We start from the raw sequence: 57,320 nt of genomic DNA, 5'->3' as shown, positions 1-57,320 counted from the left end.
AGAGACATAGGAACTGGTAAGGGGAGAGAGAGACGAGAGGGAAAAGTAGGGGCAAAAACCAGAGATATAGGAACTGATGAAGAGAAAGAGAAGGGTAGGAAGGGAAAAGCAGAGGTAATAACCAGAGATATAGGAACTGGTAAGGGGAGAAAAGGGCAGGAGAGTAAAAGCAGGGGCAATAACCAGAGATATGGAAACCAGTAAATGTGGTGTATTTGGATTTTCAAAAGGCATTGACAAAGTCCCTCATGAGAGGCTTCTAAGAAAACTAAAACGTTATGGGATAGGAGGAGATGTCCTTTTGTGGATTGCAAACTGGTTAAAAGACAGGAAACAGAATAGGATTAAATAGTCTGTTTTCACAGTGGAAAGGGGTAAATAAACAGTGGAGTGCCTCAGGGATCTGTACTTGGACTGATACTTTTTATTCTATTTATAAATGATATGGAAAGACGTACGACAAGAAATTTGCAGATGACACGAAATTATTCAGATTGTTAAATCACAAGCAGATTGTGATAAATTTCAGGAGGACCTTGCAAGACTGGGCATCCAAATGGCAGATGAATTTTAATGCGGACAAGTGCAAGGTGTTGCATATAGGGAAAAATAACCCTTGCTGCAGTTACACAATGTTAGGTTCTATCTTAGGAGTCACCACCCAAGAAAGAGATTTAGGCATCATAGTGGATAATTCATTAAAATCGTCGGCCCCCTGTGCTGTGGCAGTCAAAAAAGCAAACAGGAATCTTAGGAATTATTAGGAAGGGAATGGCAAATAAAACGAATGATGTCATAATGCCTCTGTATCACTCCATGGTGAGTCTGCACCTTGAATACTGTGTACAGTTCTGGTCGCCCCATCTCAAAAAAGATATAGTTGCAATGGAGAAGGTACAGAGAAGGGTGACTAAAATGATAAAGGGGATGGAACGGCTCCCCTATGAGGTAAGGCTAAAGAGGTTAGGGCTGTTCAGCTTGGAGAAGAGACGACTGAGGGAGGATATAATAGAGGTCTTTGAAATCATGAGGGATCTAGAATGGGTAGATGTGAATTGGTTATTTACTCTTTCAGATAATAGGACTAGGGGACACACCATGAAGTTAGCAAGTAGCACATTTAAAACAAATGGAGAAAATTATTTTTAATCAATAAGAAATAGCAGCTTGGGATCCATTTAATGTTATGTGTACTTGCTAGGTACTTGTATCCTGGATTGGCCACTGCTGAAAACAGGATGCTGGGCTTGATGGACCCTTGGTCTCACCCAGAATGGCAACTTCTTATGTTCTTTTGAGAGACGGGCAGGAGGGTAAAAAAAAAAGGGGGGGGCAATAAGCAGAAGAAACAGGGAGAGAAAGACAGGAGGGCAATAACCACAGATAAGAAACTGCTGGGGGGGGGGGAGGGGAAGGGCAGGAGCCGATAAAAGAGGGTCTCTTGGTGACCGAGGAGCTCCCAGCTCCTCATGGGAGGAGGGAAGGGCGCCCTTTAACCAGCCCTTCCCTCCCCCGGGGGAGGGCCGTGAGTGCGCTGCCCTGCAGAGGCGGAACTCGAGCTCCCGGCGTGCCGCGCTGGCCAGGGCAGCCTGAATCGCGTCCGGGGCAGCCCGTGACCTTGTGCCCCGCGCGCCTGCGCAGACCGCGCGCGCGAGCGCTCTGCCTGGCCGTTGCCGCCTAGACCGAGCGCGACGCGTGTACGCGGACTGTCCTGCCAATAAAGTTTCTGGGAATTGAAGCGGCGCATCGAAAGGGGGAGAGAGAGAGCGAGAGGGCGGAGTAAGGCGGAAGCTCGGGCGGAGGGAGGGAGAGATACACACGCACGCCCCTGCCGACAAAAGCTCTTTGGAGCTGGGACAGAGAGCGTCTTACCTGCGATCGTGGACCTAGAGTCGGTCGCAGGCAAACACAGAAAGAGGCCGCCCCCATCCCCCTCCTCCACTGCCCCAGAGAGAGAGAGAGAGAGAGACCCCGGCAGGATGCAGAGTGCCCGGCTGGCCCCAGCCCTCTGCCAGCAGCTCCTGCGCCTCTCCGCCCGCCGGTAAGCACGATGGCAGGCGCGGGAGGGGGCGCTCGGACGGTGCAAGCAGCGCCGCCGGCCTTGCTTTGCACAGCCCGGGGCATTGCCTGCGTGCCTTGTTGCACCGATGCGCTGTTTGCCTTACTTTGCGCCGAGTTTCTCAGCCTTTTGTATATGAGCTGCGATGCACTATGTGATAAGTTTGGGGGGATGGGGGGGTGATCGTGGTACTGTCCGATCCACGGTATTATCTGGTGGCTCTGTGTGTCTCTTGGTGTCGTGCGGTGATGGTGTTAACTTGTGCCCATTCTATAGTATTATCTGGTAATTGTGTTACTGTATCCGTCTGTTCCACAATATTGTGCAGTAGTAGATCTTAAATATCTTATCACAACTCAACAACTTCCAAATACATAAAACTGTATCATATTTTACCAACCCCCAGCCTTGAATTAAAAAGTTAAAATATCCTTGAAGATATTTATCATCGCTCATTACTTTATTTATTTACGTGTTTTTATATACTGGGATTAGTTGGGAACATCATCTCGGTTTACAGTTAACTTAATACAGCAAGGAGCTTTACAGAGAGCAGGTAACAAAGTGTAACATCAGGAAACTGCATATAGTGTTGATTAACCGTGAAAGAGGAAGATATTTACAGGGGGGATTACAAGGCATATTCATAAGGAGGGGTGGGTGTGAAGAAGGGGGTACATAGGGGGGTTTAGGCGTAAGCCTGTTTAAAGAGCCAGGTCTTGAGGTTCTGTTTGAATCTTTTTGGGCAAGGCTCTTGGCGAAGACTAGGGGGCATCTTGTTCCAGAGGGCGGGCCTGGCGAAGGAGAGGACACGTTCTTTGGTGGACTTAAGTTTTGACAGTTTAGGTGAGGGCGTGTGCAGCGTGGCGCGGTGTTTAGCTCTGGTGGGTCTGTCATGGGTACGGAGTTGGAAGTGTTCTTTGAACCAGGGCATGTCCTGGTTGTAGATAGTTTTATGGATGATGGTTAGCGATTTGTAAATGATCCGGGAGTTGATTGGCAACCAGTGTAGGTGTTTGAGGACAGGGGTGATGTGATCGCTTCTGTGGGCATTGGTGAAGATGCGTGCTGCAGCGTTTTGGAGCATCTGAAGGGGCCGGAGGGCATATTTGGAGAGGCCTAGGAGGATGGCATTGCAATAATCAAGTTTGGATAAGATGGTGGCTTGGAGGACTGTGCGGAAATCATTAATGTGGAGCCGGGGTTTCAGTTTTTTTTAGCATGTGAAGCTTGAATAAACCATCTTTCAAGGTGGAACTGGTGAATTTTTTTAGGTTGTGGTTATCTAGGATGACACCAAGGCTGCGCTCATGTTGGGCAAAGGAGGTAGGGTGGGAAGGGTTAAGTGTGGGGTTAGTGTTATGGAGGGGTGAGATAATAAGGAGCTCTGTTTTGGTAGTATTAAGGGCAAGGTAATTGTCAGCGAGCAGGGAGCTGATAGCTGAAAGGGCAGATTCCCATGTTTTCAAGGCATTGGGTATGGTATCATTTATGGGTATGATGACCTGAACATCATCCGCATATATAAAGTGCGGAAGGCCGAGTCCGGATAGGAGCTGACATAGGGGAAGGAGGAAATATTGAACAGTGTGGAGGAAAGTGAGGATCCTTGGGGAACACCCTGTAACAGTTTGACAGGTTTTGATTCGCAGTGCCCGCTTTTTACTCTGTATTGTCTGTTAGAAAGATATGATTGAATCCAACAGAGTGCGGAGCCAGCTATACCAATTTCTCTTAGGCGCTCAGTTAAGATGTTGTGATTGACAGTATCAAATGTGGAAGATATGTCCAGGAGGGCGAGGATATATGATTGGCCTTTATCAAGGGCCTTCAGGATGTGTCAATCTATAATATGATTACATTAAATCAATGTACATGTTGATACTTGTCATATTGTAAACCATTGTGATCTTTTGGAACGACGGTATATAAAATGGATAGATAAATAGTTGTGTTGCTGTGTGCGCACATTTTACAGTATTATGCATTGCATTACTGTGTGTATGCACATGCCACGGTGATATGTGATAATTGTCTTTACTGTATGTGCATGTTTCAAGGTATTATGCGGTAATTGTTACTGTGTTCACCCGTTCTACAATTGTGCGGTAATTGTGCACGCGTTCCACGGTATTATGTGGTACTTGTGTTACTCTGTGTGTTCCATGGTATTATGCACCTCACTAGTATTAGAGAAAGGAACTTAGTTTGGTCCCAAATCTGTGATACTCCCTTCTCCTCAATATTGGATGATGAACAAAATTGCTAGTCTTCCGAAAACTACTGGAAATGTGGCTGTTTGAAACTGCCATCCCATCTCAAAATGCTGCTTAAAAATGTGTGTGCCTGACAGTACCGTGCTCTGGCCCTCAAACGTTCTTACAGTGTGCCACCATCCTCTGCTTATTAAATATATATCAGCGACTCTCCAGAAAAGCAAAACGTTCCATCTACATGTGCTTTTAGCACAGCCTTTTGTGTAAAATTTGGCTGCAGGTTTTATTTTTACTGTTTAGTGTATTTACCACAGTCGTCGTCCTGGTAGAACGAGGTATCTCTGGCACAACCACACTCAAGCCAGGCATCCTCCCTTCCTCACCCCCCTCCCTCAAGGCTCTATTCTTTCATCCTCTCTGTTCAACATTTATCTGGCCCCGCTGAGCAAGTTAATCAGGGACTGCAGAATCCCCTTCCACACCTATTCTGATGATCTTCAGCTGCTCTGCCCTCTGGGTGCTGACCCTGACTCAGCCATCCACAATGTGACTACCTGCCTGATGAGGATTGCAGACTAGTACCATCTCAACAAACTGAAGCTTAATTCCCAAAAGACAGAAGTACTTTAGATTGGAAAATCGGACTTTTCTTCCTGCTCCAAAATTCTTTTTCACTCAATGCACAATTAAGCTCTGGAATTCATTGCCAGAGGATGTGGTTAAGGCAGCTAGTGTAGCTGGGTTTAAAAAAGATTTGGATAAGTTCCTGGAGGAGATATCCATAAACTGTTATTAATTAATAGGGAATAGCCACTGCTTGTTGCCTGCATTAGTAGTATGGGATCTGTTTAACGTTTGGGTACTTGCCTGTTACTTGTGACTTGGATTGGCCACTGTTGGAAACAGGATGCTGGGCTTGATGGACTCCTCGGTTTGTCCCAGCATGGCAACTTCTTAAGATGTTTTTGTTCTGGAAGGATCTCTAATACCATATAGCCACCAGGTCCACCGCCTGGGTTTCATCCTAGACTCCAAGCTCACCCTGGAAGCTCAGATATGGTCCCTTGCTAAACTGCCACCTTCCACCTTCGCCATCTGCTCCTGCGTATGGCACCGTCATTCAAGCCTATGTAGTCTCCTGACTAGACTCCTGCAATTCCCTTTTACGTTAGCCTTCCGAAAACAATTCATTCAGGCACAGACCCTGCTTGGTACTAATAAATTTGAACCAATCGTTCCCCCCCGCCCCCCCCCCCCATTTCTCAAGTCTCTGCACTGGCTGTCGATCTCTCGCCACGTCGTCAAAGTTCTTTATTGATAAAGTAGAACATTTGATAGATCAGTTTCTGCCAATTATAGATTCCGCAGTTGGGAATCGCACGTGATTCATCATGGGGAATTTTTTACGACATTTCAACATGTTAGGTCCAACAAGCCATCTCTAGGCTTAACTCAGCATATTGATTGGGGTGTTAAAATTGGTTAGGGGATTTGTTTCCCCAGTTCTTTCTAATTTGGTGAATTTGTCACTATCAGAAGGTGTCCACGTAATATATGGAAGGCAATTGGTAAACCAATCTCTGGTCTCCCCTGCTGAAAGAGCATGTTATAAACGATTATGATGTAATTTTTGTCTGTTACATGTGTGTTGATTTTTAAGGCTGTTTGATTGTAATTCACTTAGGATATTAGATCAGCAAGTATTTTACATTAAATTCAATTCAATTGTGCCTTCCTTCAATTCAGACTCTTTATGTTATTACTCCGTACTTTATGTGCTGTTATATTTCTGATTGATTGATCAGGAACAAAAGCGCTATTGCCACCCACACCTTATTGAATGTAGAGCACCGAGTCCCTGGAAATCCACCCTAACAGCAGTAGAACTGAAGCCGTGCATTTACATATGCAGTTACCTAAAGTTCAAGTGGCTTCCTTTGATTCAGACTTTGAGGCGATTATTCTCTCTGCTCTCTTCCTATCAAATATTTGGCCAAAGGAACTAGGGCTCCCTGTCCTGTTCATTGGTTGATCTGTTTTGGTGGACATCGCCTTCAAGCCAATGATTTATCTTTTGGTGGGGGAAGTGAAATAAGAGCCACAATTTTAAGCCCTTCTCCCACCCAGCTCTGATCTCATCAGCCATGTGATTCCTGCTAGGAGTGATTGCCACCGGGTCTTGAATCAGGGTTCCGGGCAGCCAGCTCCTCACTCTGAGCCATTGGGAGCCCTGCCCGATGCTTGATGGACACAGTTGAAGAGACCTGGGAGCAGAGCTGTAGGCATGCACGATAGCAGTCACTGTGGCACACATGCACAGAAACACAGTGATTGCAGACTGTGCACACAGTAACAATTACTGTGCAATACTGTGGATCATTTGCACAGTAACACAATTATCATAATTGATTTCTTGCTTTTCCAGCCAGGGAGCTTATAACATGTTACAACAGACCAAGGCTATGTTTTCTTTTATGCAATGAGAAATGTTGCCCAGATTGGCCTAGTGTCTACCAGAGAGGGAGACGGAGGCCCTCCACCTCCTAGTTCAGAAGGCTTAAGAGACAATGGCCTTTGCCACAGGCCAAGTAAGCGTCTCCCTGGTCTGGGGCTACTTCTTTGGTCCCCGTCAACTGGATGGCCTTAACCAGGCCTGGTTTTTGCTCCATGACATCAGTGAATAAAAACATAAATTGCCATACTGGGTCAGACCAAGGGTCCATCAAGCCCAGCATCCTGTTTTCAAAAGAGGCCACAAGAACCTGGCAAGTAACCAAACACGAAGAAGATCCCACGCTACGGATGCCAGTAATAGCAGTGGCTATTCCCCAAGTCAACTTGATTAATAGCCGTTAATGGACTTCTCCAAGAACCTATCCAAACCTTTTTTGAACCCAGCTACACTAACTGCACTAACCACATCCTCTGGCAGCAAATTCCAGAGTTTAATTGTGCGCTGAGTGAAAAAGAATTTTCTCCGATTAGTTTTAAATGTGCCCCATGCTAACTTCATGGAGTGCCCCCTAGTCTTTCTACTATCCGAAAGAGTAAATAACCGATTCACATCTACCCATTCTAGACCTCTCCTGATTTTAAAGACCTCTATCATATCCCCCCTCAGCCGTCTCTTCTCCAAGCTGAACAGCCCTATCCTCTTCATCCTTTCCTCATAGTGGAGCTGTTCCATCCCCTTTATCATTTTGGTCGCCCTTCTCCAGTGCCACTCTATCTTTTTTGAGATGCAGTGACCAGAATTGTACCTGCATTTCTTGTACCTGGCAGTACAAGTCCTTTGTTGCAATGGGGTAGAACCAGGCCAGGCTGAGTCCACCCTTAATCATCTGGAGGAAGTTGGTAGCCCTGCCTTGGCTTAGGGATGCCAGCTCTGGCTGGACCTGTTCTTGGAGAGTTTCCTCACAGAATGTTAAAGGCTTTGAGGACCTGTGCTTATTTAAATTCCTTTAGTATTGAGAGAGCTGCTTTCTGTGTGTGTGTATCAGAGTTTTCAGATGCACAGAGGCATCATGGCTCCCCCCTTACAGCATTGTAAGCTTACCGCCTCTATCGATGTCAATCACAGATGTACGTCTATTTGAAGTGCTATGGGGCTTGGAGCTTGCTTTACCTTGGAATGTACTTTAAATGGTGCGTGTCTGTGTGGGGGCGAGCAAGTTAATTCTCTTCCATTATTTAAAAATAGCTGAAAAGAGGGGAAAAATAGTGTATGTGCACGATCACAGAATGACTGATGCATTCAGAAATGCGTTCACTAGGACTTTTAAAGAAAGTAAAAAAAACAAACCCCCAGCAATACACTTCTAAATGCATTTGGAACAACTGGGCTTGCTGAAAAAAGGTCCACTGACTCTTGCCATAGGCTTCTTGCAGAAGTAAAACTCTTATTCTTGGGCAGTCCTCTGAGAGTATCCCTTCCATTAGGTGGAGACAGCCTGACTGGGAAACCTGGTTGTAAGTGCCCAAGACAGAGGCAGAAATACCCAGTATGGCTAAAAGAATTCACGTCCCCATCAGGTGTGGTGCCTTTAAAGGCGCCCGATAATAATAAGGTAGACTTTGGTACGCAAGGATATGTTTGAAATTTTAAGAGCAGCTACGGGTGTATCTGTTGCAGCATCCAGGGCAATGGCAAAAGAGAGAACTAGCTTCCAATCATCAGATTATGTCTGGGGCATCTCCTTGAGCGATGGCTTAGCAATCCCAGCAGCTGCAAAATCCATGGGGGGAATCCACGTGTACCCCGATAAGCAGTCCCAACAAAGAGAAAGTCTGCATCAGTTGTGGCTTAAGGAGTGAAGGGCGGCAACGGAGCGAGCATGCAAACGCCGTCCCCAAAGAACCTTGGAGATACCCCAGAGGCATGGATTGGGTGGGAAAGTGACCCAAAGCAATTCTGCTCTGGCACAAGACAGAGAATATCTAGGGTCTGTGTTCAACACAGGATGAGCACCTGGGTCGCTAACCCGAGCGGGCTTGATAAGATGACAGAGGCAGCAGGAAGAGTAACCGGAAGACCACGTCTCCACACGCTGAGGTGAAGTTCGGTATGAAGCCTCTTTTACTTTCCTTTCTGCTGCGTTGGGAGAGAGGAGCAGGAAAGGGATCTCAGAAAACCCGAGGAGGCACAGCAGCATAATATGTGGTACCCGACCAGGGACAGCACTGACCAGCACCAAGACCTGAGACATGTCCCTCAGTCTGTACTTCCTGTAACCTGCACCTTTACTTATACCAGTTTTGTAAAAAAATGTCCTTCTTTTCTTACCCTTTTATTTTAATTCTGTATATTACTTTGGCAACGCAATCAAAATTGTCATGCTAACAAAGTTATGTGAATCTGAAGATAACTCTCTGCAGAGTCCAAATGTTTCATGTTTATGGTGGCTAATAAAATACAGGCTCTGTCGAGGAGTGCCTGGAGACCCAGTTTGTAGTTGGTGAGAACAACAGATACCGATTTGAAAGGCTGGGGGACCCACTATCAGAAGCTCACAGGCCAAGGCCGTTGGTCTCTTGGAGAATCCCAGCCGTCAACAGGTCAACTAGATAGGAGAGCCACCTTCAGAGCTCATCCACGGGCTCGCATGGGGCAGATCAGAGAGTAAGGCAACATAAACTGGGCGGGGTGGAGGGGGCATCTAAAGCAGAAGACTAAATCGAGAAGCCAGCAGTATCTTTGGGTCCAAAAATGTCTTCGGATATCTCATGGCAAATGACCGGAAAAACTGACCACCTCAGCAGAATGTCAGTTTCCGCAGGAGAATGAGCTCAGAGAGCTAAACTATTTTCATAGCTTTGCATGCTCGGGGAGCGCCGGAAATCCCCTTTACGACAGCTCAAACCAACAGGGGCTTGTGGCAGTCCAGAACTCGACCTCCCGAAATCCGTACGCCTTGCTGATGGGTGCGTTCTCGGCACCCTGGAACTTCATATTGGCGAAAAGTTTTCTCCCAGTCTTATGTTACCCACAGTGTGTTTAAAAAAAAAAAATAGTAATGGAAAGCAGCACAGTCGTAGCTCTTCTTCCAGACCAGCAGTAGCAAACTTGTGGATTTAACACATGTAAATGTGACATACTATTGTAGCAATTTTCAAAAGCCACTGGGTCTGGGATCTGATGCTCTGAGCTGCCTCCTGAGCTGGAACCCTGCAGTCATGGGCCCTATATTTAACCATAACACAACTAGTTAATGAGCCAGCCCACTCCACAGGACACACCCTGGACCTGGTACTTGCCCTATTCCAATTTTTAAACAAGCGGCCAATCAAAAATATACAAACCACTACAACCCAATGGAAAAGTCCACCCTCTGGTGCATTTTGAATTGTTCCCACCCCTACTAAGAAAACCAAGCCGGAAGAGACCACAAGAGGGGTCTGACCAACATCATACCTGAACCCAGAATCTCTAGTGCACGCCCTCCCAAGCATAGCAGAGAAAGTCCTTACCCCCTCTACGGCCACCCTGGTATATAACTAGGATGCTGACCTCACATAAGCCATGGAGAAGATCGCCCCATGGGAAACTTCCCACATCAAAAACTGCAAACCAGTCTCTTGGTGTACTCCCAAGCTAAAAGAGCAACGAATTGTGAGGAAGCTGGAACAGGAATGGTGCAGATCAAAATCCCATCCAGACAAGATCAAATGTCATTTGCATCAGAAAACCTTCTGCAAGGCCACCACCAAAGCAAAGAGATTCTGTTACTGAAGAACAATCAATCAAGCCAACAATTCACCTAGAGAACTATTTAAGGTCATCAAAACTTCTGAAATCCACTCCCCTCCTTCCCTCCACTCTTACAACTGAGACCCACTGTAACAAACTAGCCAAATTCTTCACAGAAAAGATTGCATGCGTCCAGTCCAAGCTAGACAAGGAAACGATGGGAAATCCTCTACAAACACAGTAGCCTTCTCCGCCGCACTCCCTAACCAACTTCGCCCTACTACTGGAAGAAGATGTAGATGCTCTGCTCACCACCCTTAAAACAAGCAACTGCCTTGAAGACCCCTGCCCCAGCTCTGTTAATCAAACAGGCTCATGTGGGATTGCATCCAGACCATCACCAACGCATCACTAACAGAGGCCCGTCTTCCAAGAACAATAAGACCCAAACTGAAGAAACTTAATCCAGATCCAAACAACTATTGCCCAGTCTCAAATCTCTCCTTCCTGAGCAAGATTGTGCTATTTCATCTCTTATTATCTGCTCTTCACCAGTGCCCTAGACCCCTAGCAATCAGGCTTCCGACCACAACACAGCCCTGAATCCATACTAATTAGTTTGGTAGATGAACAGATTGTGGCTGGATCATGGTCACTCAGCAATATTAATGCTCTTGGATCTCTCAGCAGCCTTCAACACAATTTACTACTACCTCTTCATCTCCAGACTGAGCAGCCTAAGAGTGGCAGGTCCAGCCTCTGGCCTGGTTCACATCCTTTCTGTCTGACCACACCCAGTCTGTAGCACTAGGAGCAGCTTTATTTAAGTCTCATGCTCTCTCCTGTGGAGTGTTGCAAGGTTCCATCCTTTCACCTACAGTCTTCAACATTTATGTGACCCCCTCTGGGCAAGCTCATTGGAGGCTATCAAGATCTGTACTACTCCTGTGCTGATAACGTACAGTTACTGATCCCTCTCAGCACAAACCAAGACATAACCATCAACAACCTCAATGGCTGCTCAAGGAAAATAGGCAATTGGCTCCATCAAAACAAACTAAGCCTGAACCCCAAAAAGACAGATGCTTGGGATCAGAAGAAAAGAAACCCGGTAACCCTCGACTGAACAACCCTAACCTTCAGCCTTCAAGGACAGAGTCTAGCTTCATACTAGACGCCCAGATCCAAGCAGTGACCACAATGGTAAAGCTGAAAAAATAGCCATCTCCGACCCCTCTTGAATGACAATGCTTTTGCAACTATTGTCTAGGCCTCAGTAATCTCTTACCTTGATTACTGTAATTCCGTCTATTCTGGAGTCCCAACACCCTAAATCAGCGCCTGCAGCTCCTACAAAACTCTGTAGCCCGCATGCTCTCAAAGACTAACAAATCTAACCACATAATCCCTGTTCTGAAAGCTTGACACTAGCTCCTGACGTTCTGCTGCACCAAATTCAAACTCTTAATCCTAGCCCCGACCTACCTCAGGAGATCTCTCACTCCCTGTTTACCTGCTTGCCCTCTGCACGTACAAACCTAGGCATGACTGGAGGTGCCATCCCCATAATGATAAATGCACCAGGACGAAAACCTTTGCAGGAACTCCCTTCTGCCTCACATTAGACTGGCCCCACATCCTTCAGGAAACTGGTGAAGCCCCGACCAATGACACAAACACCCTGCTAAAGCTTCTGTATTGCAGTATTGAAGTATGTTGTACTATTTATAGGATATGCTACTGAACTATTATACTTCCACAGGACTGATCATCCATACTTAAATGTGTAGCCCACTCGATAAGCACCATGAGGTATTGTTTCAATAACTCTTGTTTGCAACTTGCTCTGTCCCAACCAATGACACTAACTGCTAAAGACGCTGTATAGAGCCCCTTAACTATATGGCACTACCCACGCATAATGTACTACTTATCAGATGCCCCTTTCTTCAGAAATGCTAATTAACTATCGCAATTCCATGAGACTGCACCCACTGTTAACGTGTACCTTACAGAAATTGCTATTCTGTATTATGTTAATTCTATTTGTAAGATGGAACAGTGTCATAATTAAATGATGATGATGATGAGGTGCTTCCATCGTGCCATGACTGCGACTTCCCCGCTAACCCCTCCAGCGTTTGCGAGTGCGGTCTCTGCAGCAATCCTCAGCTCCGGCTGACCAGAGGAATGGAAGACTTGAGTCAGGGGTCCAACTGGGGGACCTTCTGCGCTGAGCCCACAGGCCAGTCCTCTGAGGGCATTCCTGTGGGAAAGGAAGCCCTTAGGACAGAAACAGTATTGGGAAAAAGACCGTGGTGCAGCCGAGGAAGAGCTCCAGAAGTTTGGCCTGCTTCACTGATCGAAAGCAGTGCGTGAGGGGGCTTTCTCCTGCGGCAGTGGATTCTTTCCCAAGAGTTTGGGTTTTCTTGCAGAGGGGTTTGAAAAGAGTTTTTAAGGAGTAGCAGGATAAAAGTTCCAGCTTCTGTTGTCAGCGCCGTATGAGGCGGGCATTGCCTGGAGCCCTCTGATGCTAATCCTCATGTGGTTAGATTTTTGAGAGCAGTGGGTAAGATTAGGCCTCCCTGGAAAGCTGCTGTCCAAAATGTGATGGAGTCTCCCCTTGAGCCCCTACAAGACCCATCTTCTAAAGATTTTTATTTTTGGTATTTATCCAGGAGAGCAGATGGAAGCAAGGGAAATGAACTTGCTCTCTTGTACATGAAGGAGGCCTTGACCTGTTTCCAACTAATAGAAGGGCGGACAGCCCATGGTCTGGGCTATTCTGAGAAACCTGATTAAGAGAGGACACTTCACGCCAGACTCCCTGCCCATCCCTAGCTGTGCTATGGAAGGCCCCCTCATTCAGTCTGTGGAGGTGTCCATCTTTGCTGTGATGTCATCAGTAGACGGGTGGAACGGAAAGAGCTGACATCACTGCTCCCGCTGCTGGCCACAAGATGGCTGCCCCAGCAGCTGGATTTCCATAGGCTGGTTTGTAAGTAAACCAGCTCCCCCTGCCAGGGGGACACTGACACAAAGGCTGCCCGTTTGAAGAGGCAGGTGTTTAAAACATAACTGTGTTTGAGTTTTAATTGGGGGGGGGGGGAGACCTGGAGATGGAGCCCCTCACCACTCCTTTCTGAAGGGGATGCATAATACAAAGTTGAACTGCCTGTGTGTGTTGGTTTTCTGCTGACACATCCCAGGGCTCAGATTCAAATTGATTCCTATTTTCTCCTGTACCTTTCTCCATCTGCAGGGGATGCCGTGCTCTGGTGGCCCATGGAGGGGGCCGCTTCTATGTTTCTCAGGCTGCAGAGGTAAGAGGCTGCGAGCCCTGGAGGGGGGGGGGGGGGGGGGGGGGGGGGAACGAGGTAAGGGGCACTGAAACGCCTAAAAGACAGGTGGTAGCGGGGTAGGAGACACTGAGGTCTGGAGGGAGGGGGGAGGAGGGAAGAGAGACTAGAGGCCGGTAAGAGGATGCTGGGAGTTGCATGGAGGAATGAGGAAGCCATGGTGGGATCCAGACAGAGGTAGGAAGGGAAAGGGGGAGGTCCACACTAATCATTTCAAGAAAAATTGAACTGAAAGACGGGGGATGAGAGAGACTGGGGTTGGGGGGGAGAGAGAATAAAAGGGGAGCTGAAGAAAACTCTGTCCTAGAAACTTAGAAGGTGGCAGCAGATATGGGCCAGGAGGCCCCTTCAGTCGGCTCTTAACTTCTTCCTCTTTACAGTGTCCTGGATCCCTGTTGATCTTTGCTTTTCCCAGGCCTTCCTCAATTCTCTGGCTCTTTTGGTTCCTGGAAGGAGACCTCCTCCACCACACCTCCAACTTTGAGCCTCAGTATCATGACCCCCCTTGTTCTAGAACTTTCTTGTCAATTAAAACCTTGGGTGTACCTCTTGAATGTCTCTCATTTTATTCCCCCTCTCCAAGGGGGTCTCAGAGGGCACCAGTTTGGTAGCCCTTCTCTAGGTCACCTGTACTCCAACTTACATTAGTCTGGTCCTTGGCCGGGAAGGGGAAGGGGCGTGCACCAGGGCTCCTTGGTAAATCCTGCAACCATGAGACCTAAATCCCACCTTTGTGCAGTGACTCTCTCCTCCCAGAGGCTGTGAGTGCTGCCACTGCAGCATCCCACAGCCCCCACTTGTGAAGATACTGACCAGAAGGGGGTCAATCCCTGAGATTCTTCACCCACCCACCCCTCTTTCCTCGCAGCGAACACCATTTAATGCCACCCTCAGACCCGTTCCTAGCACAGCCAGGCCCACCCCCAGGCCTGCTCAGCTTTATTACTGACCCTCCTACGCAGGTCGGGATCACCTTGGCAGTCCAGCTAAACCACATCCAAGGCCGATTTTCTGGACTCTCAAACAAATTGATCAGAATTGTTTGACACAGTCTCCCTTTCTTTTTCATCTCTGCATCTTTTCTTCCGTCTCATTCTTCCTCCTCTCTCCATCGTTCTCTCTCTCTCTCTCTCTCTCCTCCTGCCGCGCTGCAGTGACTCACTGAAACATTTTGTCCTTGGGCCTGCAATATGCTTTAGTTGAGAACTGACACCTCCTACCGAAGGCTTCACTGGGTGAAAAGTCATCCTACACGTGCCCCGGGAATGTAGGGGAGAGGTCACGCCAAGACGCACACACACATGCATTGCTAATGTCCCGTGTGTTGGGGGAGGGGGAGCTCACATGAGTAACAGGTGACTCTTCCTGGTGGGGGGGGGGGGGTCCTTCCGTGGTGCCGCTAGGCCGAGACTGGCCTGCCTTTTCCACAGCCGCGCCTAGGAGAGCTTTGGCTTAAGTTGATTCTTGCATTTCTGTGGGACCAGCTTCCCCGAATAACTCCATGTTCGGTTTCACAGCAGAGACTGGCTGTCCCTAACAAAGCTGGGTGTTTTAGGGCACGCCTGTTCAAAACCTTTGTACCTTTCCAGCTCAGGATCAACAGGTGCACAGAAACAAACAGAGCTGGCTTCATAAAATACAGGCTGGAGGGAGGGGGGTGATAGGCCTCGCACCCCCTTCCTGGATTTTGTCTCAAATGCAGGACTCGGCAAGCATGCTCGGTTTGTTTCAGGCCGGTTTTAAGTCATCCCCCTTATTCCCACCAAGATTAGTTTTTTTTTTTAATATTAAGAGCTGGTTGGGCCCAGTTTATCGAAGAGGGGATAGAGTCTGTGATTTCAAAACTTCGCACCCCAAGTCTGGTCTCTCGATGGCAGATTCTTCCCCTGCATGCATGCAAGGCCCTTTGGAGAACTGAACGATGGCAGGAAAAATGTTTTAGAACTAAGACCGCTGGTAGAGAGCGACTTGAAATGGACTAGAACCAAGGGTTTCATCTTTAAAATTTGCAGGTTACAAACCTAGTATTGCATCCCCCTCCCAAAAAAAAATCACACACAAGTATACAGAGGAGCAATGGCGTCAAACTGAGAAACGTCTCTCTTGTTAAATACCTTAGAAAATGGTTTTAAGGTTTTGCACAGGTGATACTTTACCCCTGCGAGAACGCCATTGCTCGTCTGATAAACGCTGGCGTGACTGCGGTGAAATTGGGTCCTATGTCCCACACAGGGGTGTGCTTTTGGGAAAAGGTGCACCAGTCATAGCAAATATTTAAGGTTAAACTTTCCATGGGATCCCGGATTTGTCATACTGGGACTTCTGCCTAGGGATGTGCAATCGTTTTTCCCGAATTGGGCAATGTCAACGACATTGCCCAATTCGGAATGGTTCGGAAGAATCGAAAAAACGATTTAATTTTTTCCAAAGTTTCGGAAAAAAATTCATTTTTGAGTTAGTGCGCACTAACTTGAAAATCGGGGCCCCCGAACCACGGGAAAAATGAAATTCCCGTGGGGGGGGGGGGGGGGGGGGCGGGGCTCCGAAACGAAGCCAGACACGAAATGTTTACCCGAAGCACATCTCTGCTTCTGCCCGGGGATGGAAATGGGAAGAAAAATGTAGCTGTGAGGGGAGGGGTTTTGTGGACTGGAAAGGAAAATTAGTTTCTTACCTGATAATTTTCGCTCCTGTAGTACCAAGGATCAGTCCAGGACACCTATTTATTATGGGAAAGTTTCCTGGCAGAGAGGAACGGCTGCAGGCCAAGATTCCACGAGATCCAGGAGCTGCTTCTCCAGGTCCCTGCCCAGGATTCTTTTCATCTATTGCAGGCCTCTTCGCCTGTGTTTTTTTCCTCTGTCTGCTTCTCTTTCTCCCTTTCACTTCCCTTGGGCTCCTTTCTCCCCAGGGCTCCAGTCCGGTTCATGCAGATACCATTAAAGCAGATGCAGCCAGTGAATTTCCTTTTTCTCTGTACTTTGACGTACAGCCTGACTGTCTGCGAAGGGTTTACCAGAGCTTTCTGAAACTTCTATTTCATGTTGTAATCTTCAAATTCTTCTAAAGTTCTCTGCATAAAAATCAAGGGAGATAAAAGTCTCCAAGAGAGTCAGTGACAGAGCTGGGGATTAAAGTTAAGGCACAGGGAGGCAGTGATTCATCTCGGGATCACACACAGGCAGAGCTGGGGATTAGGACTCACTCCCCCCCCCCCCCCCCCCCCCAAAGATCATGCGGTCAGCAGTTATCACTGTAATGACTCGTAGTCCACGGCCCAAGCAGATCCCAGCACGGGAGGGACCTCCAAGTTCCTCCCCCCAGTGCCACTCACCGGGCTCTTTCCTCTCTGCAGGCCGTCATCGATAAGACGGGGGTGGGCATGGACTCTGCATCCCCTACCGCTGCAGCGACAAAGAATCCCGCTATGGTGCGTATCCCACACGGCCTAGCATCGCCGCCTCCTTGCTGCGTATCTGTAGCTTTGTGATGGGTCCTGCTCCCGCTGCTGAGTGCTCACTCGCTCGCCGTTTCTCTGTCTTTCTCCCTATTCCCAGGAGAACAAGTCCTTCGCTGTGAACATGTTCAGAGGAGAGATGATCACCGAGCAGGTCTTCCCCTTCCCCTCGGGTAAGAAGAAGCACCCCGGGCAACCGCTCACGGCTTGCACAGGGGAGGATCGGCGCCACCCAGCCCCTATCCCTGTGCGCTGACACGCACACGCGCACACACACACGTATGGTTCCAGTAGCTTTCAGAGAGACGTTCCCATGTACCCCCACGCGTGTGGAATACACCCAGATAAGCCGCAAACTGACCCGCGCTCTGATTTCTGCTTCCAGTCCTGAATGAAGAGCAGACGCAGTTCTTGAAGGAGCTCGTGGGACCCGTCTCCAAGTTCTTCGAGGTAAGGACGAGGTGGGGCCAGAGATGCCCGTTGCACCTTTAGGTACCTAGAGCAGCCACCCGCCTACTCAGCGGGCACCTGGGCGGTGAAAGCGCTCCATGCCCCCGCTTTTCTGAAACCTTTCCCTCTCCACCGTCCAGGAGGTGAACGACGCAGCCAAGAACGACGCCCTGGAGAAGGTGGAGGACGGCACAATGAAGGGACTCAAGGAGATGGGGGCTTTTGGGTTGCAAGTCCCTTCTGAGCTGGGGGGCCTCGGCCTTACCAACACCCAGGCAAGCGAAACCACTTCCCTAATTGTCCTTCACCTCTCCCGTTGTACCTCTGGCGTTTTGGTTTGGGCGCCGGTTTAGCTTCCGTCTGCTTGTGGATCTGTTTTGGTGGCCTCGGACACGGGCAGTGACCCCCCCCCCTTATTCTCCTCTTATCTCTCCTGCAGTACGCTCGGCTGGTGGAGATCGTGGGCATGTATGACCTTGGCGTGGGCATCACACTCGGTGCTCACCAGTCCATCGGCTTCAAGGGCATTCTGCTCTTTGGCAACAAGGTGCAGAAGGAGAAGTACCTCCCCAAGCTGGCAACGGGTGAGCGAGATGTGCCCCGGGGGTGGCGGGGGGGAGAAGAGGAGCGGAGTAGAGATGCCACTAACCGTCTCCCAACCTATCTGTGCAGGGGAGACGATGGCGGCCTACTGTCTGACAGAGCCCTCCAGCGGCTCCGACGCGGCCTCCATCAGGACCACGGCGGTGAAGAGCCCTTGCGGGAAGTTCTACACCTTAAATGGGAACAAGATCTGGATCAGGTGAGCAGTGGTGGGTGGGGGATAACAGGAGAGAGAGAGACGCATCACGACAAGGAGCATCCATCGGTCCAAGTCTGAAATTAGGAAGCTGCTCTAATCCCAGCCCCTCCAAACCACAGATGCCCGCACCTTAAAGCGAGCTGAGCTAAGAGGGAGTCTCGCTTGCTTTTGGCTGGATTTGCCATGCACGTATTCCTGGCGTGACACAGGGGAGCACCTGTGCTCTCTCACTGCCTTTGCTTTTATTTTTCCCCCCTCTCTCCTTCGCAGCAACGGCGGTTTGGCTGAAATCTTCACCGTCTTCGCCAGGACAGCTGTGCAGGACGAGAGCACAGGAGAGGTGAAGGACAAGATCACGGCATTCATTGTGGAGAAGGGGTTCGGGGGCGTGAAACAGTGAGTAAACTCCCGGGCACTGCTCTGCATGGGAGGAGGGAGATCCAGCATGCAGAGGGATAAAGTGGAACCAGAAACCTCCACACAGTGAGATTAGGAGTTGAAAAGCCAGAACTACAATTCCCAGAATGCAGTGGGAGCAGATAACAGCAGGACCACAGACTGTAGCAAAGAGCAAAACATCAAGGGGTGGGGAAGCTGGAGCTACGTTTTGGAGCAGGAGGTCAACACTGGGAGTTAGAGGGCAGGAGGTTGACATGGTGGTGCAGGGTTTGCTGGGAGCTGTAGTTCAGGGCAGGTCAGTGCAGTGGCCAGATGGGACTGACCTATTTTATAAGTCCTGGTCTAATATCCAGCTTAAGCAAGACAGGATGCACAATTCTCCTGTCTTTCAATTCGGCTGTACACGGGGGAAAAGACATTCGACTGGATTTCATACATGACACACGGGCAGTTGTAATATTTAAAAATAAGGAAGATGCATGTTCTGCCTCCCCACCCCTCCGTCTCCCGGATCCTTAAATTCATTTGATGTGCACACAGACTCCTCCTCCTCGCCTATAATCTCCATCTCGCTCTGCCCTTAGATTCCCCTCTGCTCCTTTCCTCCTTTCTATTCCTCCCCTCCCCCTCCTCTGGGCTTTTCTCGCTTTCTTGGGACACAGTAAGCGCGTGCTCTCCCCCCCCCCCCATGATGCGGTGCTTCCGTTGTCGTCGGGACACAGTCTGGGAGCTGCCAGGGAGGAGGAGGAGGAGGAAGAAGATTGCCCGCTCTGAAGCTGGGCGGCGCAGAGCTCAGGGCGGGAGGCCAGCATGGGGCAGGGCTTGCAGGGAGGTTGTTTTTTGGTTTTTTTCCACCACGGCGTTTTGCTCCCCCTTCTCTCCAGGGGGCCCCCGGAGAAGAAAATGGGCATCAAGGCGTCGAACACGGCAGAGGTTTTCTTTGACAACGTGCGCGTGCCGGCGGAGAACGTGCTCGACAAGGAGGGCGCCGGCTTCAAAGTGGCCATGCACATCCTCAACAACGGGCGTTTTGGCATGGCCGCCGCCCTCTCCGGCACCATGAAGGGCACCATCGCCAAGGCGGTGAGGCTTCTCCCCCTCTCGTCCAGCTCTCCTCCTGGCGCATCCCGCACCCCTTCTCCAGTCTCTTAACGTTGGTTTTATTCCCTTCTTTGCGATCTTTCCCTCGCAGGTGGACCACGCCGCCAACCGCACTCAGTTTGGGAGCAAGATTCACACGTTTGGGATGATCCAGGAGAAGCTCGCTCGCATGGCGGTGCTGCAGTACGTGACGGAGGTGAGGGGAGCCGCAGGGGTTCGCCGAGGAGGAAGAATATCTGGGAAGGTCGGGAGGAAAGCAGTAACTGAATGTTAGCCTCTGACCTCTGCTCCCTGTGCTTTTTTTTTTTTTTTCCTGTTTATCCCATGACACCCCCCACCCCCTCCTGCCCTGCAGTCTATGGCGTATATGGTCAGCGCCAACATGGACAGAGGCGTTAAAGATTTTCAGCTTGAAGCCGCCATCAGCAAGATCTTTGGCTCTGTAAGTACTTGAGGGTTTAGTTCACAACCTGCAGTCCCAACGTCTCCCAGCTGCAGGTGCCGTAGGACCTGGTGTAGCAGTCCCTGCCTCTCCCAGCAGGAGGCACCGTGGGACGTGCAGCCGAGACGGTCGTGTGTCAGCTGTCTCTTAATTCTTCTCCTTGCAGGAGGCCGCCTGGGCAGTGACAGACGAGTGCATCCAGGTCATGGGCGGCATGGGCTTCATGAAGGTGAGGGCTCATGGGGGGGGGGGAACCTACCCTAGCGAGATGAAAGGGTTGAATTCATGGTTGGAGTTGCGCTGCCACCCCCTGATACTCCTCCTTCTTCCTGCCTGCAGGACGCCGGGGTAGAGCGTGTCATGCGGGACCTGCGTATATTCCGCATTTTTGAAGGGACCAATGACATCCTGCGCCTGTTTGTGGCCCTGAACGGGTTCCAGGTGAGTATGGACCTGTGCCGGCCCAGCCGCCTCCTTCCTCTTCTTTGTGTTTTTGTTTTTTTTTTTTGTCCTCTCTGAGCCTCCTGGTCCTCTCCCTCTGCAGAACGCCGGCAACCAGCTCAGGCAGCTGCAGAAAGCGTTCAAGAACCCGCTGGGGAATGCCGGGGTCCTGGTGAGCGAGGTCAGCAAGCGGGTGAAAAGGTACGGCATGGGGTGGAGGAGGAGGAGGGGGGGTGGGACGCAGCCAGAAATCAGGGTAATCTCCCTCCCTCTCCTCCCTGCAGGAAGGCTGGCCTCGGGACTGGCCTCAGCCTGAAGGGGACCGTGCATCCCGAGCTGCAGAAGAGTGGGGAGCTGGTAAGCGTCCATAACCGGCGGAGACATCCGAGCGAGCCAGGATTGGGCGGTCCTCGTAGTAATCTCCCCTCACAAGGGTCACCACCGCTCGCTGCTGCTGTATTAATTTGTTGGGCATGATGATGATGATCAGCTCAGCAGCGCCTGGATGCCCCTGTAACGGGGGTTGGTGGAGGGAGATGGGGTAGAAAAGTGAGGAGGTGCAGGCATGTTGATCCGTTCTTCCCTCCCTGTAGACGGTGCAAGCTGTAGAACGTTTTGGAGATGCTGTAGAGGAGTTGCTGATCAAACATGGCAAGAAAATCATAGGTAAACTTCCCCCGCTGCATGCTGGGACCTTTAGTCTTTGTGTCCGCTCTTGTGCACACTCCTGCTGCATGCTGGGAGCTGTAGTTCCTGTGACCAGTTGTACTCTCCTCCTGCAGATGAACAGTTCCTGCTGAAGAGAGTGGCTGACTGTGCGATTGATCTCTACGCCATGATTGTGGTCCTCTCCAGGTGACCCTCATAGCTGGAATCCTTCTGGGGGGGGGAGTATATGGGTGAAAGAGAAGCCTGTCTTTGCTGGAGGCAGGGTCTCCAGCTGGCTGAAGAAAAGGGGTGGATCTAGAGCTCCCAGTTATACTCCCTGCCCCTTAGTGTTTCTGGGGCTGGTATGGGAGAGAAGAGAGTGTGGAGTGGTTAAAAGGATGTTCAGGGGCTGATGCAGACTCTTCTCCTCACAGAGCCTCCCGTTCCCTAGACCTGGGGCACCCCACAGCCCAGCATGAGAAGATGCTGTGTGACAGCTGGTGCATTGAGGTATGTGGCACACCCACACATACTGCCCTCACCACAGCAGCCCTGCAAGCTTCACTTCCATACGCTGCTCTCACCACAGCACAGGCAGCAGCCGTACAAGCTTCCTGCACACAGGCAAAGGCCCCTACCAGAGCAGGCACAAGTGCAAGCTTTTCTCTCTCACTCTGTCTCACTGCAGCACAGGCAGCAGCCGTACAAGCTTCACCTCCATACACTGCCCTCACCACAGCATAGGCAGCAGCCGTACAAGCTTCACCTTCATGCACTGCCCTCACCACAGCACAGGCAGCAGCCGTACAAGCTTCACCAATCTATGCACATACTGTCTCACTGCAGCACAGGCAGCAGCCGTACAAGCTTCCTGCACACAGGCAAAGGCCCCTACCAGAGCAGGCACGAGTGCAAGCTTTTGTCTCTCACTCTGTCTCTAGCAGCATCTTACGTTTTCCTCATGCTCCCTCCAGAGTCCAATCGGCCTGTACCAAACTCTGTCCCCTTGTCAATGCTGATACGCAGGACTCCTCCTCTTTCTCCAACCCACTCTTTAAAGGAATCCCCTGCTGGGGTTGTACAGAACAGGAGCTGCGATCAGGGCTGACCCTGGCGTGCTTCAGCTAGAGCGGCATCCCTCGCCCCCACGAGATTGAGCAGAGTAAGGGCAGGCGCCCCGTAACCGCCTCGTGCAGCGTTACTACGTGTCCCGCCCATGCTCCCGTCGGGGCTGTGGCGGCAAAAGCAACGGTGCCCTGCTTTCCCCCTATCTCTAAGGACAGCCCTGCTCAACTCTCCCACCTAGCACCCTCACACCTCCTCCTTACAGCAGGGGTCGTAACTTCTCTCTCTTTTTTTTTTTCCCTCATTCCCTGTAGGCTTCAGGTCGCATCCAGGAGAACCTGACAGCTCTGAGCGCAGCCTCTTCCAAACACCTCTTCAAGACCCTGAGAGGGATCTCCCATGCCCTGGTGGAGAATGGCGGGGTGGTGACGCCCAACCCGCTGGGCTTCTGAGCGGCTGGGGCTCCAGTCTCAGGCCCTGAAGCTGGCCTCTGCCCGCCTCACTCCTGGGCTGAGAACTTGACTGCAGCCAGCATGGAAGGGACGGCCTTAACGAACATCACCCCTTCCCCCGGGACAGTGGTCCTTAATTTAATACCTCTTCGACCTGTGGCCTTAATGCCATCCAGCTGCTGCTGTTACTGTTTGATATCCAATGCTGTAACCATCTCCAACCAAGAATGAGCCTACTCCCCCCCCTGCGCTCTACGTTCCCAGTACTCCCGGGGGTGGCAGCTGCTGGCACTGAAGGCCTCTCCGTTCTCTTGCGTTTGCACAGTCAGCTGCCAGGAATGCCCTTAGGGCAGGCCTCTTCCAGTCTGGCCCTTACCCGGCAAGCCATGTTCCCCTCCGACAGTGCCTTTCCTGGCTGTGGTGAAGCTCCTGCGACGGGGCTGGCTCTCATAAATGCGCCTCTATCAGTTCCTCACCCCCTGCTGTTCTCTGTGTAATAAAAGATTATATATTCCCACTCTCTCTGCTGCTGCTTTTTCCTTACTTCATGTACGGCTTCTGGACGGAGCACCGGTGGGCAAGCTGAGCCCTACGCCAGGACTAAGCTTGTAAACAACAACTGGGCCAGTGGTGGGCACTAGCGTCCACTCTGGCGAAGGGGAAGTGACCAGTGGGCTGCCCTGGGAGCAGTTCCTTGCAACACCTTTATTAATAACAGTGCAGAGGGATTCAAGAGAAGGTTAGAAACAAAAAAGGAAGGAGCTGAAGAATGCTCATAGCTTTAGCACCTGAACAGGGTCAACTCTTGCAGGTAGGGAGGGGGCCTACCCATCTATTAACCTCATTATCAGTTAGAAAGAGCTGTCAGGTAAGAGCATAGCTCATAGGGCAAGTGATGCGTGTTGACCCTCACATTGGATCTTGCCCTCCCTGTGGCAACAGCAGCTGGGAGTGCTGCGGAGATGGCAGTCACGGCCCTGGGGGGAGTCATGGTCATTGCGTAACGCTGATGCCTACTGGCCACATTCAGGCCCATGACCGCAGCACGAGCCAGGGGCTTTATCAGTGCAAGGACTAGCCAACGGCTATTGGATGAGAATATAAATAGGGGGAAAAGGCCCCGGCCAGCTGTAAACGTATTTATTTTATTCATTTATAACTTTTTCTATACCGAAGTTCAAAAAACAGAGTTAATTATCACTCCGGTTTACATGAAGGTTCATAGTTACCCCACCTTCCAAAAAAAAGCTTAGCTCATTGGAAGAGCAGAAACGGAGCATGGCCCCTAGCCCAGGCTGAAGTCGGGGCCTGGTTCAGCCCCTCCAGCTGTACTGCCCCCCCCCCCGTAGGCAGCAGGATGAGTCTTCCCTTCCAGCAACGGGCAGAAAAAGATGCTGCAGTTGGCCAGGAGCCCAGCTGGATATGTAAATGGGCATTAGGCGCACACACACACGCAGCCAACTGGCACCCAGCACAACAGGTGACTCACCTTCAATACGTAACAGCTCCAGCACAGATTACATATTTAACATTTTTTCTTTTTAAAGCGCAGCATGTGCTGAGGTGCACGGTGTTAACATTCATTTTTAAATGAGAAACGTCCTACAAAACCAGTTATAGACAGGGTCACCAATCCTTGCTCTGCTTCGCCCATTCACAGTCGCGCTCTGTAAGATCCCAGGTCCTCGGGTAGGGGCTCAGGAACGAGCAGCCTTGTGGGGCCTGCCTCCGAGCAGGCGTGGCTGAAGTGAGGAGCCAGATCCGCAGCAGCCCACCGGGATGAACAAAGCTGAAGGGACGAATGGAGAGGCAGAAGGACAAGGACAGAAAACACAACCTGGCTTTGACCAGGCGCTGCACACCTCCAGCAGTAGAAGACCATCAGTTTTATGTTTAGAAGAACAAAACAGACGCAAGCTGGAAGTCACCCAAGTACAAGGCCAGCCTCAAACATCTCACCTGCAGCAAAGGAAGGCCTGTGGCAATGAGGAACATGCTGCTCGGAGCAAACTATATTCTTCTCCGCTTTAAACCAGGAATAAAACTTCCGTCTGGATCCTTAAAAGGTTTGACCTTTTCAGCCGGCAGGTCCTCGGGCGGGTAAGAGTTGACAGAGCGAGGATAGTAAGAGACATCTCTCCCTTGCGTGGACGACGAATCCCACACAAGCTGCCTTGCCCTTTTTGGTCCATGTGCAAACACACTTCACCTTCTCGGCGAGGCAGGGGAATCTGCGGTGCATGTGAGGCAGGAGCTCCTCCTTCCTCAGGCCATAGATGATGGGCCCCAGGCACTGTGCCAGGCTGAAGGCAACGAAGTTGATGGCCTCACACAGGTCCCTGGCACTTGGCCTCAGCACACCACTGTGCACCAGCCCCTGCAGGAGATAGTTGACAAACGTGGGGATGATGTAGACCCCCAGCTGGAGCCCATGGAGAGCGATAGTCTTCCAGGCATGACGATTGTGCTGGTTGAACACGCCAATGCGCCTCCCCTCCAGCAGGATCCTGCAGTAGCTGAAGGCAATGACCAAAGTGCAGCAGGAGATGAGTAGTATCTTCAGGGCTGGCTGGACCTGCCCCACTGGGGCCTCGCTTTGGAAGGCCAGGGAGCATGGTTTAGACAGTACCTCTGCCTTTGGCCTTGGAGTCACCACCACCACTGGGATGACAAAAGCCAGGGCCCACATGGCTGTGCCCAAGAACCAAACACAGAATGGGCTGTTGAAGCTGGCGTATCTGAGAGGATGGCAGATGGCCAGGTAGCGATCAATGGCCATCAGGGTCAAGGTAAGGAGGATGCTGGAGGCGCTGGTCATGAGGGCTGCCAGAAGGAGCCTGCAGGACAGTGTGGACATTACAGCACCAAGGTAGAGCAAAAGATAGAAGGCACTGCTCAAGGCAAAATACACCACCCCGGAGAAGAGCAAGTGGAAGAGAAGGATGAACGAGGCCTGCGCTCTCAGCCGCCCCTCGCTCAAAACGGTCACGTTGATCAGCAGGTTGAAGACGATCAGCAGGAAGAAGGAGGCGAAAGCAGCCCCCAGCCGCATCCCCGTGTAGCCATCTGCCGTAGTGGTCTGAGAGGTGTTCAGGTCCGAGCACATTCTAGGAGTCTCTCTTCACAATACAGCTGGAGACCTCCCGGCGCAAGAGCTCAGAGAGCAGAGATCTGGCAACCGTTTCCTGCTCCGCTCTCAGCAAGGGCTGGGCTGGGGAGCGCTTGCAAAACCTCCCCCCCCCCACCAATAGAAAGGCGACAGAACGTGAAGAAACCACAGAAGCAGCTGAAGCGACAGAGTGGAGAGGCCTCCTCTACCCCGGGCTGTGGTGCAACTGAAGTCTGGAGAGGTACTGGGGGCGGCCCACGCCCTCTGCACAAACGCAGGAGCGCGCCGCTCCGAAATGTACATGTGAAAGAGGATGTTAGAAGGGGAATTTCACATGTCAGCACATAAGAGAATCTATTTTAATTACCTCAAAACGGTTCACAAGCAGCGTTTGCTTTTTTCTGCTGTAATCCCCCCCCCCCCCCCCCCCCCCCCCAAAAAAAAAAAAAAAAAAGCCTATAGCATGAAGGAGATGTTGTGTTTTTTTTGTTTTTTTAAATGTTTCGTGAGAAGTCCTGACTGGGGACTCTCAGAGCTCAGATGTTTCCATTCCCTGCACTCTCAGGGGTAGATTTTACAAATTTGCGCATGTGTACTTTTGTTCACGCACCAGGCGCAAACGAGAGTACGCAGGATTTTAATAGATACGCGCATAGCCGCGCGTATCTTTTAAAAGCCGGGATCAGCGCGTGCAAGGCTGTGCAAAATTGCCAGACTGTGCGCGCCGAGCCACACCTCCTGCCTCCGTTCCCTCCGAGGCCGCTCTGCAATTGGAGCGGCCTCGGAGGGAACTTTCCTTCCACCCCTCCCCTACCTTTGTTGCACAAGTTACGCCTGCCCAAGGCAAGCGTAACTTGCGTGTGCCAGCGCAAGATTCCCAGGCCCGGGAGCCGTTTTGGAGGCCTCAGCCACGCCCCCGAAACATCCCTAAGCCGGAACCATGCCTGTATCCCCGCCCCCAAATGACACGCTGCTGTGACATGCCCCCGACACGCTCCCTTCCCCCCCCCCTGGAAAGCCCCGGGACTTACGCTCATCCCTGGACTTGCGTGCGCCGCCGAGCCTACTCAACATAGGGTCGGCGCACGCAGGGGGAACTTTGGGCAGGATTTCGGGGGGTACGTGCATATCTTATGCGCGTACCCCTTTGAAAATCTGGCCCTCAATTATCAGAGCTACTCTTAGGGCTAAGACGTTTCCAATCTCTGCACTCTCAATTCTCAGAGAGACTCTCAGGGCTGAGACGTTTCCATTCCCTACACTCTCAGTCCTCGGAGAGATTCTTAAAGCTGAGACATTTCCATTCCCTACACTCTCAGTCCTCAGAGAGACTCTCAGGGCTGAGACGTTTCCATTCCCTACACTCTCAGTCCTCGGAGAGATTCTTAAAGCTGAGACATTTCCATTCCCTACACTCTCAGTCCTCAGAGAGATTCTTAAAGCTGAGACATTTCCATTCCCTACACTCTCAGTCCTCAGAGAGACTCTCAGGGCTGAGACGTTTCCATTCCCTACTCTCTCAGTCCTCAGAGAGACTCTCAGGGCTGAGTCGTTTCCATTCCCTACACTCTCAGTCCTCAGAGAGACTCTCAGGGCTGAGACGTTTCCATTCCCTACACTCTCAGTCCTCAGAGAGACTCTCAGGGCTGAGACGTTTCCATTCCCTACACTCTCAGTCCTCAGAGAGACTCTCAGGGCTGAGACGTTTCCATTCCCTACACTCTCAGTCCTCAGAGAGACTCTCAGGGCTGAGACGTTTCCATTCCCTACACTCTCAGTCCTCGGAGAGATTCTTAAAGCTGAGACATTTCCATTCCCTGTCTGCACTCAGATCAGTCCAGACTCCTGGGTTTTGCCTCCCTGGCAGCAGATAGGGGACAAAGTTTCACTGACGCTGTACACAATGCACTGTGGCACCTGCAGTCCCTCTGTATTTCTGTCTCCAGCAGATGGCAGATGGTGTAAAACCTGCAGTGTGAAGTACAGAAAAAGAGAAGCTAGCTCTCCAGTTCTTCCCGGGGGTTGTTAGGTCCTGGTGTGGCCATCTCCCCTTGTTTAAGGCAGACGAGCAGGGGCTGGGTGACCCTTGATGATAGCTCAGGCCCAGATCCTGTAGGAGAGTAGAGCTGGTGGTCCTGATCCCTCAGCCCCCCCCCCCCCCACACGAGGCAGCGCTGCATTTCCGGTCGCCTCTGAACTGGGAAGTATTGAATTTCTGTGCCAGGGCTAGCTCAGCAGTGGATGCACTTTTAAAGCTTAATTTAAAAAAAAAAAAACCCAAAAACCCCCACAAGCAAGAGCCACCAGGAGACAGTGGAATCGTTGCGCCAGTTACTCAGGGCCTTGATCGCTGCTTTAGAACTGGGCAGGCTGGGGTTTCCCGAGGTTCGGGTAAACAGGGTGGCAAAAGCAGCGCGCTACTCAGGCCGTGTGGCAATGGCGCAAGGCAGACAGTGCCAGTGCTGTTCATGTGCACGCTCGCGGTCGCGCCTAAATTCTTGTATTCTGTGTGCATTCCAGGTGGGGAAGGCACTTCGGGGGAGCCCAGCGCTAGACTGACAGCTAAACGAGCCTCATGGGTGACAGGGTCAGCGTGGGGATGGTGGCCATTTTTAATTCCATAGTAGTCAGCGGAAGAGGCATGGGAATCCCCTCCTCCGCTCTTGCCAGCGGAGGTGCCTTGTACCGAGGCATCATCTCCGGTTCAGATAGAGGTCGTCTGCTGGTTCTAATTTGCTTTATTCGCAAAGCTTTGTTTAGCGGGACAGGCAGGGAGAGATGCTGGCTCTTGGCTCCAGGCATTTTCGGATGCTTAAGAGCCGAGCTGTTGAGAGGTTTTTCAGGCCTTCGGTAATTTTTCAGTGCCGGATGTTAAACAGATCCGGGCCTAAACGGGCCGAAGGTGCAGGCAGGTTTTGCTCAGCAGTGTGGTAGGCCCTGGCGGTGGTGCTTTTGCTGCGCGTGCATTCTCACTGCACGCGTGCGCAGGGACCTGTGCGCGTAAGGCCGCAGCCTAGATTTGATTGTGGTACGACTGCCACCTAGGCTTGAGCTCATGTTTGCAAAAGTACTTGACTGCATAAGACCGCGACAGAGCCTGGACCGTGTATTTCTGCGTGTACAACTGTGGCCTAGTCTTGAGCGTGTATTTGAGTGCCCGGCTGGTGTTCGTGTTTGTACAGGTGGTCACCTGGAGCCGAAGTTCAGGAAACCTGGGTGCCAAACGCCTTACAATCTGTGAGGATTATCATCTGATGCAATTCAGTCCTCTCTCTCTCTCTCTGTTTGTATCAGCACTATTTAGATGATTAAAGCGATTTGACTACTGCAGCTTTTGCCCATTTTGGGACATCCCCCTCAGCCTATGGTGTCTCTGGAGGAGAGGCAAGGTAAGGGTGAGTGCACCTCCTCCCTCTTTCCTGATAGCAGGAGCTTCCCTGAGAAAGGTTGGGCCTGTGGGCTCTGGTATCGATCCATCCTCCTGCTGGGTGGAATATTTCCGGGGTCTGCAGACCTTGCCTCAAGGGTGCCCGGCGACGTCGAAGTTCCCTACGAGGTAGGGATTGCATGCTTAGGCCTCCCATTTGTCAGTCGCGACTAGCCCTGCTTATGATCATGAGCCATCAGAGGATTCTGATGGGGAATTAACTTTCTCACCTTTAGAACAGGGAGAAATTACATCTGCTTGACAGGCACATTGGACTCTGCTCAGATTTGTGTCTCTTTCACAGAGGTGTCTTGCTGAAGTTGTTGGCTCAGACCCTGAACGTGCTCAGAGTGGCCGGAGATCGATTTAAGTTGTGTCCTGTTTCTTTTGCCCCGTATCCAATTCAAGACTTAATTGACCTTCAGTGGAATGCCCCGGATGCAAGGGGGAGAACAAATTTTCCATCTTCCATTTATTTCATGGATCCAAAAAAAAAACAAACAAAGGGGAAGGGATGTTTCAGCCAATATTAGATTTAAAGAAGGTAAACGCAGCTCTCACTGTTCCCCATGGAGCCTCAGAGGTCTGTCATAGCGACGATATGCAAGGGGAGAGTTCCTGGCATCTCTCGACAGATAAATATCTGCACGTAGCCATCAGGTCGGAGCACCAGAAATTCCTGAGGTTCATGGTCCTAAAGGAACATTTTCAGTTTGGCGATGGCTCGTGGTCCTAAAGGAACATCCCTTCAGCTGGCGATGGCTCTGCGTACCTTCACCTAGGTGATAGGAGTAGTGGCCACATTGCAAAAGAAAGGTGTGCTGGGGCATCCATGCCTGGGCGACTGGCTTCTTCGTGCAAAATCAGAGGACTTCTGTCAACAATTAGTATAAAAGGTACTGATGCGCTTGAAATCTCTAGGATGGGTAGTCAACATCGAGAAGAGCTATTTAGTCCCCTCTCAAACTGAAGTATCTGGGAGCTCAGTTTGATACACTGGCAGAGAGTGTTTCTCACAAAGAGAAATTGCAGTCAGACTCAGCATCTGCTAGAGCTTTTGGTGCCCAGGGTCTGGGACTATTTGCAGGTCCTGGGTTCTATGGCAGCGACATTGGAATTAATACATTGGGTGTTGGTGCATGTGCAGCCTCTGCAAAGAGCTCTTCTCTCCCGCTGGAATCTCTTATTGGAAGAGTTTCATTTTCCTCTTCCTTTAGAGGGGAAAGCCAGGGATAGTCTTTTGTAGTGACTTACTCGCCCCCGTCTTGAGCGTGGTGCAGAATTGGAGGTTCCGAATTGGGTAATAGTCACCATCGATGCAAGTCTCTTCAGATGGAGGGCTTAGGTCAAGATCAGTTGGCACAGAGCCAGTGGTCAAAACAGGAGTCCTCATGGTCTATCAATCATTTATTAATGAAAGCAGTGTGTTTTGCATTGCTTGCCTGTCTGCCACGGTTATGTGGCCATCCAGTATGGAGCCTATTGGATAATGTGACGACGGTGGATTATATCAACAGTCAAGACAGAACAAAGAATCAGGCAGTGGCTCGAGAGACCCCGGAGTTGATTCCCTGGGCAGAGCAGCACTTGGATCAGCTTATCACATCACTGGGATGGACAACATTCAGGCGAATTTTCTCAGTCAGACCTCGGGGAATGGGAGCTATCAGAGGCAGTGATGTGTCTCATTCATGGAAGATAGGAGTATCCCCATATGGACTTCAGGGCGACCAAAGAGAACACCAAAGCATAGTCGTTTTACAGCCACTGAAGAGATCACAGTAGGGAAGGAATCGATGCCATGAACTCGAAGGATTCTTATTTATGTCCTTCCCTTCATGACATTTGGTGGATAAAGGATTAAGGTGGATAGAGAAACATCCGGGCAACATGAATGTGGTGGCTCCCGAGTGGCCTCAGTGACCATGGTCCCAAATCTGATCAACATGGCCATAGACAAGCCGCTGAGGTTCAGACATTAGTCGACTCTTCTCTAGCAGGGCCCAATATTTTCGGGTATGGCAGCTCACTTCTGAGAAGAGACAACAGATGGTGGAGATATTCCAAAGCAGTCATTTCCACCTTATTGCAGGCTAGGTGACCTTCTACATACTTGGTGTATGTGCAAATTTGGAGGGTTTTTTGAGTCCTGGTCTGCCATTAATGGCTATTAATCAATTTTACTTAGGGAATAGCCACTGCTATTAATTGCATCAGTAGCATGGGTTCTTCTTAGTGTTTGGGTAATTGCCAGGTTCTTGTGGCCTGGTTTTGGCCTCTGTTGGAAACAGGATGCTGGGCTTGATGGACCCTTGGACTGACCCAGCATGGCAATTCCTTATGTTCTTATGACAGAGTGCAGCCTCATCCTGTTCAGGCTATGGCATTGCATATTTTGACTTTTCTACAGGAACATTCTGGTCAAGGGACTGGCCTTTAACTCTGAGTCCAGGTAGTACTTTATCAGTCTTGGAATCTGAATCTAGTCCTTAGAAGATTGTGTGATGCTCGTTTGAACCACTAAAGGTGGCTATGTTTAAGGACTTGACTCTTAAAGTGGTTTTCTTGGTGGCTATTTGATCAGATAGGAGAATTTCGGCACTCCAGGCACTGTCGTGTCAAGATCCCTTCCTACAGCATCTCAGATTCAGGGGTATCTTCATGCATGGTGCCGCCTTTTCTGCCCAAGGGAGTCATGGGTGCCATCTTAGTCATAGGAACTTCCAGCTTTTCTGGATTTGGATTCCTCTTCACCTTACATGGGCAAGATTAGGCATGTAGATGGGAGGTGTGCATTGAGATATCTAAGGGTCACTAATGATTGCTGTATATCGGATCACCTCTTTGTACTGTGGAGTGGTCCAAAGAAGGGAGGTAAGGCATCTTAAGGCTACAGTTGCATGGTGGCTGAAAGAAGCGATTGAGTCAACTTACGTTTCTAAAGGACACCTGTTGCCTGGAGTTTAGGGGCACACTCGACATATTCTCTGGCATAGAGTGTCTCTGCATGAAATTTGCAGACTGGCTACTGGGAAGTCATTGCAAACTTTAGCTAGACATTATCGCCGAGAATGGCAGGGCTCCAGCTTCCATGGGCTTTGGTGAGAACGTTTTATGAGTAGAACACTCCAGGTCTCATTGGAGTTAAGGGGAGCTTCTGTACATCCCAGGAGTCTGGACTGCTCTGGGTACGTACAGGGAAAGGAAAACTGGTTCTTACCTGCTAATTTTCATTTCGATAGACCACAGATCAGGCCAGGGACCTACCCACTCATACTTTGTATATAGTGTGGAGTTGTTGGAGATTTTCAGTGCTGATCGCTTATGTTAAATTTGGGAAATGAGTTTTCCATTGTTTTTTTTGACACTTTCACCTTCCTCTGGCTCACTGGAGGGGAGTGAGTTTGCTTAGAAATGTAAGGTTAGCGCTGGCACCTTGGCTTGGGTACAGGTCAATACTGAGGGACTGCAGGTGGCACAATGGGTTATATACAATCGCAGTGAAATTTTCTCTGTCTCCATCTGCTGGAGGGGAGGCAAAACACAGGAGTCTGGACTGATCTGTGGTACTACAGGAATGAAAATTAACAGGTAAGAACCAATTTTTCTCTCTCTGTGCTCTCAATCCCTAGAAACACACTCAGAGCTGAGGCATTTCTACTCAAATCAACCCCCCCCTCACGAATTGCAGGCTGGTCTTCCAGATTTGTGGCTCCCCCCACCCCTTTAGTAATAATTCACAATTCAGGTTCCTGTGCCTTGACAGAGCTGGATATTCCTGCTAAGACTCCCAACTCCTGCATGCAAAAGTCCAAATGAACGCTGGTTAGGAACACCTAGGAAAACAACTAGGCACAGGCCAGGCTGGGCCCACCGGCCAGACAGAACCCGAAGGTGGTGCAACTGACCCCTCAGCTCAGGGTATGGAGGACGGCTGCCAACAGACCGTCCTTGAGCATTGTGGGGGACATGCAGACTGCATCCTGATGGGGTCAGAGCTAGGCTAGAGAGGCTGGGGATTCAACTAGCATCCTCCCTACAAGGATGAACCACCCCAAACCCCCTGCCCCCTCCCCATTTGGGATAACTGGCAAAGAGGGCAACTAATCGGCACCCTGCAGTGACAAAGCAACACAGGGCACAAGCCCCACTGAATCCATGGCCAGGGCAATCCTTCCCTGCGGCAAGGGAGGGCAAAGAATCCAAAGAGCCGCTCAAGCTGAACGTTGGTTTGTTCTTAAAAAGCTATTCATCTTTATTTAAGGTTTATTTTTGTACACAAATGAGCTAAAATAAATACATTATTAAAAATAACTTTGCAGCTACAGAGCAACCAGCCCCTAGGTGTGTGTGGGGGAGGGGGCAGGTGGAAGATTGGTTCAGAGTTCTCACACCCATGGCGGGAATGGAGGATTTGGACAAGACCCTGGCACGGGGGGGGGGGGGGGGGGGCCACGGTTCTCAGTGTGTGGAGATGCTGGCCACAGCGGTGTAAGGCCGGCCACAGCGGGTCCTGCAAGCAGCCGAACCGGCTGGCTAGGCACTGTGCCAAGGAGTATGGGGGTACCAGGGCCAGATCACACCTCCAACCCCCCCAGTGGGAAGAAGCAGGGGTACCACAGCACAACGCAGGTGCAAGAAACCTTCTCCCACTGAAGGGATCAGGGCTGCCTCCAAGAGAAAACAGAGGGGGGGGAGGGGGGAGGAGCCTTGGGTAGGAGACAGCCTCCGTCTGGGGCGTCTGCCCCGAATGAGAAACTGAAGCCACGCCCAGGTTAAAGGCCAGTGGGGAAAGCCACAGAAGAGCGATGCAGAGAAACTGGGGATGGTTCACTCTAAACCAAAGGCACAACTTGTAAAACCCCAAACCTTCACGCCATCATTTCTCTAGCTAGGATAATTAATGAGAAGCAGGTTAACGAGCAGTCGGGCAGGCTCTGTAACAATCCAAGCCCACTGATGCCAGGCTCCAGTCACCGCTCCTCGTTATCCTCCCCCCCCCCCGGGCGCTCAAAGCAGCGAGGAAAGCTTTCACGCATGCTGCCCCCCTCCCAAATCTGGAATAAGGCTTGGAAACCAGCATCTCCCCAGCCCCTGTCCATACAAGTCACTGCTTCAATCAGTCCGGCCCTGCCAAAAAGCAGAGAAGGGGGCGGCCCTGCCCACATCCTTCGGCCTGACGCAGGTCAAAGTGCATGGCCTCTTCTACATTCCCGTGTCCTTCAAAAGGAGGTACCTTGAACGGGCAGTCTCACCATGGGCCAGAGCGGCCCGTGTGGGCACTGACCCGGCCCCCACACAGCGGGGTTTACTGTCCAAAGTCACCTTTACTAAATCCACCAGGACCGTCCAGGGCAGCGGGCGCTCCCTGGCTCTGCCTCCCCTGCGTCGGGCAGGAGGAGGCCCGGGCAGTAAAAGTGTTAACTGCTTAGCACCCAAAGGGAGAAGTCCTGTACTGGAAAAAAACAAAACAAAACGTCTCTCAAACCTTCAACAAAATGATACAATAATAATAATTAAAAAAAAAAAAAAAAAAAGCTATAAAAATGTAAAAAGTAAACAAAGAAGTTCCGTTGGTGCTGCTTTGTGCACGTGACGTTAAAATGGGCTGGTACCGGCGGCACGTGCCACGTACAAAAAAACCAAACAGAAAGGAATAAAAAAGGTTCGACCGTCCCTCCCGTCACCGCAGCCGTTCTATAGTCACATGACGTCCACGAAGAACTCGCTGGGATTGCCCATGGCCATGTGGAAGGACTGGCGGCTGGCAGTCAGCTCCGGGGGCACCGAGGCCAGGTCACGGAGCGGCGGCGCGCCGGGCGGCACCGAGGCAGCGGGGTTGGCGGAGGCGGCGGGCGGCGGGGGCATCACCATCACCATCATGGGATTGTAAGGCAGAGGCATCCCGGGGGGGCCGTAGGCGTGCAGGGGGTGGGGGTGGGGGTGGTGAGAGCGGAGGCTGCTCGCCAGGCTGTGGTGGCTGCGGGCGGGGCCCTCGCTGGCCGGGGCCGAGCGCTCGCTGCCCGCCTGCTCCCGCCTCAGGCTGCTGCGCGTGGAGTACTCAGACTCGCTGCCGCTGCCCGACTTGGAGTCGCCGCCCGCCTTGTCGTCCTTGTGCTTCCCGCCGCTGCGGTTGGAGCCGCTGCTTCTGCTCCCTGAGGGGGGGGGGGGGGGGGGGAGGAACAAGAGAGAAGAAAAGAAGAAGCAGGGTAGAGATAAGAGGATAAAAAAAAAAAAAGATACAGAAAAGCAGACAAATGAAAAGTTAATAGAAGCCACAAGATGAGCTCTCCCCCCCCCTTTCCCGACACACGGTACCGATCTCCCTGATACCCGGCTGCCTTCCCTCTCCACTCCTCACTCCCTGTCCTGTGCTGCCCTTCACTAACAGATGGCAGGTCAAGACCAAACTGGCCTATCCAGTCTGCCCAGTCCCAATTCTTCCACGTTGGATAGACGAGCGTAGAAAATCACAAACCCACCCCCCACCCTGTCCTCTCAACCTTCTCCTTACCGCCGCCCTCCCTATCTGTCCCCAGCAGGCTCGCATCCTGTTACACAGGGCTGGGCTGGGCTCCACCCGCCCCAACACACACTTTTAATCCTTGTTAACTTCCTCTGTTGATCCTTACAAAACTGAGACTTAATCCAGCCCCCGGGCCACTTCAGTATCTCATTATCAAGTTTTGTAATAATAACCTCCCCCTCCCCCCTGCCATCAAAACCAATGAGGCTGCTTTCCCAAAAAAAAAAAAAAAATCTCACCACCCCATGGCCAATGAAGTTTGAGATTTAACCATGGAGCCTCCATGCAGGTCACCACAGCCATCTTGGAAGCCCAGTGCAATCGTATCACTGCTCTCCAGAATTGTAACTGCCACACGGTGCAGGCAACCTTAGTCTCTCTTTACCAATCCCTTCGCCATTAGGGATCCTTGGCTCTTATCCTAGACTTTTTTTGTTTTAATTCAGTTACTATTGTTGTCTATGCCACCTTCTCTGGAATCTACCACCCCTTTCTGTGAAGAAATATTTCCTGATGTTGCTCTTCAGTCTACTCCCCCTGGAGCTTCACACCATGACCTCTTGTTCTAGAGCATTCTTTCCTCTGAAAAAGGTTTGCTTCTTGTACCCGACTTATACCTTTCAAGAGATTTGCATGTCTTCTCCTATCCCTTGCCTCCATCCTCTCCACGTGCACTCCCCTTAACTCATCACCCGTCTCTTGCTCTGCGGGCCGTCTCCCCTCCCCCACCACCCAATGGACTCACCCTCACTGTGCTGGCTGCCTGCACTGCCCACGCCATAGCTGTAGGAAGACAGCTCATGGTAGGCAGGAGGCTGGGTGCTGTAGGGGTGCGGAGCTGGGTACTGGTAGGAGAAGGTGGGCAGCAGCGGCCACGGTGTCGCCCCGGGCAGGGGAAGAGGTGCCAGGGTGTCTTGGTCCGAGGCGCCGCTGGATCCATCGTTGTCATTCAGGGAGAGGTTGGCCATGTCTACAGGGGATGGAGAAAACGGTTAAGACACCATTTGTGCTCACCCCGTCCACGAGATCCCGAATGCTGCATAAACATGGTGCGGCGATCAATAAAGCAAGCATGGCATGGGGGAAGGGGGGGTGTCCCCACAGATCTTCCACTCAGGGAGATTAAGTGACCCGGCCCAGAGCATCGTGCACCTCCAGCGGGGCCAAAAGTCCACAAATGTATATGGGACAACGTCCCAAAGCGGCAACCATCACTACCCGAAGCTGGAGACACCCATGAGCTCCGTGCAAATCACCACTGCTGTCTTACCAGGGGGGCAGGACTTACAATTTTCGCAGTCACTGAAGTCCCCAAATATGTAGTAGCACTGCTCCGAGAAGGTGATCTTGTTCACCGTGTGCCGGATGAAGCCGGCCTTCAGGAGGTTGCTGGCATACTTGCGGGCTTCCCGGCGGTCCTGGAAGCCTTCCACGTGATGGTAAAGCCAGTCCACCACGTCTGAGCCTGCGAGGGGGGAGGGGGGGGGAATAAGAGAGCAAACCCTGAAAAAAGGTGCCATTAAAACACAAGGGTCTGGCAAGGAAGGAAGCCTTTGTATTTCTGTAAGAGCCTCACCCATACATTACTGAAAAATAAATGCTGAAGCTCCCACTGAAAAATAAATGCTGAAGCTCCCACATTTTTTCGCCAATTCATTTTCTTTAAACTGCTCACCTAGGAAAGCGTTGGGGATGGTGATCTTCAGCCACATCCTGTCTCGCACCTCTAGGCCCGACTCTGGTGAAGCCATTGCCTTTGCCACAGACACCATGTCCGTGTGAATGGACAAGTTGAAATCGTCAAAGCCTGCACAGTGAGGAAGGTGAGAAGATGGGGAAAAGGATTACAGAGAAGGAGAGACTATTGGGAGTGACCAGCTTAAAAATTAACTAAAAAGAAAAATAAATAAATAAGAAGCAGCTTGTCCCTTCCCCACAAGATTGAGGAGTAAAGGAGCTGGGAGCCGATATTTCCCAGAACGTCACTCACGTTCAGTCTCCGTGACAGAGCCGCTGGAGGTGATGGTGCTGAGGGAGGAACTGCCAGGGTACACTGGGAAGGCACCGGTCAGTGCGGCAGAATGGGAGACCCAGGCCGCAGGGTCAATCGGTTGGATGGGTTCGTCTGCAGAGACATTAAAAGCAATGCTGGAGTATCCCCAAAATAGAAAAAAAAAAAAGAAGAGACTGTGCCTTACGGCTTCCAGGAAGCCCACCTGCTCTTACAGTATTTGTGGGCCCACAATGCCTCTGCACTCTCACCCCCTACCCCTTCCTACTCTCTACTTACTGCGAGGTAGTGTGAAGTATCCTTGAGGCGATGGGTCCCAGCACTTGGCCACCGTCAAGACGATGGGGCTGGAAGTGACAGAGAACAGGTGAAATCATGCGAGACCTCAGGAAACCAGACAGCCTCCCCCCCCCCCCGAACAGCACCTCAGCCCCTCAACAAGACGTGAGCCATCTGAATCAAAGCAGGGGGAAGGGGATCTCAATGTCAGAGATGCCAATCAAGAGCATAGTGCGCCTACGCAAACCACAGCCTTCAGGCACCAAACCCACAAAAGTCTTTCTGGTGAAAGCAGGAAAGGATGGTGCTCACTCACCCTGGCTTGTGGACAATCTCTCGCAGCACCCTCACCGCATCGTCGTTGCTCATGTTCTCAAAGTTGATGTCATTCACCTAAAAGTGGAAAACAGGCGTGGGGGCAAAACATGACAGGGGAGAGTGAGTTGAAGCACGAGACTGCCTCTGTCCCCACCACCCTCGCTCCTCTTCTCTTCCAGGAACAGGCTATCGAGGCCCAAGGACTACCATCCTACTTCTGACCTTGCACCCTACCAGCTCCTTCCTGCTGTACCAATGAGTGATCAACCAGCATCGGCTGCCCAACAATACCCAGCACCGGGAAAACTCTCCCCACCTACCACTTGCCCTGCAGACTTCGAGCAGGCTGCTTAACCCTTTAAGATGGCAAAATCAAATGACTTACCTCTAACCAGTGGACAGCAGGATGGTCAGTCACACAAGCGAGGCAGGGGTCAGGGACTGCATCATCCGACGCACTGACAAGGTAAAGCTCTCTCAGAGCCTGGAAAGCTTTTCCAAGTACGTGCGAACAGTCCCCTCGGTCCGATATACAAACTGACGGATCAACGCCAAATGGAGGGGATGCGCAGATTACGAAGGATACCTGCTACAGTGCTCTCCCTAGAGAAGCAGGATGATCAGTCGTGCAGATGGAAATCCCTAGTGAAGGGCTGCCCGCCAACAAAAAAAGAGAGACACAAAAAACAAAACCTACAAATTGCCGGCACAACTTTGTTTTAAGGGGACAAGGCTCTTTTTCAACTTAAGCCGATCTCAGACTGGCAAGCGGGGCAGTTGTGACTTTGGCATTATAAGCCCTGAAGTGCCCCGTCCAGCATTAGACCTGCTTGCACATAACAAAAAAGAAATGCAATCTGCTACCCAACTAGACATTTTTTATTTGGCTGCAGCAGGATCAAAAGGAATGAAAAGCTGGGTGAACTTTCTAAGGGACTCAGTCTGCTCCAGACAGTCGGCAAGGCCTCTCTTGCAAGCCAAACCACATTAGGCGTGTTCGCTCTTATGAACAGGGGGCTTGGGAAAGATATTGATAGAACAATTTATCCAGGTTAAAGTCTGATTATCACCAGACGCAGGAATTTAAGAGTGGTGCTGTGCACTCATCCTATTATGACAACAGTTTTCATAAAGAAGCTAAGTCAGTAGGGCCTGGAGCTTGCTGATTCTGCAGGCCAAAGTGACCTGCACCAAAAACACGACCTTCCAGGTCAGGTACTTGAACACACAAAAGAGTTCATAGGCTCAAAAGGAGCTTTCAGCAGCTGAGTAAGTACCACATTGAGTTCCCAAGATACTGTTGGATGAGAGGCTTCCATCAAAGCAAGGCAGGCCCACATACATCTTGACAACCTAGGGATGTAAGAGATGGGGTTGTCTTCTACATCAAGATGATAAGCAACAACTATACTAAGGTGAACTCTGACCAAGTTGGTCTTCAGGCCAGACTCTGAAAAACTGTAGCAGGTAGCCAAGCAATTCTTCTGTGGAACACGAGAAAGGCTCTAGTGCCTTGCTCTCACATCAGAGATGAACCTCCACCATGTGAACCCATAAGACTTCCTGTGGATTCAGTCCTAAGAGCCAGAAGGACCAGAGACAGGTTCTTGGAGAAACCAAGAAATCGTACTACCTCACACTCAACATCCAAGTTGTTGAGATTGAGAGACTGGATCTTGGGATGAAACAGTCTCCCTTGATTGTGCACCATCAAGGCTGGAGACGTTTCCAACCAAACTGGTCTCTTGATGGAATTTCCAAAGGAGAGGACATTAAATCTGCCTTGTGTATTAAGATTATAGGGATAGTAACTGTGAAGACATTTCGATGCACATGGAGGGACAGGTAGCCCCCACCCCACCCTGCCTCATGTAAAAATTAAACACTGCCAAGAGAGATATGAGGTTCAGAATATATTAGTTCGGTATAGGAAGCTGCTTTACGTAGTTAAGATGAAAGAAAATATTATTGCTTGAGGCTGTAAGGAAAGAAATGTGTTTTTACAAGAAACTGCTTTCACTAAGAGAAGTCAGCGGAACATTTTATAGTTTAGAGATAAGGAACCATATCCTGCTTTCAAGGACAATCATGAATCATAATAGGTTACTGAGTATTATGGGATGGCAGCTGAGATGCAGAGAACAAAGAAAATAGAAATGTACATGTGCTAGCAAGATTTCGTTTGAAAAAGTATAAAGGGGGGGGGGGGGGGGGGTGAATTCTAACACTGCTTCGGAACAAATGGATGAAATCCTGAACTGATCTGATCCCCAGGGCAGAGTCTGCAAAACTCTGGACAGAGAGATTCACTCTTCTCTCAGCGGGAATCCTCGGAGTTGCTATACCTGATTGAAAGGGACCGAACAGGGGCCTGGAACTCACTTGATCGCTTACAAAGCAATCACCAAAAATATACTGTATATCCTTGTAAATACTCTCTCTCCGTTTTGTTTCTCTCTCTTTTTCTTTGGGCCATTCTCATAAGTGGCCCTATATAACCATAAGTACGCTTATCAGAATATTACCTTTGCATATATTGAATTTATTATAACCATTGCTTTTACCAAAATACGCATGTGCGTATGTATATATATATATATATATATATATAAATAACCACAAAATCGGCAGTGCCTTGCTAGTGCTTGATATAAGCCACAAAAAGCCCCTTACAAAAGGGGCTAAGCAAAACAAGTGAATCTACCATCACTGGACACAGAGAGAGGGATCAATCAGTGATGAGTTATGCCATTGTAATCACATTATGTGACACTAAAAGCTGATATGTTATGTTTAGGCATAACAGCTCTCTCTTTTTTCAATTTCATTATTGTATTGTAATATTGGGGATTTACAACCCATGAAGTGTAAATTTTACATTATGCATTCATAGATGGAAATGTGTTATATATGTATTGTTGTATTGTGCTTTATTATATAGGGTGAAGCAATGTGTTGGCAAAGAGATTAGATGTGGGGTAATTTCAGCTAGTGAAAGCTAGAGAATAGTTAGAATTGAGAAATGAATCAGGGTTTTTAGGTTCAGGAACTGTACATTCTATATAGTACATTTTCATGTGAGGATTTAGTATTGTATACCTATAAATCATTTTTATAAAAAGATGTTTTCAATAAATATGAATTTTTTACTCTAAAAAATCATGGTATTAAATACTATAAGTACATATAGGTGCTTTTTCCCCCTTTTGTGGCATATATATATATGTATGTATATATATATATATATATATATATATATATAAATAAAATGTGAAACTTGGGACTGATCCAGAGATCACTCATGAGGGTCTTAAGATTAGACTCAGCCTGTCTACTAGGATGTGGTCTTTTCCTGCCAGTTAGGCAGCTCTTGGTCATCCCGTGGGGAATAAGTCAATTGCCATATATTGGCAGTATCCCAACACAGGAGAAGTGCCCCAATCCCTCCCTGCTTGACAATCTTATTGATGAACATTCCTCTGAAAACCCTTAGAGAGTGTTCAGTACTACCCAATGTTCTAGGAAATACAGGTTTATCCTTTTATTTATTTAGTCTTGTCATTGGTAGCTCAAGGCAAGTTTCATTCAGGTACTATAGGGATGAGGTAATGTATTTCCGAAAAACACACCAGGGGCCTTGGGTGTGGATCCCTTGATCATGAGCTCCCAATCCCCGATTTGAGGCATCTGTTTCAGGACCATCCGAAACGGAAGAATCTGAGATGATAAACCTCGAGTCAGACTGGCATGGTCTAGCCACCAAGGCAGAGTTTGAGCTGACTGGCGACACAGGCTCCTTCAGCCCCCGAGTGGCTCATTTCCACTAATGCTTTAGGGCCCATTGGGCTTATCTCAGGGGGAAGATGTGCCAAAGGTGAGACTTAACCAGTTGATGCCATCATCCTCAACATGTCCCAGGCTCACGTATGCCGAGGCCGTACGACTTCCTTCACCACGGACATTAAATCAATGATCCTACTGGCTTCTATGAATTACAACTGAAATGATGGGGTCAAGTTCAACTTGGGATGATTTATAATGAACCCTAGCAACCAGCACCCAAATGGTGCTGCACATGGATTCGGCTGCCCCTGCCTGCAAGGTACTCTTGATCTGACGGGCCATCCGGCGGCAGGCAATACTGAAAATGCTGCATTCCTACAAGAAAACTATGCTTGGATGCATCCTTGACATTCAGAAAGCACAGTCAGTCTGCTTTGCTCGGCAGGGAAATAAAGTTAAATGCTTCTTCAATTAGAAACGTGTTCAAGGTCCTGGTCTTCTAGGGTACCAGGAAATACTTGGTGTAGAATCCACACTCTCTCTCCTTTGGTGATGAAGTTTTGATGGCACTGGCCTGCAAGAGGGAGAGGAGCTTTGTTTGCAGAAGTTCCTGGTGAAAATAACTCCCATTTGAGGGCGATTTGTTGGGATTTTTAAAAAAACTTAAATTGATAGCCTTCCTTTACTATCCAGAGAATCCATGTGTCTGAGGTTACTAAGGATCAATAGTTTATGTTAAAACCTCAGCAAGAAAATTCTCCAACTGAGAGACCAAACTCCGGAGTCAGGCAAAACCCCATCCCAGGTTCTGTTCGAGTTGTCACCTCTTGAGCTTCTGGGATCGCTCTGGCGTGGTCTTCAGCTCTGTTGCTGAGCGTGAGGAGGGATAAACGTCACTTCAGTTTCCTCAATGATGTGACGTGGAGGGAAGAACAGAAGTGGCAGGGGTGGAGGTCCAAACCATGGCACGGTGGTCTTTAACCGAGACGCCCCACTTCCTGGACCTTCTCTCCACCTCCTCCCAGAGGCCTGAGGCTCACAGCCATGAGAGTCCACCTACCCTAACCGCCACCACCAAGGCTCCCGATACCATGTCAAATGTATCATTCAATCGAACGGACCGGATCCTGCTTCCCCTATTCCTCGCCCTGCTTCAGCGAGTGGGCAAATTCCTCCGGTTTCTCTGAGCAGAAATGCTGCAAAATGCAATGCCTATAGAAAGAAGCATTTAGTGAAAACTTAAACACAAACACGAACAAAAAATCTGGGAAAAAAAAAAAAACCGAGCGAGAGAAAGAGGAAATAGAACATGCGTCCGGTCACACAGGTGGATAAAAAAAAAAAAAAATAAAATAAGGAAGCAGGCTCGTGGAGCAGCAGCAGCTGCCTGGGACAGTTCGCTTGTGCTCGGAAGCTTGTTAAGGTTTCCTGGGCACCGAGAGAGCTTCGGCCGCATCAGTGCTGTTCGATGCCGTCGCCCGCTTGCGTGGCCGATCATTCTAGTCGTGGACAAGAGAAAACCGGGATTTACTAGAGAGAGGGAGGGATCTATCACCTTTTCTTGCTGGCATTAAAAAAAGTTCTCCATCCGGAGGCAGCCCCCAGGCCCACCTGTAGCAGCATATCCCCGGGCTCAATCCGGCCGTCTGCGGCCACGGCCCCGCCCTTCATGATGGAGCCAATGTAGATCCCGCCGTCCCCTCGCTCATTGCTCTGCCCCACGATGGAGATACCCAGGAAGTTGTACTTCTCTGAAAAAGAAGAGGAAGAGAAGGCTGTCAAGGCGGGGGAGCCTTCCCCAATCCGGGGGAACGGAAAGGAGGGACCCTGACAAGCAATCGCTTTTATCCTAGAAGCAACCAAACCAAATAGGTAAGGATGGGCCATCCTCTCAGGTTCAGAGAAAAGGGTGAAATTAGGCAACATTTTCAAGAGAGGCAGCACAAAAGTCAACTTCGGAAGACAGCCAGTCAAATTCTGAGAGAGAAAAAAACAACAGATTAGCTGGGACTCATTCCAGTCCTCGAGGGCCACAAACCTGTCGAGGTTTTAGGATATCCTAATGAATATGCATGACATAGATTTGCATACAACTGAGGCAGAGTGCTTGCAAATCTCTCTCATGCATATTCATTAGGGATATCCTGAAAACCAGACTGGTTTGTGGCCCTCGAGGACCGGAAGTGCCCACCCCTGAAAGGTAAAACCAGATGAGAAGAAACTTCTGATCCAGGGTTTCATCCAACAGCCGTGCACTTCCTGTTCCAAAGTTTATAACTGCTAAATGCTAATAGGAAAAGCAAAAAAAAGATGAAGCCTGTCTGGAAATGCAGTGCTTTGCATGGGGGTAACTGGTGAAAGAGGTCCATGCAGAAAAGCAGCAGCTCTCGGAGCAATTTCCAAAAGCCCATTTTTACCCGCATCAAACCCAGTTTCCAGCATAGAAATCAGTTTGAAAATGACCCGCACTGAGTCACTCAGCAGGTCATGGTCAAGGTTAGGACTGGAGACCTGGAAGGAGAACCACGCTGCATTCTGCGTGAAGGGTCATTCAACACCCCCCCCCCCCCCCCCGAGAAATACCCCACAGCCTTCAAAACTCCTCCTCTGCCCCTCCACGGCACGAGGTCCCCGCCCCCCTCTCATCTCTTACCCATGTTGAGAGTCACTGTGATGATGTTGAGGGACATGGTGGAGTCGGTCACGCTGCTGAAGGAGGACGTCTGAAAAACAAGACGGCATGGGGGGTGGGAGGTCAGATTGGTAACCAAGAAGGGAAGTGACCCAAGCTGAGTGAGAGCATGGGAAGAAACACTGCAAGGGGGGACAGGCGGGAAGAGCGGAGGAGAGGAGGAAGGGAAGGGGGACACAACGATTGAAGGCAAAAAAAACCCATAACAGGACGGGACAGGCAGCGATTCAGGGGCTTGGGCAAATAAAGTGCCGGCAAGGTCATTATTCTGGATTTTTGTTTTTATTATTATTATTTATTTACACACGGCACTACTGACTCTATAGGACACAGCTTTTTACGAAGCACCTTGCACAGGATAACAAGCTGTGAAGCAAACGAGCCCAGGGGCAGAGGAGATAAAACCTTTGCTCTCCTCTCAAACGCTCCGTCGATCTCCCTCTGCCGCCGTGGATTCCTTTTTTGCCCAAATCATGAAACCTTCTGCGACAGTATCCCACGGGCAGCACCATCAGTGTGCTGCTTGACTCGATACAGCCACACGGTGGTGCCAGACTGCCATCCCACCGCAGGCACAGAAAAAGAAAGGAGAAATGACTTACCTGATAATTTTGTTTTCCTTAGTGTGGACAGATGGACTCAGGACCAATGGGTTTATGCTCCCCTGCCAGCAGATGGAGTTGGAGTCAGGTTTCAAAGCCGATGTCCCCTAGATACACCCCTGCAGTGACCTCAGCCCTTCAGTATTTTCTTCAAAAGCCACTGTGGACGTACTATTGAAAAACTTGATTTAAAATAGGATTAAAAACAGATAACCGTAACTGTACTCAACCAAACACTGAACCCAGTAAGATTATAGATGCCCTGATCAAGGGACTGGATGGCGGCTCACCAGTAAACTATTGGGATTGATATCCACTCTGCAGGCGAATCCTTGGCACCGTTCTTGGGCAGCCGTGGACAGGTTGCTGAGTCTGTCTGTCTGCACTAAGGAAAACGAGATTATCAGGTGAGTAATTTCTCCATTTCCTATCGTGTAGCCAGATGGACTCAGGACCAATGGGATGCACAAAAGCTACTCCCGATCGGGGCGGGAGGCTGCCCGCAGTCCGGTTAACACCACCCTTGCAAAGGCTGCGTCCTCTCGGGCCTGGACGTCCAGGTGATAGAAACTGGAGAAGGTGTGTAAGGACGACCACATTGCCACTCTGCAGATATCAACGGGAGATAGCAGTCTAGCTTCAGCCCATGAGACCACCTGAGCCCTAGTGGAATGAGCTTTAACCTATGAAAGTAATTACTTTCCTGCCTCTATATAGGCTCCCGTGACCACCTCCTTAATCCAGCGAGCTATGTTAGCTCGCGAAACTGGTTGGCCCTGCTTCCTTCCACCGTGAAGGACAAATAGGCGATCCGTCTTTCGGACCAGTTCTGAAACTTCCAGATACCTCATCAAACGTCTTCTGACATTCAAATGGCGGAGGAGGCGGTGTTCTTCCACGTCCTTGTGCTTATCTAGGGATGGCAACAAAATGGACTGATTCAAATGATACTCCTGGACTACCTTGGGCAAGAAGGATGGAAGAGTACGAAGCTGTAACGCTCCTGGAGTCATCCGGAGGAACAGTTCCTGACTCGATAATGCCTGCAGTTCAGAGATGTGACGGGCCAAGCATACAGCCACCAGGAACACAGTTTTCAGGGTTAATAAATGCAAGGAAAAACTGCGCAGCGGCCGATAGTAGGGCCCTGCCAAAATCTCCAATACTAGATTAAGATTCCACAGGAGAACCGGCCATGGTAGAGTGGTTCACCTCTTTCAGAACATGGGTCATGTCCGGATGAGCCAACAGGCAGGTTCTGTTCACCTCACTCTTGAAACAGGAGAGAGCCGCTACCTGGACCTTCAAGGAGTTAAGGGTCAAAACTTTATTCATCCGTCCTGCAAAAATTCCAGGATTAGTGGGATTTTGACCGCCTGAGGAGGGACACCACATTCCTCGTACCAGGCCTCAAATACCTCTCCATGCTTGGAACGAAGACAACTTCCACGTGTGGAAGTTGTGGCAATTACTGCCGCAGAATATCCTCGCTTCATCAGGTGAGCTCTCTCAAGGGCCAGACCGTAAGACAGTTGGATCCTCGTGAAGGTCCAGTCCCTGCTGTAGCAAGCCCCTGTGCGGTGGAAGGCACAGGGGGGTCTCCACATGTCCACATCCCACAGACTCCTGGGCCAATCTGGAGCTACTAGTATGACTAATCCCCTGTGGCACTCGATTCTGCAAATGAACCTGCCCAGGAGGGGCCAAGGAGGGAAGGCGGATAGCAGCTCCTCTTCCGGCCAGGTCTGAACAAGAGTGTCGATCCCCAGGGTCAACTGATCTCTTCTGCAACTGAAGAATCGGGGAACCTTCACATTATGAGATGCAGCCAGCAGGTCGATGGAAAGGAGACCCCAGCGATCTACTAGCAGCTGAAAGCCTTTGGCCGACATCGCCAAGTCTTCTGGATCCAGACTCTCCCTGCTTAGAAAGTCTGCTCTGACATTGTCTTTTCCTGGGACGTAGGAGGCCGAGATCCTCTGTAGATAGATCTCTTTATGAAATGGGTGGAAATATATCTCCTGTGACACTTGCTGGCTTTTGGTTCCATCCTGGTGATTGATGCAGGCTACCACTGTTGCGTTATCCGACATTACGCAGACTGCTTGACTCTAGAGTTTGTGGCTGAATTGTAGACAGGCAAATCTGACTGCCCAGGCTTCCAGGAGGCTGATGTTCCAGAGGGCCTCTTCCTTGGTCCAACGCCCCCTGGGCATCAGTTCCTGACAGTAAACTCCCTGTCCCGGAGACTCATGTCTGTCATAAGGACCAGCCAGTTTGGAGGCATAGGGGTACATCCCTACCCAGATGAGCTTCCTGCAGCCACCACTGGAACCGAGCGTATACTTCCATTGGTAAGTGGAGGCAAATCGAATAGTCTTGAGACTGCGGGTTCCAACGTGACAGCAGGGAGCATTGAAATGGTTGCATGTGTGCCCTTGCCTATGGCACTAATTCTAGGATTGCCGCAATCAAACCAAGGGCTTGATTGCGGCTCCACACCATCAGGCGTATCGTGTTCATCAACAGATACACTTGGGACATCAACTTCCTTATCCATGTGGTCGGGAGGAAGACCTTACCCTGCTTGGTGTCGAACTGGACTCCCAGATATTCCAAGGACTGGGAGTGTTTGAGATGGCTTTTGGCCAGTTTTATGACCCAACCGAGTTCCTGAAGCAAGGAGGTCACCCTGTTGATCACCCAGAGGCTCTCTTCCACGGACTTGGCCCAGATCAACCAGTCGTCCAAGTACGGGTGCACCAGAATTCCGTTTTTCCTCAGTGCTGCCGCTACGACCACCATTATCTTGGAAAATGTTCTGGGGGAGGTGGCCAAGCAAAAGGGCAGCGCCCGGAACTGATAATGGCGACCTAGTACTGCAAAGCATAGGAAACGCTGGTGTTCTTGACAGATTGGAATATGTAGGTAGGCCTCGGATAAGTCCAGGGAGGTTAAGAACTCTCTTGATTGTACGGCCATTATCACAGAGCATATGGCTTCCATGCGGAAATGAATCACTCGTAGATGTTGGTTGACGCCCTTGAGGTCCAGGATGGAGCGAAAGGCACCTTCCTTCTTGGGCACGATGAAATTGATGGCATAACACCCCATATTTTCCTAGGGCGTGGGTACTGCGATTACAGACCTCATCCAGGGTAGTCTCCACTGCCTGCTTCTTGTGCTGGGAGTGGCATGAACATGTCCTGAGGAGTGCTGTGAAATTCCAGTGCATATCCTTCGCATATGACTTCCAAAACCCATTTGCCCGAAGTGATCTCGATCCACCGTTGATAGAGGAGGGTGGGTTGGCAAAACTGCACAAGGGGGTTCAGGACGAAACTGACCCCGAGCGAGAGGTAGCAGACTGCGCCTGTATGAAGGCTTGAAGTCCCTGGAAAAATTCCACCCAAGAGAAGGCAGCCGGGTCCGGGCCTAGCCGGGGCACTTCTGGTTAAGGCTGTGGGTGACCCATCCTCTGAATGGGGGGGAGCCGGGCTTAGCAAAGTCCAGGGAGGCCAACTCTCCCTGGGCTTCCTCACGATGCTGGCGTAAGCAAGAACCCAGGTCAGACTGTGCAGCCCTAATATAAGAAGCAGCACAGAAGGAAAGCCGCCTATGTTTCTTGGCTGCCGGAGCAGTAACCGCATGTTCAGTCGGCTCAACCTGAAAATTTTATGCGCACAGATTTCGGGCACCTACGCGGGCCACACGCACGTCCCGTGCGCCCGGCTTTACCTGTATTCTGCGCGTATCTACGCACGCGACGTTATGCGCACAGGGCATGTGCAGAACCGACACACACTGCACGTCTATGGTGGGCAATACAGGCGCAAAAATGCACGCAAGATGGCGCCACCAAGCCTAAAGCGAGGCCTAGCCTGCCGGGGGGGGGGGGGGGGGGGCTGCTTTACCCGCTCGGAAGCCCACTTCCCCTTACCTCAACAGGATTGGGATCGACGTTGGTACGGCGCACCGAGCAAGGAGACCGGAGGAATTCTTACCGAAACCCCTCCAACGTCCCTGAATCGGGGGGTAAATCTTTTTTTTTTTTTTTATAAACTTACCTGGGCTCTGCGCTCACCGGCTGAGTACAGAGACGGTCTCTGGCTGCAGGGGGAGAGAGCTTTGGCTGTCACCGCCGAGCTCGGCTTCCTGCACCCGCTGCCTTTCAGCTACTTCAGCAGCAAAGTCCACGCCGGGAACCGGCTACCGGACCAAGGCTCACCGCTGAGGGATCTCGGAAATCACCTCAGGAATTCTCCACTAGGGGAGGGACTTTTGGGTATCACCACAGGAGAGCAGGGCTCAATCTTTCTCCAATTTAAATGTAGAATTTCTTCTTCTAAAGCAGTGGTTCCCAACCCTGTCCTGGGAAACCCCCCCCCCCCCCTTCCCCCAGCCAAATTTTCTCTCATGCATATTCATTGTGGATATCCTGAAAACCCGACTGGCTGGGGGGTCCCCAGGACAGGGTTAGGCACCACTGTTCTAAAGGGTACAGCGATCCCCATAGAGAAAAGCACGTCCACATCTGCTGGAGACGGAGAGATACTGAATGGCTGAGGTCACTGCAGGAGTGTACCTAGGGTGATGTCAGCATTGAAACCTGACTCAGTCTCCATCTGCTGGCAGAGGAGCATAAACCCATTGGTCCCGAGTCCATCTGCCTACACGCTAGGAAACTGCATTCTTTCAATCAGTGCTACAGAGTCTGGCATCCCCCTCCCCCCTGAAGCCGCCAAGGCACCGGTGCCCCTTCCAGATGGAGACCCCACCTCAGCAACGCATGAAAAGGCAGTAACCCCCACAGCGGGCGGTCACAGACGCTGCCCCTCGCTCCCCGCTCACCCTCTCCAAGCGCGGCGGCCGCTGCTTCCGTCGGCGGCGGTGGCGTTTCAGCAGGCGGGAGGCGCTGCTCTGCTCTGTGGAGCTGCTGAACCTGCGGGGGAGACGAGGCGGCATTTAGCAGGAGGCAGGGGCACAGGGACTGCTTTGGCATGAGCGCCAGCACTTAGCAAGGCAAATTCCTGTCACTCTAGGTGTGGGAATCCTTGGGGGGGGGGGGGGAAGGCATTAATGCCTCACTTCTGCCTAAAAGCGACTGGGGCATAATTAAAATATTCCCTAAAAAAAAAAAAAAAGAGGGGGTGGGTATAAAGCAATTTTATTTTTTTTTTCAAAGCCACCACTGGGAAAATGGCTGCATGCTATTCGGTCAGCGATGTCACGCCCTTCCTCGTGTCCAGCAGTGGGAACCTGGTGGGCCCTCCTCGCCCACTTCATGAGACGCGATCACCCCCTTATACCATCTCTGACCCCCATCCTCCTCATTCCATGCCAGCTCATCTCTCTCCCCCCCCCCCCCCCCCCCCCCCCCCCCCCCGGCAGTCCAGTTACCCCTCGTTATGGATCCCATCTCGTGACCCGGCATCCATCTTCTCCTAACTCCCCCGATCACCCCTCTGCCCCCCCCCCCTCCCCACAAAGCCCATAGCCCGATACCCAAGGCCAGCGGGCAGGAGAGCAGCGACGCGGAAACACGACGCTTCCTCCTCTAACACGCGGCTGTCCTGCCACCAGCCGGTCCAAGGGAAGGGGGAACGAGCAGGGGGATGGGGGAAGTGGCAGAGAGAGAAGATTCTGGGAGGAGAGGAACCTGGGCCGAATGGATTGGGCCCCGCTGATTCACCAGTCTGTGCCAGGGCTACGAGGAGGCCTGGAAGGAAGCAGGCCGAGCCCGGAAGCAGATGGATCACCTCTCTGCACCCCGGCAGGACAGCACAACCGCCGGCCAAACGCTTTAAAAAAATGACTATTGCCACTGTTTAGCCCTGGCTCCCCGCGTCGGCTGCTTTTGCTGAATATCCAAAGCGCCATCGGGTCCTTTATATAATAAAAGGGGGTCAGAACCAGCACGCTGGCCTCTTCTCTGTCCCCACCGAGCGAGGCAGGCCCGTCGGAATAACGGCCCACCCAGACGAGAAGAGGGCGGAGGTCACGGGGGCCCTCCCCTCGCGGGCCCCCCCTACCTGCTCATGGTGTCGTCGTCCTCCGAGTCGCACATGCTGGTGGTCTCGATCTCGCTGGTGAGCAGCGTGGAGGCGCTCTCGTACCCGGCCATGTGGCGCTCCAGGCGGGACTGCCCGTTCAGCCGATGCCCACCTTCGAAAAGCAAAAGAAAAAACTCGACGTAAAAAGGGGTGGGGGGGGCGGGGCCAGAGCAGACCCCGGAACTGGGGACGGGGGGGGGGGGGGGGGGGGGGGGAGTCGGGGCGATGGGCGGAGCTCTTACCGTGCTCGCCGCCCTCCCTGCGCCGTGGCCTCTCCCGCCGGATCGACACCATGGACTCCGTCTCCGTGTCCTGCTCCAGGTTCTCCCGACTGCCGGAAAGGTTTGGGCTGTGGTAGGAGAAGGGGATACGGAGCTTACGGCACACCCCGAGGAAGGGGGGGGGGGGTCGGCCCCGCTCCCCTCGCTGTCCCCCACGCGTGGGAACCACCATGAAACGTTACCAGAGCCTTTCGGTTCTTCCCCCCACCCCCCCCCCAGTATTTGGAAGAAATTTCTGCGATTACCCTTCTTCCGGTCGTGGCAAACTGGTCCCATCTCCAGAGCCCCAGGACAGCCTCCGGCAGCGGCTCTCTGCCTTTCTACCACCCAAGCACAGGCCGTGCCGACTTCCACCCACCGTGCCCCCCCCCCCCCCCCCCCCATGGCCAGTGGCCGCAGGGCGTCCCCGCTCCCCTCCAAAACTCACTGGAAGGACGGAGGCCGCGAGTCACCAATGCCGCTGGTGCGTTCAGCTGGGGGCGGCGGGAGAGGCGGCGGGGGAGGGGAGGGCTCGGGCCTAACCTCCACCGGTGCGGGCGGTACCACTTCCGGCTGGGGAGTCTCCGAAGACACCAACTAGAAATGGACAGGGGGAGAGAGAGAGAGAGAGAGTCACTGGATGGCAGAGGCCTAGCTCTCTACACAGAAAGACGGGGGCCAAGCATCCTGCAGGCAACGTCAACGGCCCTGAACCCAACAGGCGGGACACGTTTAATGCAGAGGCTGAAGATCGTTAGAAATAATATAACCCATGGCTTTTCTTAAATAAATTGCTCCTCGGTAGAATTTCTTCATCTTCACTACGCACATGGGAATCCCTTTCTGACATCCGACCACGAATTATAACTGCGCACGCTGGGGCTATTCCATAAATCAGTATCGGTTAACGCACTGCAGGCACGCACAGAAAGATGGTAGCGAGTGTCCAGTCCCCTTCCCGATGCACCACCACAGTCCTCAGCTGAGCTCTGGGCCTCTTTCACTGCTATGGAGACCGTGGTGACGGCATCGGTGGATCAGAGACCCCCACCCTCACAACTCGGAAGGCCGCAGCAGCTACCCACCAAGATCGCTGGCCAGCAAACAGCCTGGCACCTGCCACGTTCCCCACCTCCCCACGCACCAGCGGTGATGGCGGCACGAGGTCTGGGGGAGACGGCAGCGAGGGGCAAGACGAGCAGAAGGCCTGGGTCCTCACCCAAGAGACGACTCTTCCATTGAAGCAGGGGAGCTTGGCATTGTCATCCGAAATTTCCTCCTTCACCACCCTGCAGAAGAGAGAGGTAACAATCTGGAGAAGGAGACCGGGAAAGGGGTAGCGGGGGGGGGAGAAAAAACACTCAGACTCCCCCCACCCCGAACCCCCCCCAATCTCCTCCTCTTTCTGCTGAGGCCATGTCTCATGTCCTGTCCCCTTCCGCAGCATCGTCAACCCTACAGGCTTTACAGGGAGGTCAACGTCGAATCGGTCCACAACCCAGGACAGGCCATGCCCTCAGTGTGCCTGTCTAACCAGGTGACCATGCAAAATGGTAGCCACAAGGCCTTCCTCGTGGGGAATGTCCTGTCCTGGGATAACTTACACTGCTCTGACTATGTAGTGAAAAATCCAATTTACACTGGGTTTATAACAACCCCCCCCTCCCCCCAAAACCCACCACTTACTAAGTTTCATGCAGACTGGACGGCAGGAGAGCCGCGTCACGCAATCATCTCAGGCAGGGCCGCACCTCTCTTCCTCCCGTATTCAGAACATGGACAAGAGATCGCGGTAAAAAAAAACGCAACGCAACGCCACTGCCGACGCCATGCGCGAGGAGCTCACGAGGAGCAGGACCGCAGACGGCGCGTCCCCAGCCATTCTGCGCCTCGCCCCCCCCCCCCCCGGTAAGCGCACAGAGAAGGCCTGCCCGACTGGAGGAGGAGGAGACACGGCCGAACAAACCCCACCACCTCAAGGCTGCCAAACCCGAGCGCCACAAAGCTGTGGCCAGAACGAGATGAACGCTGGGGGCCCACAGGAGCAGCTAGCGGGAGGGGGCTGCAGCCTCTGTACGGGTCACTGGCGAGACCTGGGAAACCTAAATATGCGATTCCCAGAAGGGATCGTCAAATACCTCAAAAGGTTTGGGAAAAAAAAACAAACGGGGAGTTGGGAAATGAATGCCCGGGCTCGAGCGTGTCTTTAGTGCAAGGGTGGGGCAAACGCTGAGGCCACGCCCCCCCCTCGCCTCTTTTGTGGTGCGCCCCATCACTCCGGCCTGCCGACGCTGCGGCCCAGGGTGCTCATCGATGCCCGTCACGTAGGGCAGTCTGGCAGTGCTGTCCCGACGCCACCAGAAAGGGGGAACGAGCCCCCACCATGGGACAGAGAGGAAGCAAGCAAGCTTGGGAGAGAGGAGGGGGGGAATCCCGGGGGGTCTGGCTAGGGGCATGGAAGGCACTGCACCCCCGGGGTGCATGGAAGTTAGGGAGGAGTGCATGGAAGTTAGGGAGGAACGCGCTTACAGGGAGACGAGCAGGTGGCAGGTGAAGATGTTTAGGGACGAGGCGGCAGCTCTGGGTGCGTTTGTGTATTTAAGTGGGGGGGGGAGGGGTGGATAGAGCAGAGTACCCGGGAGCACGGCAGGGTGCGTTCGGCGGGTACACATTAAGGGAGAGGCGACGGGAACGCATGCCCGGGGGAGAAGGGGTGCATCTGTTTATGGGGGGGCTCCTTTGGCAGAGCACCACGTGGCCACGCAGGGGCCGACGCAACACCGTGCGCCGGCCGCCGGTCACGGCTCGACGCGCGTCCGGTAACACCCCGCACGGCGCCCGTTGCGTGTAAATTCCACGTAGATGAGCGCTATTGGCTGATCCCCGTGAGCCGACACGCTTTCCGCGCGCCCACTGCCAGGCGACAAATTTTACGCCAGCCCCAAAGGTACAGCGCGCTCAAGGGCACCTTGAAAAAATATAGAAAAATCCTGCTTTCTGCGAGTCCTTCTAACAGAATCAGCGCGATGCTAAGTAGGAGGAATCAAAGAAAGTAGTAGTTTGGTTTTTTTTTTTTTTTAGTTTTTGAAAAATAAAATCCTGGACACCCAATATACAAACAACCTACGCGGCACAGGCCGTGAATCTCGTGAGCGACTACATCGGTAGCGGGAGAAGACGGAGACGCGTGGATTGCGCGTCCCTTTTTCTCGGCCTGCTCGACAGCCACCTCTCTCTCCCCTGCCGAGGGGATGCACAAAAAACTTCCTTGGCGCCTCCTTTATAGGGTGACCCCCTTGTTTCGGTTTTGGAGGGGGAGCCCAGGAGAGGTGGCTGGGCGCGCGTTAGGAAGGCGAGCGCCCGTTTTCTGCGCGCAGTTACTGCATCGGCCCCATAGCCGGGTACTGGGAAGGGCGGAACGGGGGGGGGGGGGCAAGAAGGTGCAGAATAACGAAAAGGGGGCGGCATCTGAATGTGTGCGATGAGGAAGGTTGCCCGGTGGGTGGGAAGAGATGACGGGGTTTGTGTATTTTGGAGGGGGCTGAGCTGGTTTCTGTGGCAGGTCAGCTCCCTCCCTCCCCCTGCGGAGACAACAACCCAGACAGAAGAGAAAGGCACATTTTAAATAAACCAGTTCCTTTGTAAGTAGACTCTGGAAAGTCTTTTTTTTTGTTTTGTTTTGTTAATTTTGAAACAAAAGCAGTAAATAATACAAATGATTGCCGAGCAGATTAGCTTTGAGGCAAATAAATGCAAGATACACAATGAATCCAAAATGGAAAATGAATATCAGCCCCCCCTCCCCAAAAAAAAAGGCAAACCATAGAAAACGTGTAAACAAGTTTTGCAAGACGCAATGCCCGCTTAGAGAAACAAGGGAATAAAATAAGACCCACAGAATTCTATGAAACAAAAACCCACCCCAAAATAATTTGCCCTTGCTGATTCTAAGCAAACCTAGAAAACAAAAAAATAATTGTTTTCCCCTGCGTTTCTAATGGCTTCAGCCTCAAAACCCATTGCACCCGATGCAGCTCCCCCCACCAAACAGGACGCGTTATCAGCCTGAGTCGGAAGGAAAGCGCACAAAGGCCTGAGCTCGGCCACTCCGGGCGTCAGATCGTTTCCCACAAACGAGAGATCCGAAGCACACGACAGGAAACGGAGCGGAGGAAACGATAAAGCGAAGACAAAAAAGGAAGGCAAGTCCCGCAGCGGAGGCCTGGAGAGGCTCCAGGGGGGGAGGGGGGGGGTCATTAAAAGGATCGGAGTCGCTGCCGGAATTTGGAAAGGAGATCTGAAGAGGTTGGGGAAAAAAAACAACAAAACAAGAAGTCTTTGGAAAGGGGAGGCGAAGAGAGAGGGAGGGAGGGAGCGTGGGGCCGAGGCGCTCTTTGGCTCCAAGTTTTGCTGAGTTGGAGGGAGGGAGGGAGGGGAGTGGAGAGGCTTTTTTGTTTGTTTGTTTGCTGGGTTCCAGGATTTCTCGGATGCTTCTGCTGCTGCTTTTTTCTTTTTTTTTGTGCAACAAAGTAACAGCGCGCACAAAGCAAACGGAACGGAAAAGTTCCGAGAGGGAACATTCCGGGGAGGGGAGAGGCTCTCGGTCCTTTGTGTGCCTGCGGGGGGGGGGGGAGGATCCGCGCTGCTCCGGCTGCGGATTCCCGGGGCCGGGGGAGGCGATCGCCCCCGGCCCGCGGCGATCGGAGGCCGCAGACCCTCCCTCCCCCGGGTTGCTCACCCGAAATCCTGGTCCATGGACTTGAAGAAGTACTTGCAGCTGGGCCGGTTCAGGACCTGCTTGAAGTCCAGCAGCGTGATGCGCTCGGCCGGCACCGGGATCTTCACCAGGTAGGGCGTCTCCTCCTCGTCCAGGTGGTAGATCACCTTCGTCTCCCCGGCCCCCGCCATGCTGCTGCTGCTGCTACCGCCGATCCCGGGGCCGGGGCTCGCCTCTCTGCCACCCCGATCGCTCTCCCCCCCTCCTGCCCCTCTGACGTCACACGCACGCAGCACGTGATTGCGACTCCCCCACCACCGTCCACCTCCTGCGGGGGAGTTGGGGGGAGGGAGAGATCCTGCCTTTTGGACAAGAAAGGGTCACCCCCTCGGGGCAAAAGGGAACCCCGATATTACCGCTGGAATAAAGGGACCTCTCCCCTCCCATATCATCCCTTCATGTCAG

At 51.4% G+C, this 57,320-nt stretch overlaps 3 protein-coding genes across 4 annotated transcripts; 1 reads left to right on the top strand and 2 right to left on the bottom strand.

Moving 5' to 3' along the window:
* Window positions 1–1,648: 1,648 nt before the first annotated feature.
* ACADVL (acyl-CoA dehydrogenase very long chain) lies at window positions 1,649–23,598 on the top strand. Of its 2 annotated transcripts, XM_029580726.1 has the most exons (20): window positions 1,650–2,041; window positions 13,725–13,785; window positions 17,177–17,251; window positions 17,379–17,451; window positions 17,664–17,728; window positions 17,869–18,003; window positions 18,168–18,312; window positions 18,401–18,530; window positions 18,801–18,926; window positions 19,814–20,012; window positions 20,122–20,226; window positions 20,386–20,472; window positions 20,639–20,701; window positions 20,812–20,913; window positions 21,017–21,114; window positions 21,198–21,270; window positions 21,507–21,579; window positions 21,696–21,768; window positions 21,996–22,071; window positions 22,941–23,598. In XM_029580726.1, the coding sequence occupies exons 1-20, from the start codon at window positions 1,980–1,982 to the stop codon at window positions 23,076–23,078; spliced, it is 1,959 nt and encodes a 652-aa protein (XP_029436586.1). In that variant the 5' UTR covers window positions 1,650–1,979; the 3' UTR covers window positions 23,079–23,598. The 2 variants fall into 2 exon arrangements, with proteins under 2 accessions (XP_029436587.1, XP_029436586.1); XM_029580727.1 differs by lacking the exon at window positions 17,177–17,251 and having other exon boundaries at window positions 1,649–2,041; window positions 22,941–23,078.
* An 837-nt stretch (window positions 23,599–24,435) lies between these two features.
* Window positions 24,436–26,248, bottom strand: LOC115078090 (probable G-protein coupled receptor 148). The gene has a single exon (XM_029580728.1). The coding sequence runs from the start codon at window positions 26,182–26,184 to the stop codon at window positions 25,156–25,158; it is 1,029 nt and encodes a 342-aa protein (XP_029436588.1). The 5' UTR covers window positions 26,185–26,248; the 3' UTR covers window positions 24,436–25,155.
* Window positions 26,249–33,840: 7,592 nt separating this feature from the next.
* Window positions 33,841–56,622, bottom strand: DVL2 (dishevelled segment polarity protein 2). Its single transcript, XM_029580374.1, has 15 exons — window positions 53,825–56,622; window positions 53,358–53,427; window positions 52,587–52,735; window positions 52,121–52,227; window positions 51,858–51,990; window positions 50,677–50,767; window positions 45,185–45,254; window positions 44,143–44,282; window positions 38,747–38,823; window positions 38,431–38,498; window positions 38,131–38,265; window positions 37,816–37,947; window positions 37,429–37,605; window positions 36,886–37,110; window positions 33,841–35,769 (listed from the first exon to the last, which is right to left on the bottom strand). The coding sequence occupies exons 4-15, from the start codon at window positions 52,170–52,172 to the stop codon at window positions 35,318–35,320; spliced, it is 1,752 nt and encodes a 583-aa protein (XP_029436234.1). The 5' UTR covers window positions 52,173–52,227; window positions 52,587–52,735; window positions 53,358–53,427; window positions 53,825–56,622; the 3' UTR covers window positions 33,841–35,317.
* Between the last annotated feature and the right edge of the window lie 698 nt (window positions 56,623–57,320).

Source organism: Rhinatrema bivittatum, chromosome 16, assembly GCF_901001135.1.
Source record: "Rhinatrema bivittatum chromosome 16, aRhiBiv1.1, whole genome shotgun sequence".
Taxonomy (NCBI): domain Eukaryota; kingdom Metazoa; phylum Chordata; class Amphibia; order Gymnophiona; family Rhinatrematidae; genus Rhinatrema; species Rhinatrema bivittatum.
Note: the sequence above shows the minus strand (reverse complement) of the source record. Positions and strands in the feature narration are given on the sequence as shown.

Excerpts from the sequence above, each read along its gene's own strand:
- LOC115078090 (XM_029580728.1), bottom strand. The coding sequence starts at position 26,184 with ATGTGCTCGGACCTGAACACCTCTCAGACCACTACGGCAGATGGCTAC.
- ACADVL (XM_029580726.1), top strand. The coding sequence starts at position 1,980 with ATGCAGAGTGCCCGGCTGGCCCCAGCCCTCTGCCAGCAGCTCCTGCGC. Across the intron at positions 20,013-20,121 it reads AGGGCACCATCGCCAAGGCG|GTGGACCACGCCGCCAACCG; the intron begins GTGAGGCTTCTC and ends TTTCCCTCGCAG. Across the intron at positions 20,227-20,385 it reads TGCTGCAGTACGTGACGGAG|TCTATGGCGTATATGGTCAG; the intron begins GTGAGGGGAGCC and ends CCTGCCCTGCAG.
- DVL2 (XM_029580374.1), bottom strand. The coding sequence starts at position 52,172 with ATGGTGTCGATCCGGCGGGAGAGGCCACGGCGCAGGGAGGGCGGCGAG. Across the intron at positions 38,824-44,142 it reads CCGGGGATATGCTGCTACAG|GTGAATGACATCAACTTTGA; the intron begins GTGGGCCTGGGG and ends TTCCACTTTTAG. Across the intron at positions 37,111-37,428 it reads CTTCAGTGACTGCGAAAATT|ACATGGCCAACCTCTCCCTG; the intron begins GTAAGTCCTGCC and ends CATCCCCTGTAG.